The following is a 63327-nucleotide window of genomic DNA, read 5'->3' on the forward strand; positions in this document are numbered from 1 at the left end:
GAACCCTCTTTTACACTGTTTTCAAACTAAAACCTGGATTCTAAAATCCGTGTATCCAACCGCCCCTAAAAGTGCAACGGAATCATCTTCGATAATGATGATTTTTTTTTTTTGGGAAATGATATCACCACTACTGTATTTTGATGATCACACTCCTCACATTATTAAAATGTACAATTTGGCCCGCACCATAGGATGATCCACCATTACATGGGCCACAGCCTAAATAGCTCCGATCTATAGAGGGTTAGGATCAACCCTCTAATATTCAGTCCCTCTATAGATCTGAGGGTTAGGATAAACCTATTGAAATGATTTTTGGGGCACAGCCTATTTAGGCTGTGGCCCATCTAATGAACAGTTTGGATCATCCTATGGTGCGGACCATACCGTACAATTTAATAAAGTGAGGAGTGCGATCATCAAAATACGGTAGTGGTGATATCATTTCCCTTTTTTTTTAGTTTTCTTATTCTATGCATTGGCTCTCACTGTCATTTACCAAGTAATTGTTTATTGTCCATTGCTGCTAGCATGCTCGCATTCTAGTCCTTTTTCTTTTTTTTTTGGCAATTTAAAGCCCTTTTTGTTACCTTGGAAGACAGTATGAACCAAAGAAATAGGTTCCCCTTTTCTTATCTATCGCCTGAGATCCAACCGGGAGGACAGATTACCTTTTAATTGAATTTTGTATAGCAAACAAAACTAGTCATTCGACCCATGTTGACGAGAAAAAAACCATTTTCCGCTTGTTATCCCGCAGCAAATGGTTCGACCGAGCATGGCCTTGGGAAAACCATTCAAACCTCGAATTCTCAAGTATGTAGGTTGATAGTTTGAGATTCAAATGTGCGAAGCATAAAATGTATATGGAGTCGGAGATAAGAAAGCAAGAATAGTGGCAAATGATTACATACCAGATTATGCATTGAATTACAACTTCACAAGATTGGGTAAAATAGGTGGTGGAAGGCATTCTCTGTTTTTTTTTTTTCATTCTCCCGGATTAAAAAAAAAAAAAAAAAGCACAAAAGCTCAACCAAGAAGGGTTAAAGAACACAAGCTATGTAACTCAGATCAAAACGATACAATTCTGTTCAATCCCAAGACCCCAACTACATCACACGTGCTATAAATTAAGTGAAACCATATTTTCCCCCTTTCTTTACTTGGGACGGGTCCTCTAGTGTAAAAGTAGTGATAAACAAGGTTTTAAATTTCAGTTTCGTGGGCAATTTGGTCCTCACCGAAATTTCGGCCGAAATTCGGTAAAGGTGTTCGAAATGTCGTTTTTTCGGCCAAAATTTCAGCTCTGTAAAGGAATAAAAAATTAATATTTTATCAAAAATTTTCGACCAAATTTTTTGAAATTTCGACTGAAATTTGGAATATTCCGGCAAATTCGGTTCCGGTACATTTCGGTTTCGGTCCTCACCAAAATCCGAAATTTCAGATTTCGGCTGAAATTTAAAACCTTGGCCATAAACACACTAGAGAGGGTTGAACCAAGTTAAAAAGAACGAATATTACTTCCCTAAATTAATCACATATAAACTCTAACAACTTTATTCATACAACCCGTACAAGAGATGCATTAGAACAAAAATTAAAATGGTAAAATTAATTACAAACTTCAACACACAAGAAGAACTGAAGATCCATGCGGAAGCATGAAAACCTGGGTAACTGCAAAAACTCATAGTACCTAGATCAATACGGATGGATGAACACAAGGGGAAAATGGAAGAGAGCTAGGGTTTACTCTTTTAAGAATTTTAGTTCTCTCATGAGGGTGCGGATTCGCCTATCCTTATTGGGCACATGACGTCAAATGGCTTTTCTGATTCTCGGGGTATTTATACCCTTGTGTTGGTAGTTGCTTTTCTATCAACTTTCTTCGAAAGGTTTTTCCATCTCTTTAATGGGGAGAGACTATTCCATTTCCAATAAATTCCGTCGAAGGATTTCTCCATCTCCTTAATCGGAGAGGCTTTTCACTTCCAACCATGACCATCATATTAAGTCCATCACGATCAATCAATCAAGGGCCGAGATAACAATCTGGAAGGACTTCTCTGTTTCCCTAACCAAGAGAGGCTACCCACTTCCAGCTATGGCCCACCACCACCAATCATACACACAACTATCCTCGCTAGCCGAGATATTATCAACCACCTGATGAGCCACCCACACGAAGCCGGTTCACCAACTGATATGGCAGGTACATCCTCTCCCAATGTCCTCAATGCACATGCCATGAACCCATGAACTTGATAAAGACAACCAATTGGAAATCAATTTTCTACACAAGTAATAAATGGGAAGTGATATTTACGCCCCTTTTTATTGCTATGGACACCAGTCCCACTGTATCAATGATTAAAGAGGGGCTAATGTAGTTCAAAACGGGCGTAAATATCACTTCCCTAAATATATAATATAATATGGAAAACACGTGCAATATGTGTCTCGACATATTTCTAACCGATGGCTGATGGCCACACTATCCAACAAGAACAACCGCAATTTCCCTAACTAGATAATTGATATGAGCACCGACCCAAGATCTAACAAAAAATAAATAAATAACATTAACCCAAAAATTTAAGTTCAAAAACAAAATCTTCCTGACATGGAACAAATTATCCCATCTCCATCAATCTGCTAAAACTATCAAAATCAAATGCAACCAAATCAAAATTCCCCAAACTTGTGATAACAACTCCAATAAAATTCCACGTTCCCATTCCATGTAAATTTGCAAATACCAAAATCAAATAAAACCCAAATCAAAATTCCCCAAAAATTGTGATAAGAACTCCAACAGTTAAAATTTCAGGTACCCATTTCATGTAAACTTTCAATTCCCAACATCCAATTCCGAATCCATAACCACACACACAAGATTTCATTTACATATATAGTCCAACAATTGAAAAATAATACAAGATAAAATTATAAAAAAGAAAGAGGATTAAAGTAGAGAAGATGGACGGCTGAGATTGAAACTCATCTCACTGGGGACGATTGCTTCGAACAGAGACCTGGGCCGGAAGTGGCCGGCCAGTGCCGGTCCCACCGCAGCTGCTACAAGCCATCCGGCCGGACCCAGCGCAGGTCCGGCAGCCCACGTCACCATCCGACCACCGAGAACAGAGGCAACTCACTCGCCCGGTTCCTTTACAACTCGCGCAACGAGTCCACTCACCACCACCCGCCATGGGCTTTTGTTCGATCACAGACTTAACCAACGCGGCGCAGGCTATCACCCCCAGCCCTGTTGCTAGCTGAGATACCACGACGATCGGACCCATGTTCTCTTCTTATCCTGCGCACCCCACCTCAGTTTCTTATCTCCTTAAACTTCACTCCCGGGAGAACAGAGATTTTGAGATATTTTTTTAATAAGGGAGTTGGTGTGGTGAGAGAGTTGGCCACGCTAGGGTTTGGAAGTTTGTAGGAATTTGCGTGGAGGGTTGGGAAACTGTGGGTTTGGATTTTTGTGTTGTGCTTCTTTGCTTTTTGGCCTCTTATTTTGTATGCACAAAGATTTTTGTGGGGTGTGCCGACCAACAACATTCTAGTGAGATCAGGCGCCAGCAAATTATATCCAACGTAGCCTTGATTTGATAATGGCACCCATCACTTTATTCTGTCAGTCACTTGTTTTCTCGGGAAAGGAAAAGAAAATGTTTCCCGAGAATTTGACATGGCATTAGGAAATGAAATCCAGGGAAACTGTGTAGGAAAAGGTTTCCCACGCTTGCTCACGTGTGCAGGAACTGCACAGGAAAAGGTTTCCCGAGAAACAGCTTGCCCACATTTTTCCACTAGTTTTCTCGGGAAAGCAAATCCGACCAAAATAGTGGAATTTGGTTTCCCACACTTGTGAGAAAATAGACATTTCCACATCATTTTTGGCAATTTCCATATCATTATTTGTCATTTTCCACCTAGGCTTGTTACTTTCTCAGGAAAGCAAGTGAACACCAGAATTCTATCTTGTCAAAGAAAAAAGAGGTTTTCAAGGGATTTGCTTTCCCGGGAACGCAAGTGAACAGAGCCTCAAGGGTTTTTCATGGTGTAAGCCTGTAAAGTAATAATGTATAGCATTTTTTTTAAAAGTATTGTATGACCCACACCACAGGGGATCCAAGCCGGCCATTTGATCGCCTACAACTTAAATAAGTTGTGCCCCAAAAATCATTTCATTGGATGATTGTAGTCCTTTGATTTATAGATAAACTGCATATTAACTGGAAAAAAACTCTACTCAAAATAGAGTTTTTGATACTGGTACAACTTGGGTCGGGTTCAACCTAAAAAAATCGCTGGTCGGTTTGTGCTTGAGCCGGGTCGGGTTTAGTTTGAGGTGATAAACCGGCATCAAAATAAAAAAATTTACCATTTTCCTGCTTTTTAATAACATAAACATCTAAAGGGGAAAGATAATAGATATCACCATAACCGGGTCAACCCGACTCAACATGACCCAAATTGGGAAATTGGGTCGGGTTCGGGTCAAGTTCAGATTGAGATATTAATTTTTCGGGTTGGGTTGGATTAGCCTTCGTCGGGTTGAGAGTCGGGTCGGATTCGGGTTGATAATTTAGAGTTTCGGGCTGGGTTCAACCCTACCCAACCCATGCAAGTTGCACCCTTAGTTCTTGAGTAGTGGGAGAGGAGTAAGAAGGGTGTGAGAGGGTGAGAAGTGGTTGAAAACGGGGAAAAGAAAAACTCTACTCGAAATAGAATTTTATTTGTACTAGAAACTTAGCACTATCTCCTTACTTCTGCGGTCCCGCCCTCTCAATTTCTCTCTCTGTCTCACTCTTTCTACCACCTCTCTCACCGCTTGCCAAAATAACATTACCTGAAAAAAAATTTCATGGTTTCCAACACATGGCTATATTGCCAATACAATGTCTGAAACAAATGAAAATAAAACATTTTAGTAAAATAACTCCCTCAGTCATTCATCAATTCACCAACCCAGCCGAGTTGACTCAGTTTTATTTTGGTCGAGTTCTCACTAGAGTTCGAATTTTGCCTCACGGGGTCAATAAAAAACACCTTTAACTCGCCAAAATAAGAAATTAATCACAACAATAATTAATTTGTCCAAAAAATAAGAAATTGATCACAACAATAATTAATTCATCCAAATCAACGCCTTTCTCAGCGGAAACACTTCCAATCCACCATTTGGATGGCTAGGATCATCTAATAGAGAACATTTTTGGGCCATTGATCACCATCCAATAGGCCCCACCACATGCATGCATCAATCACCATCAAATAGGCCCCACCATCGTATAATACCTCTTCTCAGGGAAGTATTCACCCCCTATTCCTGCCCATGCTACGCCCTAGCGTATTTATCTATGCTGCTGGTGTCCCAAGTAATCACAAGGGGCGGGATATATCGCTTTTTATTTATTTATGACTACTCTTTTTACGCTACAAGTACAAGGGGGGAGGCCAGGGGAAGAAAAGGGAGTGAATATTTCATTTCTCCTCTTCTAAGTTCCAATTGCTCGTGTTTGCAACAACACATACGTGTTCGAACACGAGTTTGCACAAGCCTCCCTCATGGGACGTGGGATTTTCTAAGGAGAAATGTGGAGCATAAAAAAGCTAAGCTTTGTTCCAATACCAACGGTGGGGCCCACGTAACAGCTCAATCCTGTGATTCAGCCATAAAAAATCGCCAACGGGGCCTTCCGCCAAATTTCAAATTCACTATAAAAAAATTTCAAATTCGCCTAAAAAAGGGTGCCGAACTCAAAAGGGCATTCCCCGATTTGGATGGGGGACCGGGGACTGGATGGCTTTGGGTCCGCCCAGCCAATTCAATATCTTGCATTATGCCATTATCATCATTATAAAAAAAAAAAAATTATATTTTTAAAATTCCAAATCTGCCCTTTTGTTCTTGCCTTTAAGTGGGCAGCGTGGGGATGGCAATTCTATGCCATCCTTGAAGCAGGGCGGGACGGGAATGCCCCGCCCCACGCCGCCCCTTTGCTAGCCCTTAGCAAGAGGGTACTTTCGTGATTAAATCACTTGAATGATCAAAAGATATTACTCTATCTGTAATTTTCAAATTGAAGGATGGTTCACTGCTTGAGGATAAATTACCCCCTTTAACGGTTTTCTGTAAGGCGAGGATATTTTTGTGATATCTTTTTCCGTCTACAAAGGAATAAAAAGCTTGAAAACTTTCCCAAGAGTCCCATACGAACATGATGTGGGGTATCTTTTTTTTAGAATCCTGTTACAAGCCTATTTATTAATAGTGGAGTTGAACGGTCCATTAGTTTCTTTATTTTTAGTAGTAGGACTTTCCATAAGTCATGTTTCTATTTTATTAAAGAAAATCCAAGTTTGTTTAAGTAATTTGCTATTTGTTTGCTATTATTTTTAGGAGTTAGAATATATCTAGTAGTTTTATTTAGCAAAGCTGTAAATACCCTACGTGAAAGGGTGTTGCACGATTGATTTGTTTTGAAACAAGGAATTCTATTCTTTCTTGGTTAGAGAAAGTGCTATTTTACTCGTTCTTCGTGGATTCGTTGAACATCCCTTCGTGGATTCGAAGGTTTATTCCGATCGGTGTTGATATTGATTAACCTCGACTCGTTCTTTGCTCTTCCGGCTACGCAGGTGGTATCTGAAATGAGAGTGTGACAACCCAAGAGGGGGGGTGAATTGGCTATTTAAAAATTCTTGGCTTAATTAGGTGGATTATTAAAGTTAATTTACTTATTAAGCACTAATTAGTCAAACCCTTGTTTTAAATAAGCAAGACAAACAATTTAGGATTTAGATATTACTTTATCTTTTATGTGTTCTAACCCTTGTTCAATGAATAACAAACATAAATCCTTACTATTCTAAAAGCCTAGACCAACGAAAGTTAGTCAACCATCTTTTGTCGAAATTCCATCTATGTCCTGCCTATCTTTTTGTAAAACTTCCAAATAGGTCCCAATTTTTCAGGGCATTCTCGTCATATCAGCATCCTCCTTTGCCCCTCTATATGCGTCCAAAATTCTAGCATCACGTAAATTCGTCTCGTGAGTTGCCCCTTCCTATTTCCGTCTGTATCCCCGAATGTGTTTTCCTAAATCTTCCTTATATGTCATATTTCAAAAGGGCATTTACACCATTTCGCCCTGGTGAAGATTTGGATAGAAATCCCGCCAACTGTACTCTCCCCATGTCACGCATCCAGTTATTATTTTTTGTGCTTTCCTTCGGTTTCTCCGCAAACAGAACACGTGCCCCTACATAGGCCTTCGGTTTCTCCGCATTAGCAGAATACGTGTCCCACTTTCGCATTGAATTAGAAATGGGGTTTTTAACAAAAAACTCCACCCACGTGTGTATAGTTCTCCTCTCGAGCTCTCCTCCACCTTCGTAGGTTTTTAGCTTCTCGGGCTCTCTCTTCCATCACCGTATGGTTTTTGAATGCTGGGCATTCCGTGTACACCAAACGATCTACTTGGCATTTGCAACATGGGCCAATTTTCGAATTGGGGTGCTTCCCTTCTCTTTTTTGTTCTATTTTTCTTTCTTTTTCCAAACCTAATTTTATCTTTGTTTTGAATTTCTTTCTATGCAGATGATTTGGTGGATTTTTTTGTTTTTTTCCCCTTTTTTATTTTCTTCTTGTGCCGATGCCGCTCCATCTCTCCAGTCTGGAACTTTCAGTGTAAACATCAAGGTGCGTCAAGTTTCTCTACAACAGTAAGAGAATCAAAGATGAAATGGGAATGGAAATCCGTGTTGATCTTTTAATGAGGAGAACAATAACTATATTGGCCCGATTGTGAAATAGGATCGAAGACGAGAGGGGGTGAGACTTGAGAAGGAAGGAGTGGAGAAAGCATAAAGAGAGCATGAGAAATCCCACTACAGTTTTTCATTTTTCATTTTATTGCCAATCTTAATTAATTTGAGTCAGCATCTCTCGTGATTGATTCAATGTCTACAAGAGGTTTCCTAGATTTTGAGTTCTTTATTCCATTTGATTTGACGAATTTATCAAATAAAAAATAATTTCAATGAAATTTGGAGTATCAGTTACCTGAAAAATGTATAAACTGAAATAATTAGATTTCTTTGTCTACAAGATATTATCATTTTGAGTTATGTACATATGATAAATTCCTACACTTCAGTGGGGTTTTTTTTTTTTTTTTTTTTTGAATGGCAAAAGACAATTTTAAGATTCTTACACTTTAGTTTCTACGAACGAGTTGCATATATTTATCTTTGAGATTTTCTATAAATGCTGTTTTCTCCCTCCTGATATTTAGTTGACAAAATGTTTGTGAGGTAGGAGCCGAGGAGGAGGGAGGAGGTGAGACTTGGGGAGGAGGGAGGAGGTGAGACTTGGGGAGGAAGGAGTGGAATTTGATATATTGTAGCATACTATACTGCAATTGAATTGTTTTGCCTTCCATGAGGGGTTTAAGATTTTTGTTTACTAGCTTACAGATGTGGTTGATGAACAATGTATTTTTTCTCTCGATACATACAGATACAGTTCCTTTTTTTTTTCTCCTGCTTCATAAAGCTAACTTTGCTTGCTACTGGTTCTCTTATTGGGGTTTTTTATGTCTTTTTTTCCAAGATTTTAGGGTGAGGTTTAGATTACAATTGGTTTAGGTTTTTCTCGTATTTATTTGTTCTTAAGTACTCTTGCTTCCCTATAAATCACGTCTTAGTTTTTATCAATGGTTGTGGCTTTTATTCTTATATTGGGTACCAAGAATCTTTTTCCCCCTAATGTAGGGATTTTAGAATAAAGTTGAAATTGTAGTTAATTTTTTTTGCTGTTGTTGCAGTACTTTGGTGTCGTAGACGAATGGTTTGGAAAATCCTTAGCACCATGAAGTAAGCTCTGTTGTTTCGTTCTTTCCTGTCTCTTTTTTATGAAATTATGTCAGAACAAGACCGACTATTGTTGATTTTCCATATCCTCAATAGGTTTCAGTTTCTATGCTTACTTTTCCCGAGAATAAACTCTTATGATTGACGGGCCTCTTTTTGATGCTGAGTGAACTCATGTTTTAATTACTCTGAAATCACATGGGTGTGATCAATCATTTTCCCAAAGGGGTAGATCAAATTTCAGTAATCTTCTGCGTGTACGATTGGTTCTCCAAGAACTAATTACATTAACTTTAGCTTGGTATGCAATAATTTCATATATATGGTACCTTCTTACACATTAAATTATTATTTTTTGTAGTTTCAAAAGTTGGATTCTTTTTATTAAAGGCTTCAAATGTTGAATTCTTGAATAGCTTGAGTCAATAAAGATAGATGTTGCAGCACTCCCTTTCAGTATATTTTTCATCATTGTAATTAGTTTATCCACATCAAGAAATAGAATGATTTATAGTATATAAAAAGTGAAAAACAAAGGCTATAAAAGATTTCCTAATTGATTTAAAAAAAAAAAGCTTTCCTAATTTATGTATGCTGAATTGAGAAAATGTCATTTCTACATTCCACATTGGATATTCGTGCTTTCCCTCACAAAATGTATATGACAATAGGCGCGCATCCACCATCAATTTGTCTTATTCCAGTTGCATCATTTGTCTTATTTCAGTTGCATCACTTCTTCACATATAGGACAGACAGACTTGGGTTTCAAGCCTAATTTTAATATACATGTTCCTTTATTAGGTTTTCCCCCTTTTTTGATTTGTGTGCTAAAAAATCTCCAAATAAAAAACAGTTATACGACATATATGGCTTTTCAAGGAGTAAGGTAACAAGTCAAACTCCTTCACCGTAGACTGTGTGCTTAGCTTGGGGTGGTGATTAACAAGAAAGTGTGTGTTGGGCTTGGGGTAGTGATTAACAAGACAGATATTTGCACAATTTCTCATAGAATGCTTGGATTATTTGACAAATAATCCAACCAATAAGGAAATTAAATTTGCTCGTAAAACAAGGGAAGTATACTTCACTGATGGACATCATTTTAATTGTTAAGGGGTCAAATAACCATTGCAGGTGAGGAAAAAAAAAAAGATGGCAAGTTAGCCAACCCGAATTTTGGTCTGTAGACAGCACCCACCATCTGATCTTGATTCGACTTCGTTGGGAGTTTTATATCCAGAAAATTCTTAAGGGACTACAATCATTCGTTAGCAATAAATGAGTCTCAGGAGTTACTCTCCAAGTTTGTCTTATGTTCATGTATCACTTTCTATCAACCGCGCAACCATATCTGTGTAGGCTGATCAATCATTTCTTCTGAAGTCCAGTTACTCTAACAAGTGCCTAGATTGCAGCTCACCTCAAGCTACAGTCAGTGTACATGCTCTTGAAGAGGTGCTATAATTTGTTTGGAAATACTCTTTGTATGAGTCGCCTCAATGTTTTGTGGTTATGCTGTAGCTGTATATTCTTCAAAGAAACAAAGTTGGAAAAGAAGGTACAATTGAAGAATACCTTCAATTGCAAAGGCCGGTGGTGCACATACAATTGTGTTTTCAAGAAAAATAAGCTTTATTTCTTTGCTGCAGATGGTCTTTCTCTTAGTTATTGATATCTCTTCTGTTTAAAAATTCCATTGGATTTAAATGTTAATGGCAGTTCCAACTTCCAAATGCTTCATGATGGGTAATCTTTTAGATTTATAGCCTTCCTATTAGAGTTTTCATCTTGTTTTATAAATATTCAGTGATTGTAGCTTCTTTTAATTCATATTTATCTATAATTCTGTAGGTTTAACATTATTTTATTTAAATGAAATGAAAGATTATAATAACATTATTATAGGGAATCATTCCCAAGGAAAGTTTTTAGATTCGTTGTTGCTGCTGTTAGCATTACTAAGGCAGAATTTTCTAATCGACTGTTATGAAATCAGATTTATGCTCTTAAATAAACTTGCATATCTCAGGAAACAGAGCCTTGGATACCCACCTTACTTACATATCTCATGTCATTGTCAACGAACTACATCCTAATTGCAACAGAAAATCAAAATAAATAAATAAAAGACAAAAGATAAAATACTTTTGTGGAGTATTTTATCATCAGCAAAGCCAGTTCCTTACATTAGTTACGAGCACATGCAAACAAAGGACTCTAATCTGAGAATAATATCTTTACATTGCACCACACAAAATAAAATCAGTTTTCTATTGAAAAGCAAATGTGTTTATGCATCATTCAAAAAACGAATATGAAATTTATGTACTTTCAAGAAAAAATGTTAAGAACAAAATAGTGCACATAGTTTAATTCCTTCCATGAGTTGCATTTTATTTCCCCATGTTTTTTAGGCACTACCTGCATTTCCAAATTTCTAAATTGTATATAAAATTGAATCAAAAGAGTGATAGTTCTTCTTATAAGAATAAGGGTGCCTGATTGTCTGAAATCTTTGACATTTTAAAACTATCTAATAGAAAACTTGAACATTTTTAAGACTATTCAGCCAAGACAATCTGATGGATTTATTTGTTATAAAAGAAACTGAAAGCGAAACATTTTCTGATGAGAAATGTTTAATAGCATAGATACACGGGAGGTTAAATTATCTCAAGGCATTTTAAATTTTGAACTCTTTTACAAACTATTCAGGCAAGACATCTATATTGGATTTTATACTATGATTTGTGGAGACGGACACGAGTGACAGAGAGTGTTGGACACTCCCAAAATTAGAAACAGAGACACGCCTAAAATAGAGAGTACATGTAATCATGATTTGTGGACATGGATTTGTGTGCCGAGTTTCGACATGGATATGAGGTACCTAACATGGCAACCTCTAAAAATCTAGAAATAATGTCACACTCATACACATGCATATATATTAAGTTACTAACACTTCTAGCAGTACACTTAAGTCTAAAAGAGTGTCGACACGGGTATCGCATCGGACATGACACGACAAGTGTGTTGCAATAAATTCAAAGTGTGTCAGCCAAATCATAGATTTTATATGAAAGCCGGTTGAAGACTATGCAAGACAAGAAGCTCAAGCCACTTACCACATTTGCAGAATTTGCAGCCAAAACCAGTTCACGTTGAGCAAGTTACAAAATCAGGTTATTTCAAGTGTTGTACCTAACCACATGTCCCTTCAATGTCTGCTAATAATAAGAGCAAAGAAGAACATGAGGTAGGCTGTGAAGCAAAGGAATGGCTGGAAGTTTGGTTGGTGAGTATTTTGCAGCAAAGAAGAACTTGAGGTGGGCTGTGAAGCAAAGGAATAATTGGAAGTTTGGTATGGGAGTATTTTGCAAAGGAGATGCTCAAGGGACTGGACCTAAACCTTGTGAGGGAGATTTATTGTATTTGAACCCCTCCAAATTTGTTGTAGTTTCTGGCAGCTAGTTATCTGATGATTAGTTGTCTGTGAGGTACCATAGCTGCTTGCTAAAGCAGCAACTGGGTTTTAATGGATGAGATCAGTACTTGAAAATCAAGTTTTATCAAAGTTTTTCAGGTTTAATTTTTGCGGCTTCACTATTATTTATGATTATAATCTGTTTTCTAATACCTACCAACAGTCCACTGCGGTTTTGAGCAGGCTTTCAACAAAAAAACAACCCATGGTTTTGAATAGATTGCTTTTGATGGGATAAAGAATGTTTTGTATGACACAAAATGAGCCCTGATATTGAATATATTGACATAATATCTGTGAAAATACATATTTGAAGGCTTGAGAAATCATATACATGTGAAAAGTAAACCATGCTGTAAAATATCTTAGTCGCCGCACGTGCATTTGCACGTGCATCTTTTACTAGTATAAGTAAAGGGTAGAGTTTACCGATCACCACAAGTGCAACCACAAGGCACAAGATTTATAGTGGTTCGGAAGAAGAAGCAACCACAAGGCACAAGATTTATAGTGGTTCGGTCTATCACAAGACCTACTCCACTCTTTCGAGTTTACCTCCTTGGAGACTCCACTAAAAGATGAGATTCTTCAATGGTGAATCTCTAAGCCGTACACCACCTTCTCCAATCTCCAAAGGGAACAAACCATTTCTGCACGAAGCCTTGCGAGGGGGCACTCCCTCTTACAATTGATTCTCCTTTCTTAACGGGCCGAATCGGAGACCTTCAAATACAAATGTAGAAATAAAATATAACTCTCTGAGGACTACAAAAGTTTAAGCTCACAAACTCTCCAAGAAAGATGAAATGTAAAAGCCCTAATGGAGATCCTCTTGATAGAATGTAAAAATACAAGTGCAAAGAGGTTAAACTTTTGATATGAAAGTTTTTAACTCAAAAGGATGGGATATGATCTTTCAAAATGTTCAAAAGCTTACTTAGATAGGTTTCGATAGTGTATATATAGCCCATTTGAAAATATGACCGTTTGTGGGTAAAACTGTAAAAAACTAGGTTGAAAAAGTCAAGGCCCGCAAGCCCCAACAGCTAGTTTGCCAGACCGGCATGGTCAACCGAGCTACAGCGGTCGCCTGCCTTTATCGACCTTCCTTTTTTATTTTCAAATTTCTTACCGTCGCGGTCGACCAGCCCATGGCGGTCGCCCGGCGATGACTATCTGTTTGAATAAAAATCTGACTCAAAAATCTATCCGCGGTCGACCAGCCCATGGCGGTCGTCCTCCCAAACCATGCTGGAATGGTTCTGCTTCAACAAAACCATTTCCGCGGTCGTCCGGCTCACCCCGGTTGACAGACCCGCTATTTGAAGCCAGCAACCAGCCCGCTATTTGAAGCCAAGTGCTAGATTTCCAGCCTTGCTTCCGTGGTCGCCCGGGAAACCCCAGTTGACCGGCCCTGTATAAAATTCCATTTTAACTTTAAAAGTTCAGGGTCTTGGGCCATGGTCTTTTGGCTTTAGTCCTAGCTTTTCAGAACACATTTTAGGGTGTGTGTATGGTTTCCAAAGATGTAAAATATTATGTGTGAAAACCATTTGAAAACCTATTGAAAGTGCATTTAACATAAAATAAAGAGGACTCCAAAATATATTCTAAAAGTGTATACCATTGAGTCTTCTTGGAATGTCTTGGCTTCTTGGCACTTTCTTTGACTCCTTTGACTTGCGAGTGAACATCTTGAACTTGACTTGGCTCTTGTGACTCTCTCTAATCTTCAAGACATGTTGAGAGGTACATGAGGTGTCACCATGTTAGTTCATCTCCAAGCTTCTTCTTAACACTTCCTAGGGAACTTGTGGGATCTTCATCTCGAGCTTCTTTGACTTGAATATCTTCCGAGGATGATCTCTCCCATGTGTGTACAAGCTCTTTGGTCCATTGTGCATGTTGATCCTCAAACCATGTGTTAGATGAGTTGTGTAATGACGATATAACGTATCAAATTCTTGTATAGAGCACAACACCTCAAAGCAACACATTAGTCCATTGATGCTAATCAATTTGGGCTTGCTAGCATCAAAACAATAAGGTAAGGTGAATAATTGAACCCATGGGAACCCTTGGGCTTACAATATCAAAGCCTTGCTACTTTCCATGGCTTCTCACGGAGAATAAGAAAATCAAGAAACTGTGACAGTGGAGATGTTTAATTCTCTCCAGGCTTCCATTAATCAAATAGCGGAGCAATTGGCACAGTTGAATCCTATTGAGCTTGAGCAACACCAAATCGGCGATGGTGATCGGCAACGGGGCGCTCAAGCTCTAAATCGAGTTCGGCGTTCTCGCACAAGAGTTACATATTTTCCCAATGATGATTACTCTAGCGAGGAGGAATTTGACGACATTGTCTACCCAAGACATACTAGTGGTCGTGTTCCACAAACCACGGTTCGTGATCGCGAATATCGTATTAAGGTGGATTTGCTTGAATTTAATGGCCAGCTACACATCGAAGATTTTCTTGACTTGCTCGCACGGTCGAGAGATTTTTTTCGACTAGATGGAAATTCCCCAGGAGAAAAAGATAAAACTTGTGGCCATCAAACTCAAGGGAGGTGCTTCGGCATGGTGGGAACAACTACAACATTCTCGTACAAGGATGGGAAAGCGACCAATCCGGACGTGGGCACGGATGTGTCAAATCCTTCGTGAGAGATTTCTTCCCATTGATTATGAGCAGGTATTCTTTCAACAGTACCAAAATTGTAGCCAAGGTAGTAGATCGGTTCGAGATTATACAGAAGAGTTCTACCTGCTATCGTCAAGAAACGATATTTCAGAGACCGAGGCACAACGAGTGGCACGCTACAAAATAGGTCTTCATCAAGCAATTTATGATCAAATCGCACTCCACCCGATTTTGACGTTGACTGAGGCGGTAAAGATGGCAGAACAAATTGAGACCATGATCAATCGGTCGGCCCATAAGGATTTTTATGAGAGTCAAACCGTGATAGAGACGCCTCAAATGATAATTCTAACAACGAAAGAGAAGGCTGTTTTGGATCCTCTTGTTGGGATCAACAAGTTTGCCCAAGCGTTCCTGACAAGAGGAAGAGGATGTGGGGATGTCCCTAGTACTTCGGCAACGACCCAAGTTCCACGACGAGATCCATATGAGTCGCAGTTTGAGCAACGAATCATATACTACAAGTGCAACCAAGTGGGTCACAAATCCAATCAGTGTCCCCAGGTGGCCAGCGTACGATTTGATCTAGCCGTTTTCGACGAACGTGAAGAAACTGAAGAAGAGTATGAAGAGGAACAAGATAAAGAAGATCATATTCCTACTACTTGTGCTCCAGGACGATCCTTGGTGATGCATCGTGTTATGTGCACATCAAAAGTAGAGAAATCTACGCAACACAACAATCTCTTCATATGCAAGTGTATGGTCAAAGAAAGGGTTTGCAACGTCATCATTGATGGAGGTAGCATGGAGAATTACGCATCAGAGGATATGGTAAAGAAGCTCAAGTTAAAGACAGAGAAACACACTACTCCCTACAAGCTTGGTTGGATTTCAAGGGCTAATGAAAAAAAAGGTAACAGAACGTTGTCGTATTCCTTTTGAAATTGGTGCTTTCAAAGATGAAGGTATTTGAGATGTTATCAATATGGATACATGTCATCTTTTGATGGGGAGGCCTTGACAATTTGACAGGGATTCAATTCATAAGGGAAGAGATAACGTCTTTGTTGTTCATCAAAACAACAAGAGTTATGCACTTCAACCTTTGGCGGATGAGAAGGACCCTAAAGCTTGTCAAGTGGAGGGGCAATCATGTTTGGAGGTAAATGAATCGCTTGCCAAATCCAAGAAGAAAGTGTTACGAGACAGCGTCAAAAAGAAGCAAAACATGCCTATTGAATCTAAAGCTAAGTACAACGCGGAAAAAGAAAAGCATCGGCGTTGCAAGGATGAAGTTGGAGGTGCTATGACGACATTGCCAATGAACTTGAGGCCGAGTTCTCTTCAAGTGGAGGGGAATGACGTGGTCATATCTTCTTTCGGCTATAAAGGAATAAAAAACTTGTAAACTTTCCCAAGAGTACCATGCAACATGATGTGGGTTATCGTTTTTTTAGAATCCTGATACAAACCTATTTATTAATAGTGTAGTTGAACGGTCCATTAGTTTCTTTGTTTTTAGTAGTAGGACTTTCCATAAGTCATGTTTCTATTTTATTAAAGAGAATCCAAGTTTGTTTAGGTAATTTGCTATTTGTTTGCTATTATTTTTAGGAGTTAGAATATATCTGGGAGTTTTGAGAATCCAAGTTTGTTTAGGTAATTTGCTATTTGTTTGCTTTTATTTTTAGGAGTTAGAATATATCTGGGAGTTTTATTTAGGGATGGAAAGTAAAGCTATAAATACCCTATGTGCAAGGGTGTTGCCCGATTGATTTGTTTTGAAATAAAGAATTTTCTTCTTTCTTGGTTAGAGAAAGCGCTATTTTACTCGTTCTTCGTGGATTCGTCGAACATCCCTTCGTGGATTTGAAGGTTTATTCCGATCGGTGTTGATATTGATCAACCTTGACTCGTTCTTCGCGCTTCCGGCTACGCCACCTTTGAGAAGAAAAAAAAGAGCTTCAAATTTCAGCCCCTAAATAGAATACAAACGACAAATGGATGCACATATACACATGAATGCATGTAATGTGTCTATTATATACTATTACATACACAGAAAGCTTGGGTAGTCACTAAGGTTATTTAAAACCTTACATATGTAAAGTTTCCTTTTACTATTAAACACCTTATAACTGTAAGCTTCTTTATAGTTATTATCTTATCATTTCTCAATAGCTATTGAATACCTTATTGTAGGCCCATGTGGCAACCAGAAGGGGGTGGGGTTGAATTGTTATAGAAGCTTTTGCCCTTGTTAAAAATTAATTAGAAAATTAAACCCAAGAACAAATTCCAAATAAAATCAAGGGAAGATAAAAATAAAGATGCATAAGAAAGATAAAAAGGGAAAGAAGATGTGCACCAAATTTTTATAGAGCTTCGACCCAAACACGGACCTAAATCCACTCCTTGAATATCCCCTTTGAGGCTTCCACTAACCGGACTCCTTGCGGGCCGTAGTCTGAGCCGTTTACAAGCTTTTGACCCCAAAGCTTCCTTCCCAGGGTGACTCCGCACCTCATACACTCTCCAACCTTCAAGGGTCTTCCGAGTGCCCTCCATCACAAATATCTTCGAGATTTTCAAAATATAGTGATTTTATTGCGACGTTTTGATAAAATGACAAGATCCCAAAATAATCCCAAGAGTTTAAAAATGTAAGCGATATTTTCATTTACCACGATAACATCGCGATAATATCAAGATATTTTTATTTTATATTTTATCTTAAGTTATATATTTTGATATGTTTTTAAATTATTTTATTTTTAATGATATAAATCTCAAAAAATAAAATAAATTTAATATACCCGAGATTTCCCCTTGCCATAAATTCCCCAGAACTATATTTGTGACATGGCATTACACAACAAGGATCTTCTGGGTGGGTGCCCTTGATCGATTACAATGAATGAAGGAAGAAACAAAGACTTCACTGAGGCAAATTACACAATACGCTCGCTGCGAAATTCTCTCTCAAAATAATTTACAGATGAAACATATTCTAATCCCTCAAAGTGAAAACTTATTGTAATCACGCAATTTTGCTACGTTTGGTTGCCAGAATTTTTTTTGATTCTTGGGACTTTTGTGGAATTTCCGCAGGAAACCCACGTTTGGTTGGTGGGCCCAAAATAATCTCAGGAACCAAAATAACCCCGCACGAAACCCAAGGAAGGAAAAAAAAAACTCCCAGGAACAAAAAATAAGCTTGTAGAAGAATTTTTTTTCTTCCCAACAATTCAAGCAACCAAACAAAGCACCATAGTCCGGTCAACCAAACATGGAATTTTTATTTTACTGGGATACTTCCAGGGAGTTTTTTTCCCACCAATCTCCCAGGAAGTTTTGGGGGGGTTAGTCGTGCAGGATTTTAATGTGCGGACTTCTCCATATTGTCCATGACTCTTTGGGGACTTGGACTTCAATGTGCGGACACTTGGGACTCTGGGGACTCCAGTGGGGACTTTTCAGAGTCATGCGGACATTGAAATCACCCGTTAGTTACATGAATTTGAAGTCCTAGAGTTTTAATTAGGGGTGGCCAGAACCGAACCAGACCCGAAGAACCGAACCGGAACCGAACTGTTTAAAAATACTTTGGGTCCGGTTCGGTTCCACTGATGAAGAACCGAACTTATACGGTTCGGTTCCGGGTCTAATGTTCTTGGTTCGGTTCTGGAACCGAAGAACCAAACTTTTGAATATATATATATAATATTTTTTATATTTCTATTATACATATACTTATTAATATAAATTACTTATAATATTAATGAGTAATAGTTAATACTATTCTTATAATAAGAAAGTAACTTATATTATAACTTTAATTAAAAGTTTTTATAAATTATAATTAGTAATTAGTAATTAGTCATTAGAACCAGAGAACCGAACCGGACCGAACCGATTATATTAGGTCCGGTTCGGTTCGGTCCTACTATGTACTACAGTTAGGGGTGTAAACGAGCCGAGCCGAGCCGAGCTTGGCCAGGCTCGGCTCGTTAAGCTCACAAGTGAGGCTCGGCTCGGTCAGGCTCGCGAGCCTTACCAAGCTCGGGTTATATTATGTTCACACCCCTCATCTTCCCTGGACAGCCCTACTAGTGTAATTTGACTACTTTTTTTACACTATGGGGGGTGGTCCTAGTAACAAATGGGGTTCCAAAAATGAAGTGACATATTTTGCCCCCCCCCCTCCCTTCACTCCATGGACAACCCTTTTAATGTATATATTAATATATAATATATATATTTAAATATATTAAATTCTTAACGAGCCGAGCCAAGCCGAGCCTTGCCTAACTCGGGCTCGGCTCGTTAAGGATTCGAGCCGAGCTCGAGTGAGCTTCCGAGCCCGAGCCAAAATTGACACCCTTAACTACGGTTCGGTTCGGTTCTTTCAGTTCATGGAACTGGGAACCGAGAATCGAAAAAAAAAGTAACCAAGGACCGAGAACCGAACCGGTTGGCCACCCCTAGTTTTAATAATCAATTTTTACAACCTATGGATTTGTGGGCCCTACAAAAATTTGAACCACCATTAACCACAACAGAGGAATACCACAATTAAACCCTAGAAGAGAAACATTCAAACCGCCATTTTGAATAGAGAAATACCACCGTTTTGAACCACGATTTAAATCCTAACAGAGACACATAGAATCCACAACAGAAAATAGCCTTGAACCATACCATAGAGAGATAACAAGGACACGTAACCACAGAGAAATACCACAAACAGATCCTAACAAGCACAGAGATGAGATGAGAGAGAGAGAGAGAGAGAGAGAGAGAGAGAGAGAGAGAGAGAGAGATATGGGTCTATTTACCTTTGGGTGAAGCCTCGTGATGTTGGGGAGAGAAAATTGTGCGATGCTGGAGAGGGGGAAATCATATTAGAGAAGGCTGTGTTTTTTTCTACGGGAACAAAGTAGTCGAGAATGGGTGTAATTGAAATTTCATCCGTTTGAGGTGAACTTTAGGGTTGGGCATTTTAGCATATGGCGGTGACTTTAAGTCCCATGCGATGCCAATTTCGTCAAATGTCCAGGACTCGCCACTAACATCTAACTTTAAGACGCGCATATAAAGTCGCACGCGACTAACAACTGATTCGTGAAGTCCGCAAAAGTTCACGGAAATATTTCTCGACTAACCCCCCCCTTTTTGTTCCACAAAAATCCCAAGAACTAAAAAAATTCAGGCAACCAAATGGAGAGAATAATATTATTCGAGGCTTCTAATTTCTTTCGTGAGTTAGGGCATGTTCGGCAACACTCTTCATTCTCACCTAAAGAATCGGGCGGAAACGGGGTGATGAGAAACTTTAGAAACAGTTATTTATCGCTTCAAAGAATTCTATTTTGTAGTCGAAAAAGTAGCAACAAATTTTGAAACGGACCTCAGCGGGTCACGCAGCCGAACAAGATTTTTGAGATTTTTTTGGCTTTCGTCATTCTCCACTCCTAAAAAGGGGGAAATCTCATAAAAGAATATTTGCCGAACATGCCTTTAGCTTTCACAGTTGGGCGTGACATTTCTCTAGCACGTTTGGACTTTGCTATGACGTGGCATAGTGAAGTTTGTCATGTGTTGGGCTGATCATGAATGGTGATCAGCACGCATAAGTAGCTAGCCTGTGAATAGTTTATTAGAAAGGTGCACACATGCATATTTAGCAAGTATTAGTCCGCCATCATCATCATCATTACCAGCTTACCCATCCCAAAAAAAAAAAAAAAAAAGAGATATAAACACAGCTTTTTAAATAGTATAATCTTTTCAGAATTTTACGACACAAAAGTTGAGATGGCCGAGTTGGTCTAAGGCGCCAGATTAAGGTTCTGGTCCGAAAGGGCGTGGGTTCAAATCCCACTCTCAACAAGTGATGCTTTTTCCAATTCTTTTAATTTCTGTATCGTTCAAGAATAAGAATATGATAATATCCCTCTGTTTATGGGGATTCAAAAAGGCAAGAGGATTTTAAGTAGGGGTGGCAATGGTTCGGTTTCGGTTCGGTTCGACCCCCAAACCGAACCGAACCGAAATTTGAATCGGTTTGGTTTTACCGAACCAAAACTGAATTTTCGGTTCGGTTCGGTTCCGCCAATTTTGCCACCCCTTACTCATAATAATTGGAAATATTCGGTTCGGTTTGATCCCCAAACTGAACCAAACCGAAATTTGAATCGGTTTGGTTTAACCAAACCGAAACCGAATTTTCGGTTCGGTTTAGGCTTGGTTCCGGTTCGGTTTGGCCAATTTTGCCACCCCTAATTTTAAGGCTTAGATTATTTGAAAGTAGAAAATGGGCATAGATTTTGAGTTTTTTTTTTTTCCATTTATTTAGACAATTTTATAACTATGAGGTAGAACCTAAGGTGGCTTGTCATATAGGATCAAATACTAACTTTGATCTGATCCGTTGATCTGAACGGCAACCATAATGCCAGCCAAATAGTGTTGAGATCACCTTGTTCGGATTATTCTAAGCCCTTGATCCCCCTTAATTACTATAATTGGTCTCATGCCACTTGTCCAACTAATCGAACGGTTGGGATCATATGATAATTTTCCACCATTTTTCCATGGCAAATGGATGGTCTAGATGCCCTGGATGTGTTTTCCATGTTTGGTGGCACAAACGTTTGGCATTCATTGAAAATTTGAAATGCCGATTCCTAACTCCACTTGACTCCCCAACATCGTTACATTTTTTCTACATGTGGCACTATTTCACCCCTTCTCATCTTTCACCAAATTCTACTAAATTGGTAACATTTTGATAGAAGAATAGTGGGGAAAAAGTCATGTCTTATTCTCTTTCTCTCTCCTCGCAATCCTTTATATATAGTAATTATACCCCTACTTATTCCACTACTCCCAAGAAGACTATAGTACAACCAAACACCACTATTCCACTATTCAATGAGTGGTAATTCTAGGCATTTTCTATGCTTCTCACTCCCATTTTGACTTCTTATTCCATTAATCTCCAACCAAATAGAGCCAGATCTAGGTTTTTTTTCAGGGAAATGTTATCAGCACTGCTGCATTATGATGATCACACTCCTCACTTTATTAAAAGTAATGTATGGCCCACACCGTAGGATGATCCAAATTGTCAATTAGATGGGCCACATCCTAAATAGGTTGTGTCCCAAAAATCATTTCCATCTCATACCGTACTTTTAATAAAGTGAGGAGTGCGATCATCAAAGTATAGTAGTAGTGCTGATAACATCTCCCTTTTTATATTAATATTTGCACTACCATGTTTTTATAATGAAAGGAACTCACCTTGTCTTCATATCTTTAATATGTTGCTGACAGCTTTTTGGGAATTGTAATAGCTCTTGACCATGGCTAAACTATAAGAGACAAGCAGAGTTTGTCTCATCATTAAAATATGGTAGTGGGAATATCATACCCATCTTTTTAATAATTCAAAAAACAATAGTTTACTTCTCCAACCTTCACTCCCTTATTATCAGCCATTGATAATTTCTCTCCTTCATAGGAAAGAAAAATCGCCAAAATCCACACCCTCCCTCCTCCTCACTCCATAACCTATTGCATATTTTTGTACATCAAAAGCCACAGAAAAAGCAAAAGAAAATCTCAACAATGGCCTCCTCCTCACTTTTCCGCTCCATTTTCTTCCCGGAAAAACCCCTTCTCTCTTTTCCCCTAAATCTCATCTCCTTCCCCTCCTCCTCAGTTAGGTTCGATTCTTCTCTTCGGCCATCGACTCTTAACCTTAGGGTTTTGCAGAGGAATTTTAGGGTTTTGCAAAGGAGTTCTCTCAAGTGCTCTCATGGAGAAAACATATCTCCTTCTTCCTCATACCAGGACGATCAAAGCCCACCGCAGGAAGTTGTTCTCAAGGCAATTTCTGGTCAGCCCACCTCCCTCCTAACCATTTCCCTTTGTGATTTCTTCTAAATGTAGATTTTTATCATATTTTTTTGTTAATTTATAATTTCAGCGGTAAATTTCTTCCTTTTGAGCATTTTTTTCACTTCGCCGAACTGGGTTTTTTTGAGGATTCACCTCCGTTTAAAAAATCCCTCTGTTTGGATGCAGGTAGTTACCTTGTAGATTAGTGGTATAAGTAATCAATAGGGAGGAGACGATCATTTGATTTACCTAGAATTTACCTCGTAGAGTAGTGGGAGGGGGTGTCATTACCGATATAGAAAGAGGAGAGAGGAAGGTGTGGGGGGGGGGGGGGGGGGGCGTGTTGAGAAAGAGAAAAAGCGTCATTCTCCGAGCCAAATTCCACCTTTTCTGAGAAATTTGGCTTGGAAGGTAAAAGGAGGGGACATGGTTGCCACGTCACTAGACATGTAATAATTACCTATGAAACTAGTCTGGTAGTCTCTAGGGATTTCGATGCTACATTGGCAACCAAACAAGAGATTTTGCTGACATGTCACTCATTTTCTGAGCAAAACCCCTAACTAAGTGCAACTTGGGTCGGGTTGAACCCGAACCCGACGGGTTGAACCCGAACCCGACGGGTTGAACCCGAACCCGACGGGTTGAACCCGAATTTGGGTTGGGTTGGGTTGGGTTGGGTTTTTTTTCAAAATCGGGTTGGGTTGGGTTGGGAAAAATCAACCCGAATTGGAAATCGGGTTGGGTCGGGTTGGGGTGTCGGGCAACCCGACTCGACCCGAAACCCGATTTCCAATTCCGATATGTGCTTAAAACCCGATTTCAACTGAACACATTTCCCATTGAAGCTAGAAATGTGCTTAAATTTCAACATAAATTTATCCTTCAGTTCACCTATAGAGTTTTTATATGGTGGATGCTTGTGTGGGAATGTGAGCAAAAAAAAAAAAAAACAGTGGGGCCCACAAAAAACATGTGCATAAATTGGAAATCCGGTTGGGTCGGGTTGGACCCAATTGCAAATCGGGTTGGGTCCAGCCGGGTTAGAAATCGGGTTGGGTCGGGTTGGCCTCAACCGGACCCGAGTTGCACCCCTACTAACTATATTGGATTTTGTGCAACCAAACTCACCCTTAGAGAGGACTAGTATCCTACGTGCAGAATCACGTAGAGTTCTAAGAATTTTGTGCAAAAACACCAGACATCATTGAATAACCGTATCTTATGCATGGGATGTCATATCGACATGGGACCAATAATACCTCGTAACTTTATGTGGTATTGACATAGAGTTGGGGTCCTTAGAGGGGAGATTGGTCACTATACTTTCTTATAATCCATCACGTTGTACTTTTTATTGACTATAATGATCCCGGCATGCGCAACAACTTGATGTTCGATGTGATTAAGCCATCATGGATGGTTTTGTTGATTATGTGATGGTTTCTGGGTTGGGTCGGGTTGAGGGCTTGGGCAACCGACCCGAGTGAAACCCAACATTTTTTATTTTAGTAAGCTTAAAAATTCGGGTTGGGTTGGATTGAACTTGGGTCGGGCTCGGGTTGGGAAAAAGGGTTCCTCTGGTTGGGTCGGGTTGAACCTCATATGGTTGGAACCTGGGTCGGGTCGGGTTGAATCTCATATGATTGGAACCTGGGTCGGGTCGGGTTCGGGTTGGCCCCAACCCGACCCAACATGACCCGAGTTGTACCTCTCTTTCTAAGTATGTGTCTGTGCTTATTATAGCATTTCCCAAAGTTTCATCTTGAAATTTCATAATTTGCTTATGTTTTTTTTTTAAAAGATAAAAAAATTTCATCATTCACATATGTTTCCATACGTTTCTGTGATTTTACAAGATTTTCACCGAAACTGAAATGTTTCCGTTTCCGTTTGCGTGCCGACCGAAACCGAAATTTGAAACCTTGCCTTGAACATGAACGTGACCTTTACCTTCTTGGTGATTGGGTAAGAGAATCCTGGCCACAAACACTTTTTCAAGAATCTACATTTAATTGCAATGGAGTTGCTAGTTATCCTCCAGTTGATGGACATGGAAAGATGGTGATGTGATAACTCATCCACTGTATAATGTTCAAATATGAAAAACTTAAAGATCCTGAGAGATGATGTTTCTATTTGACCGGTTGACCCCTAATCCATAACTTGATCTTGAACAAGAAAGACAGGTAGCAATGGAGAATGCCTTTCAAATCCATTCAAATAAATGATGATGGTTATAAACTTCTAAAATATATAAACAAATAGGCTAGGAATAGCATGTCTTATGTCAATACTACATTTCATAGAAATGTGTAGTATATATTCTTATCAGTTTAATATATGATATGTGGTTCATCAGACCTCATGATATTAGCCTAATTTTTTGTGGGGAAGAGCCCATCACAATAGAAAAAAATTTCAAAAATTTCAAAAAAAGAGTTGCTTTGGTTTATTCATACTAATTTATCCACTGAATAGCAAGTTAGCATGCACTGGTATGTGGACGTGCTGCGCGGGATCAATGTTTTTGCATGTCTTTTGTAGTTTTTGTTTTCCAGTCTTAGTCAAGCAGCTTACCATGTTTACCAAATTGTTGTCAACTGTGAATTGGTTAAGTCACTCAGTTTTGCCAGGTTGTATGTATCTGGTTGTATGTATCTAAACATCCATTTTGTAGGAACTTGTTATTTTCCAATTTACTCCACCAAGTCAAACTTGGAAATTGGAAGTCTGATTTCGATTCGAATTTATTGTTTTGAACACTGGAAGATAATGTAAGATGCTGAAGTTGATTGACAGTTCATATATGGAAAATTGTAGGGCCTTCAAACTTTATTGGTTTGATTTTCATTCTGCTCTTGTGATTTTATTGAGGATGGAAACGTTGTGGTATACAGATTGTTGAGGTGCACCTCTGTATGTACAATGATGCTAAAGTGAATGTAGACATGTCTTATATATTCCCTGTAAGCTATGTGCAATTATGCCGATTACATTTTTTTTGAATGGTTCCGATTACATTACATACTACATCAGACCACGTGCTGAGACACACATAGACAGCTATCTGACATGGGTTTTCATTATTTATTCATCTAAAGTTCATACTTCCCATTGGAAAGGCTAATTCTTGCCATATTGAAACACTTGACAAACATGACGTGTAATCAACTCCTTCAGTTAAGTTAAGTTGATTTATTCCTGTTAAAGCTATGACATCCTTACATGGCATGGTTATGTCATATATATGGCATTAGTATAGCCTTTAAAGTCATTGTTTTGAAATTGGGCATGGCTATGTCATATCTGATTATAGATATGAATTCAGTTCTTTTCAAATTTGACATTGGGTTCTGTTTTCACTCGTCATTTAAGGTGCATGCCATGTCATATATATATGGCATTAGTATAGCCTTTAAAGTCATTGTTTTGAAATCGGGCATGGTTATGTCATATCTGATTATAGATATGAATTCAGTTCTTTTCAAATTTGACACTGGGTTCTGTTTTCACTCGTCATTTAAGGTTTTTTTTTTTTATAAATATGGTTGTTCCTAATAATAGTAGTCTTTTGTTGTAAAATCTATAATTCTTGTTGCTATTGGATGCAGAAGTGTCAAAGACCGAAGGAAGGATTGCACAAACCACAAATGTTGTTCTTGGAGGTACAGTGACCGATGATTCCACTAATGAATGGCTCGTTCTAGATCAGAAGGTAAAGTGTTCTTTTCTTTCCTTTGTGTTGTTGTTTATCGGCTTCTTTCCTAATATTTGTTCCATTTTACCTCCATTTTTTTTCAATATATTGTATGGTTGCTTTAGCTAGGCCGCTGGCCGGCTATGGAATTTAATAGTTGTCAAATTTTATTGTAATAACATGACTTGCGTCATTGAAATTCCCCTGAGAAGACATTGTTGAACATTTTGATGCCCCTCCCTGTGACCAATTATGACTACCAGGACAGAATAGCTGAACCCGATAATCACCCGAATAGCATCATGCGTATGTAGCCTTTCAGTAAGCAGTGTGTGCGTGCTAAACTTTTTGTAGAAATCACTCAAAAATTGTGAAATATATGTTAAAACTGAAAACCAGAAACAGTAAAAAATCCTACAGGAAAAAAATATGTAGAGAACACAAATAATCTATGCATGTCTCTAATTTATATAAAAGCTCGTAGAATTTTGAAATTAATAAATTCTAAATCTACACACAAAATACACAAAAACTTATGGGAGTATACATTATAAGAAAAAATTAGGATAATAAGATAAAAATAACTAAAATAAAAATTAAAACATATTAGTTACATCTCTCACATATTTCTCCGTGTTTCCCTTGACATTTCTCTATCGTTCAGAACGTTTTTAACGTATTTCCTAAGACGTTTTTCAATGCACTTCTCATACAATTTTCTATCACTTCTCCATTTCTTGTTTTCCCTCTAATTTTGCCCGCATTCCCTGCTTTCATTTCATGTTTCGTCTCCCGAATTCGTTTTCCAACCTAGAAACTATGGTTTGAATAGAAGCTCCCCTACAATAACTGGACATGGGAGCATTTTTTACTCTTGGATGTGTTTTGAGTTGCTAAAGCAAGAACAAATGAAAAAAATTGAAAGTATATGTTATGACTTCTTTGGTTTTATTAAGGCTATCAACGATTTTTTGAAAATGTTTTTGAATCCTGGTAAACAATGAGTTACTGAAATGGAATTGATTGAAGCTAATTTCAGAAAGTATAAAGTGTTATTTATCACTTTTGTTCTCTTTTATAGTTCCAAGCAGTTGAAATGCTCGGGGATTTACTGGAACTACTAGAGACTGCAATGCTTCACCAGAATCCATGGTGAATAAAAAATGTCAGTAGCAACATTTATTTATCAGTTAGCTCCCTCAACAGGGATTTTTGAATTCTAGGTAACAAAATTTAACAGGGTTTAAAATATCGGAAACATGATACTTAATGGAAATTTGGAACCCCATTGTTAATGGAAATTTGGAACCCTAAAATATTATATTCATTGTTCAATACAAACTGATGCAAATATTTTTCTTTCTTCTAGCACCACTGAAAATTGATACATATCAGGCTATATGCATTGGTATTGGAAAATGCTTAAATCCTTGAAAAAAACCCATATCTATAGCATCCCAGAAAAAAAAAGTGTATGTGAAAATGGATGTATTTGATTTTTTTAATTTTTCGAGTGCCCGACTCCGTGAAGCAGAATATATTTTGAGATTGCTTGCTCAGGAAGTTTCTTCCTCTGCAGAGCTTAGGCTCTTTCTATAGTTCTTCTGACGTATAAAAGTTAAAACTTCCAGTCCCATTATTGGTTGAATCTTGATTCTACAAGCATGTGTTGGATGTTTTGTATGCCGCTTTGTCTAAAGCACCTCATTTTGGTCATGTCCTTTACCTGCACCTAATGCTGTACTTGGCAGGCTTTTTCCTTCAAGGCTCTAATTATATGTTATAAACAAATGGACTATTAATTGAAAAAAGATTTGATATTTTGGTAAACCGATAAAATCCCGAAATAATCCTGAGAATTTAAAAACTATAGCGATATTTTCATTTACCGTGATAATATCACAATATTGCTACTATATTTTATATTTTATATATTTTTAAATAATTTTATTTTATCATTTTTCCCTGATGTAAACCCAAAAAAATAAAAATAAAATTAAGATATCCCGAGATTTTCCCTTGCCAAGAAATTCCCGAGAGCGATATTTGTGACAGAGGTTTCAAATGTGAGCTTTTATCACAATGTGAGCAATGGTTTCAACTTAATTATATCGATTTATTTCACAGGTAAACTCATATCCCATGGCCAGAGGTTTTACTGCAATAGGAACTGGTGGTGATGATTTCGTTCAAGCTATGGTTGTTGCTGTTGAATCAGTACTTGAACAGCCAATCCCAGAGGTATGTAAATAGTTTCATGCCATTTTCAATATCACTCTTTTTTATCCAACACGAGTTTAGATGGGACTATCATTGTTATGCTTTCTGGAAAATTATTCGTTAGATTATCCAATCCAGTGAACCTGGAGGCGATGATTTTACTCATGCACGTATATTTCAATAGATTTTGTTGTCCAGATTTATTTACTGCTTTGCCATTAAAAAAAGACTTATTCACTGGTTCTTTACTGATTTTGTTTTGGCTGATGGGTAAGTCGCATCATATTTTATGTTTTAGGTAAGCCTGCAAGGTGGAATGTTGGCAGACATTGCATTTTCATGAGTTGGAAGATCTATTAGTGTTGTGGTTTTTGTTTGTCCGTGATGTTGAATAAACATAATGCTGAGGATAGTAAAGAGGAGAACAGAATAAAATGCAGATTATAATGAACACACGTTAATCACGAGGAACAACTGAATAGGAACCGGGATCTGATTTCACAGAAGCCACAAGGCAAAGGGTTCTGACTCTCTATAGAGTGGATTAGGAATGCTATGGTATATAATTAATATAGGACCAACACAACAGAGTGAGACATTACTAGGAACTTGGGAGGCATGCATGTTAGACATGCTGGGCCATGCATAACATGTCTCTGGGTCTTCAAATTTTTAAGGGGCCGTTTGGATATGCGTATTTTAGAATCTTGGATTTCCTCAAAATCGTAGCTGGGAGACGAGAGAAGAAGGAGACCAGCCGTTGTTTTCTGATTTCTCCCCCTTCTTTCCTTCAGCAAGAGAGCAGGAGATCATCCCATGTTTCCAGGTTTTAGAAATCTCAGGATGGGGAAGAGATTTCTAAAACCTGGATTTCTTACTTAAAATCCAAGATTCTAATGAGAAGCGAAACGGTCGGTGTCTTCCTCTTATCTCCCAGCTACGATTTTGAGGAAAACCAAGATTCTAAAATCCGCGTATCCAAATGGCCCCTAAATGTCTGCAAGCTTATTGAAGCTAGTGGACATGATGGCAGGATGAGCCAGCCAGAGAACCTCCCCACCTTAAGGATGTTGTATCTTGGATTTTCCCATATTTAGATAAGTAAACGTGCCAAAATTTAGTTCGTGATGAAAGAATAAATGGACATAGAAGGCAAAGGACTATGAACAACACTAAGTTTGCTTTGGATTTTGAAAACTGATTGTGTGTCAAAAACTGATTATCTGACTCAATATTGGGCCTAAGTATGCATGAAGTTAGACTTCCACATGCATCGGTTAGAGGTTGCCGATTTGTTCTGTATCAGTGAGTTTGTTTTGATTTCCGAATAATCTAGTTAAGTTGAATCGGTAGCTGTGGAACATCGCAATTGCCTTCTAGTGGAATCCTCTTAGACATGGTTCTTGTGGTTAGTTTAATTAGTATAGGAATGACGGAAAAGAAGACGGTTAAAGGAAGTTGGGAATTTAGTTACCGAAACTGTTGGTTGGTGCTAAGGCACTATATTAGTATGATAATAGGAGAGATTGCAGGAGTAAATATCTGTTCTAGGTAATCTTTGATCCTAGGTGGGGCGAGAAAAGATTTAGATCCTCAATAGCTTGAGAGACCATGGTCTTTTGCTAGTCGAGGCAATATTATCTGGAAGTTTTTTCACATTGTGATTAGTTAAGAAATATGGTGTGAAGAAAGGGTCTCGAATTCTGTTGTTCTGAGTTATCCTTGTGGTCTAGAGTTCGCCCCGGTCTTTTTTGCTTGATCCTATGTAATGCAGGCTGGGACTCCTGGTCCCCAATGTAATTTTCATAGTATCAATGAAATATGTCATCTTTCAAAAAAAAAGTTAGACTTCCACATGTTCCCCTAGGCCTTCAATGGGGTCATGCAGTTTGAAAGGTGGAGCTGTGAGCAATAGTTCAATTCCTTGACAGAAAATCTTCAGGGCTTTTGGCACAATTGCAAGTTCAGGATGGGCTATTGAGATTGAGTGGACTCACCGTGTGGTAGAAAAGCTGATGAGAAAGTGACGTAGCCACATCTCCCACTTTCCTTGTTGCCAAAGATGCTGATTTGAGAAAACAAATTGATTTGAAAAAGAGGAAAATCCCAAAGTCCAACTTTCCTCTAAATAGAAGGAAACACATCTCCATATCTATTTTTTACTTCCTTTCTTTAGTAGGGCTTAGATTACTTTTTGTAATATTCAACTATTTACTTGTTTTAGACCGACAAGGCTTGTTGCCTTTTTTTTTGCTTGTTACTTTTTTCCCTTTATTGTCTAAGTGTAGTAGAAGTTTTCTCCTATAAATTTAAAAAACATGAATGCAAAAGGTTTTATGCTTGTTTATGAATTAATGAATTTTCTTCTTTCTTCTTGATAGAAAGTTGGTTTAATTTTGTTCTTTGTGGATTCAAAGAGCTTGTTAATTGTGAATTCAAAGAACACCCTTCGTGGATTAGAAGGTTTATTCGATTGGAGGTTGAAGTCAGTCAATCCCCGACTCATTGTTCGCGCTTCTGGCTACGCCAGACGCCAGGTGGTATCAGAGCCCTGTTACGTTCCATACATAGTTTTCCACAGAGAACGGGAAAATCAAGAAACTATGATGTTGGTGATGTTTAACACTCTCCAGGCTACTGTTAATCACTTAGCGGAGCAATTGGCATGGTTGAATCCTATTGAGCGCGAGCAACCCCAAATCGACGACGGTGATCGGCGACGGCACACTCAAGCTCTACATCGAGTTCGACGCCCCTTTCATAGAGTTCCATATTTTCAAGATGACGATTACTCTAGCGAGGAGGAATTGAAGACATCATCCATCTGAGGTATGGCCGTGGTCTCGTTATGCAAGCCATGACTCGTGATTGAGAGTATCGTATTAAGTTGGATTTGCCCGAATTTAATGGCCAACTCTACATTGAAGATTTCCTCGATTGGCTTGCCGCAGTTGGGAGATTTTTTTACTATATGGAGGTACCCGAGGAGAAAAAGACAAAACTCGTGGCTATTAAGCTTAAGGGAGGTGCTTCAGCATGGTGGGGGCAACTACAACTCTCACGTACAGGGATGGGGGAGCGACCAATCCGGATGTGGGCACGAATGCGTCAAATCCTTCGTTAAAGATTTCTTCCCATTGATTATGATCAGGTACTCTTTCAACAATATCAAAATTGTCGCCAAGGTAGTAGATCGTAGGGGTGCAACTTGGGCGGGATCAACCCGAACCCGACGGGTTCAACCCGGGAAAAGGTCGGGTTGGGTTGAGTTCAGGTCGGGTTTGGGTTGGGTTTTCTCAACCCGGGTTGAGTTTGGATCGGGTTCGGGTTGAGGGCTTGGGCAACCTGACCCGAGTGAACCCGACTTTTTTAATAATTTTTTAAGCTAAAAAGCTCGGGTTGGGTCAGGTTGGAGTCGAGTTGGGTCGGGTTGGAACTTGGGTCGGGTTGACCAAATGGTTGCTCGCCAACCCGACCCGACCCGACCCGAGTTGCACCCCTAGTAGATCGGCGCGAGATTATACAGAAGAATTCTACCGGCTATCGTCCAGAAACGATATTTCGGAGACAGAGGCACAACGACTGGCATGCTACAAAGGAGGTATCCATCAGCTAATCTACGATCAAATCGCTCTCCACCCGATTTGGATGCTGTCTGAGGCGGTAAAGGTGTCGGAACAAGTTGAGACAATGCTCAACCGGCCGGCCCAGAGGAATTTTTATGAGAGTCAAACCGTGGTAGAGACACCGTAGATGACGATTCCGAAGGCAAAAGAGAAGGCAGTTGTAGATCTTCCTGTTGGGGTAAGCAAGTCTGCCCTACCTTTCCCAACACGAGGAAGAGGACATGGAGATATTCCATCTACTTCGGCAACGACTTCAGTTCCACGGCGTGATCCTTACGAGTCGCAGTTCGAGCATCAAATCGTATGCTACAAATGCAACCAATTGCGTCACAAATCCAATGAATGTCCCAAACATGGTTGGCATACAACAAATCTAGTCGTTGGTGACGAACACAGAGAAGATGAAGAAGAGCATGAAGAAGAGCAAAATACGGAAGATCCCATTCGTACTACGTGTGCTCTCGGACAATCCTTGGTGATACGTCGTGTTATGTGCACATGAAAAGTAGAGGAGTTCACGCAACGCAACAATCTCTTCAGTTGCAACTTGCAAGTGTATGGTCAAAGAAAGGGTTTGCAACGTCATCTTGATGGAGGTAGCATGAAGAATTGTGGTCAATGGACATTGTGAAGAAACTTAAGTTGAAAACGGAGAAGTACCCTGCTCCCTACAAGCTTGGTTGGATTTCAAAAGGTAATGAAAAGAAGGTAATGAAACGATGTTGTATTCCTTTTGAGATAGCTACTTACAAGGATGAAATTTTATGTGATGTTATCAATATGGATACATGCCATCTTTTGTTGGGGAGACCTTGGCAATTTGACAGGGATTCAATTCATAAGGGAAGAGAGAATATCGTTGTTCTTCACCAAAACAACAAGAGTTATGCACTTCAACATTTGGTGAATGAGAAGGACCCCAAAGCTTCTCGAGTGGAGGGGCAATCATGTTTGACGATAAAAGAATTCCTTTACAAATCCAAGAAGGAAAAGAAGAAGCAGATGCATAAAAGCGTCAAAGGGAAGCAAAAGAAGCTGATTGAAGGTAGTGCTGAGTACAATGATGAAAAGACCAAACTTCAACTGCCAAAGTCTTTGAGGTTGGAGGTGCTATGACGACATTACCAATGAACTCGAGGTCGAGTTCTCTTCAAGTGGAGGGTATTGACGTAGCCATATCTCCCACTTTCCTTGTTGCGAAAGATACTGATTTGAGAAAAGAAATTGATTTGAAAAAGAGGAAAGTCTAAAAGTCCAACTTTCCTCTAAATACAAGGAAACACATCTCCAAACATTTACTTTTTTAGAAAGAGTCCATATTTGCTTTTTACTTCCTTTCTTGTAGCACGGGTTAGGTTACTGTTTTTATATTCTTACTATTTACTTGTTTTAGACCAATAAGGCTTGTTGCCTTTTTTCCCTTAATAATGTCTAAGTGTAGTAGGAGTTTTCTCCTATAAATTAAAAAAAACGTGAATGTACGAGGTTTTATGCTTGTTTATGAATTAAAGAATCTTCTTCTTTCTTCTTGATAGCAAATTGGTTTATTTTGTTGTTTGTGGATTCAAAGAGGTTGTTCTTTGTGGATTCAAAGAACACCCTTCGTGGATTCAAAGAACACCCTTCATGGATTCAAAGGTTTATTCGATCGGAGGTCGAAGTCAATCAACCCCCGACTCGATCTTCGTGCTTCCAGCTACGCCAGAAAGACGAGATTAACTTTTCAGTGGAGGAGATTACTATTGAGGTAATTGTGAAATTTTGCATGTTATAATTAGTGTAGAATTTTGTTGTATTTGTGTTAGTTACCCTAATCTTTGTAAAGGGTATTTATATCGTTTTGGTCTGTTAATAGCAAATTCCTCAGGGGAACAATTGTTGTTTTCCTTAGGATGTGTTTTGTTGCATAAAATCCTGGCAGCCGTCGGAATTTTGTTTGGATTTGAGATGCCATTCCTCGTTTGGTTGCCAATATTGCATTGAACTCATGGGACTCCTTGGGATGTCCCCTGGGTAATTATTTCATGTCTGCTAAGGTGACATTTGTGCCCCCTCCCTATAACTTTCAAATCAATTCCACAGAAAGGTGGAATTTTGCTTGAAAATCTTGGGAACATGGATATGAATTTTCGTTTTGGTTGAAACGAAACGAAACCTTAGTTATCAATTCCGTTTCATTCCCTGTTTCATTTTGGCGACAGAATGGAACGTTTTGGTGTTTCGTTTGGTATTTTTTTAATAGTTAAAAATATGAAAAAAATCCAAAAAACTCAGAAGTTTTTTTAAAAAAATTAAGAAACAATTAAATGAACCTTTGGAGGGTAGTAGTAAGTAGTGTATACTTGTAGTAAAAGTTATTGTAAGTATGTAGTACTTTGAAGCCTTCCCTTTGAGATTGATCCAAAATATTTGGATCTTTGGATGAAGTAGACTTAGAATGTAGAGAGATTAAAGAAGGTTGAAGAGTGAGTTGAAGCTTAGAGTAGAGAAGAGTAAGGAGAAAAGTGTAGTACATAAAGTTGTAAGAGAAGGTGAAGGAGAAGTGGTGGGAAAAAAGGGTTAGAGGGGGTATATATAGAGGTGTACGGGCTTGTAGATGTGAGACGAAAAATACCCTTCCAATGGCTATAAAACAGTCAAAAAATGAGGGTGAAAGTGGCAAAAACCATTTCCAACGGCTATAGTGGCAATCCTGTAAATTTTCTTAAAAAAATGCTCTTTTGTCGAATTCCGGACAAAACAAAGCATTCCACCCATTTCGTCCGGAATTCTGGATTCTACCGGAATTCCGACCGGAACGAAATTTATGGCCTTTTCCGGATTCCGAACCGGAACAGAACGGAATTGATAACTAAATCCGAAATGTTTCGTTTCGTTCCGAAATCCAGAACAGAAACACTATATATTTCACTTCGTTTCAAGTTTCAAGTTTCGGTCCATTTCGGCCGAACATGGTGTTTCTTCCCATTTTACTTTTTTTTCCTTCTCTTATTCTTGCTTTTTCTCTTCTCTTCTTCTTTCCACTTCTTGGAATTGGGTATTTTTCTATGGAAAGTCATTTAAGTTTACTTAAGATTTACTTGTGAATAAGGGAATACCTCCCATTTTTGATTTATTAAAAATAGTTTCGAGACCCAATTTTGCTGACCCCAACTAGTTTGGGACAAAGGCTTAGTTGAGTTGAGTTGAGTTTCAAGAGCCAATTCTAGAAGGATAAAAAGTCAACTTTGCAGTTCTAATGCAAAATTTTACCTTCTTCGGTCAAAATCTTAACTTCCAAACTATGGGTTATTTTTTCCAATTTTAAAAATTCATAAATTCCATCATGTCCAAACATTATTAAATCCCAAAAGTCTAGTAAAAAAAAAAAATCATAATTTGGTCCTTAAATTTTTTTCATCTAGTCAGGCACTGGTCAACAGCACTCACATTTCAGCTGATTTTCCTTTAAATGTTGGATCTTTACAAGCTTGATGTTATGATGTGTGAAACAACCAATTACTCCAAAAGCGTAAGCTGTTGGAGATGGCGTTATTTAATCATTTATACTTTAACACTCCCCTTGACATGTGGCCTCTCTTTTTAGGGTTGGCCTACACCCGGCACATGAGGCCCCTCCTTTTGGGTTGTCCATTACATGAGGATTTTAATATCAAGGAGTTTTGAACCCAGGCAATTTTCTATGATACCATGTGAAACAACCAATTACTCCAAAAGCTTAAGCTGTTGGAGATGACGTTATTTTATCTTTTATACTTTAACATAATGGATTGGGTTGTAGAGGATGACCCCGTTCTTCCAATTTTTAGCAATTTTTGATGTTTTTGGATAAAATTACTGAAGCGTTCCGTTCCACTTGCCAAAACGAAATGGCAAACGAAACGAAATTCATAACTAAGCTTGGGAATGATGCTCTCTCCCTACCTCCTACTTATTCCCTTCCTCTCTGAGTTTATACCGCGCAACCAAATACTACTTGCCATTATTCTCAGAGGCAATTTCAGGAAAATCCAATGCTTGTCTCTTCCTTGTTGACTACTTATTCCACTACTCTTCGAGTCTATGACGTGCATCCAAAGAGACCCTTATAGATCTTTTACATAGGGAATACTAAAGAATAAGCTGTATGTTTTATTAGTATTTTACGTGCGTAAGGAGCAGCGTTGTTTTTACAGTCATACAATTGATGTTGGCAGTCATGCAGTTGACATGATCTTTTCTCAATGGGACAAACAACTGCAGCAAGGCCTCAACTTATAGGAATTGATGAATTCTGTATGAACTTGGTGTTGGAAAATTGGTGTTTCGAACCATATTCCCTGAAAGTTTTGTAGAAAAATCAGATTTGACTTTTTTTGCTAGGAACAATTGTTTCAAAGTTTCTTGATGCATTTGGTGGAATAGAATGTTCAGTGGTCATTAGAAACACACAAAAACTGATCTTGCATGATTAGGTGCTGATTCAAGATCTTGATGTAGTTTTTTATCGCCCATTTTACTGCCTCTCTTTTGTTTATTTGTTGAAGTTTCACCCTTTATTTGTTTTCTGGGATAGATCAGGATGGATGTTCTTAAGTTATTTTTTGTCTCTTAGGAGACATCTGATAAAATTGGAACGATACAGAGAAGATTAGCATTGCCCCTGCGCAAGGATGACACACACAAATTGAGAAATGGTCCAAATTTTTATCCTTTAAAAAAAAAATTTGTACTGCCTTTTAAGTTGGTTCAGTTCTTATTTTTTCGTGAATGGTGGTCTTTAGTAAAAGAAGATAACCTGAAACAAAAAGACCGAGCTAGTCTTAGGCAGCAAAACTACAGAAAACCAAAACAATTACAGCTAATCCTTGTGTGTGTGGAAGGCATGGGTAACCACTAAGGAGAATCAATCAGCCTCTGCCCTAACTAGCTCATCAGCAATATTGTTGGCAGACGTCCAAAAATACTGGAGGGAGATCTTGGAACCTCTGACTTGGTCAGAAGGTTACCTGCAGCCCAGCTGTTAACCTCCAGGGGAACTCCTCCTTGGACAACATCCAATTTGTAACGTTCCTCAAATCACCCTCCGCAATCAGTGGGGTGATCTTGTACTACCCCTCAATCTAATGCCCCAAGATCGAGCGATAACTTCTGTCTCATTCAAATCCTCATAGTTTATGAAACCTGAGGAGGCCAAGGACCCCATTGTGATCACGAATAATGCCACCAAACCTTGCTGGCCCCAGGTTCCCAATACTAGGACCATTAAAGTTCAGTTTAATGGAAACCAGCTGGAGGGGATACCACCTAGGGGTTGGGGCCTCCCTACTGATGTGACTAAACCAATATCTCCCAAGACCTCCTGAGCTCCTCACTAGAAACCCTGGTGAATGAATAGCTTATGCCCCACTGCCAATTGAATAATTAGACCAAAACACCCATTGCTGATGACTCTTGACTTCCTATCTAACACCCTTATGTACAGCTCCTTCCAAATGGAACAAAGAACAACAAAAAACAACAAACTCTTACCCCGCACAGACCCAGGAACGAAGGCCTAGGTTCTAATGAGTTCCTTTTTTTTTTTTGGGTTGGCTTCTAATGAGCTCCTCAACTGACTTAGACATCACCCAAGACACACCAAAATGTGCCAAGATGAAGGGCTACTACGTGGAATGGAAAAGGCATCTGTTGAATTGTTAAATACTTGAATCATTTGGCCGTTTAATTAGCTGAAAATTATATTGTTGACTTGAATTTGTATTCAAGTATCAATCTCTCTTGCCATAAAACAGGGTCGTGTGACGCAAAGATTATCTTCAAGGGGCAAGTACGTGTCTGTTAACATAGGGCCCGTTCGGGTTGCCTCCAGTGAACAGGTTCTCTCTCTCTCATACACACGCACACACACAGAGGGGGCCTTGGATGCCTTTTCTTCTTAACTAAGGCACTCTTTGGCTATCCTCTAGAAATATTTGAATGTAAATTTATTAATCAGTGTTTGCAAATGACATTATTTCATCTTTGACAAGAACAGTCTCATTTGCAAATAATAGTTATAATGGTTTTATATTCATTTCTAGATGATATGTTGCTTCCCCCATTTGCGAGACCGACCTTATTTTGGAGGCACTCAAAGAGTTTCTAAATATGGAACTTTGTTTTGACATCTACCTCCATTGTGTTTCCAGGTTCAAGCAGTATACAATGCTATGAAGAGAGATGACAGGATGAAATATTTTTTTTAGTGCATGTCTATAATCTCTGTAAAAGCAGAGCTAATGAATTTTCGTCTCTTCTATAGCTCTTGATTCATGTAGTTTCTTTAACTCAATCTTTCTTTGGCCAAATTAGCCCTTGATTTATGTAGCTTCTCTAACTCCCTCAATCTATCTTTGGCCAAATTGGCCCTTGATTCATGTTGCTTCTCTAATTCCCATAGGTTCATGTCTCTCCTTGAAGAGAGAGAGGGTGACACGAGGTGGCCGCATTTTATATTAGGTATTCAGTACTTTTACTTTGTTAAACTAATTTTCAATTTAAACATCAAATACTAGAGATTGCTTTTCTCGTTTGAGTTGTAATGAAAAAAACAGAAATGCGAAAAAAGAAGAAGAGGTAAACAAGTGTGAAAATCATTATTTTTAAAATCCAGGGTTTTTTTTGCATTGTTTCAGACTTGCACGAACCACATACTTTAAAATCTCAGGTTTTTCAAATTAGTATTTTTATTATCAGTAAATTTGAAACTTTCTGTGAAATTAAAATCACTGCTCCTTTTAGATGATGTGAACAAAACCGATTATATGACTCAAAATTAAGGGATTTGCTAGCGTCCATAGCAAAAGGGATTTCGCGGATGGTCTGGTTCATGTGAGAGCAGCCACCTCTTGAATGAAGACAAATCTACTGAAAAGTGAGCCTGTGTGGCTGCTCTCACAGACTATTCCATTTACCATCGGACCAACACCATGTGGGTCGTCTCATGATAATACATCATATCAATTTTCCTATTAGATACACATCCTATGCTGGACCCTCTTGTCTTAATGACCCAAACCATTCATCTACTAGGCCTTGCTATGGACAGGCTATGCATTGTAACCATCCATTCAATTGGATGGTTAGAATCATTGTATCCATTGAATGGATGGTTGTAAAACGAAGAACCAACAGTCTATATTAGCACCCACAATTCGGAGGGGTGAAGTTGCCTGATGGGAGTGTATTTTTATGCATGGCCTTTCCACTTTAGACAAACGGTTTGGATCATAGAACAAGTGGGCCCCACTTCTACTTTTGCCTTCTCATATTTTTCCTCAAAAGTTAACCTTCACAGATATTCTTTTATTTACAGTATGAAGTATATTTTAATGACCGTTAATACGTTCTAAGACACATCAATTGATTCTATGGCTATGTTTGAGCTTCATGCAGAACAATTTTGGAACTTAGTATATGGATCCAAGTTTGATATGACGGATCAACTATTGTGCCCAAGTCTTGTCCGATTAAGTTTGAACATAGATCCATCGGACCGTCTGGGTCCACTGACGGTCCACTGACATCCCTACTAAATATGTTAACTTTAAAAGATAACATCACACTAACTACATCACCACGCTTCAATGCACGCCAATATCTTTACGACCATGTTTCATTGCACGCCGATATCTTTGTCATCATGTTTCAATGCACGCTAATATCTTTGCCAAATATTATTTGATTGTCATATATATTAGCGCCCGTGACCCACAAATTGATTTTAATACGTTCTAAGACCCACAAATTGATTTTATGGCTATGTTTGAGCTTGATGCAGAGCAATTTTGGAACTTATATATGGGTCCAAGTTAGATATGACAGATCAACTATTGTGCCTAAGTCTTGTCCAATTAATTTCAAACATAGATCCATCAGACCGTCTAGGTCCACTAACATCCTTGCTAAATATGCTAACTTTAAAAGGTAATGCCATATAACTACATAACCATAGGTCATTGCACGCCAATATCTTTACCATCACGTTTCAATGCACGCCAATATGTTTGAGTGCACGCCAATATCTTTGCCATGATGTTTAAATGCATGCCAATATCTTTGCCAAATATTATTTGGTTGTCATATTTATTAGCACCACTGCTTTCGTTCTCATTCGTGTACGTCATTGTATCGTCAATTTCGAGGTATTTTCTTCCTATAAAACAAGGCCCCTTACCCTATCTCTACCTAAGCCTATTCTACTTTCCTTGGATGGTCGTCATGACAGAGCTCCAAACCAAGCCATTCTTCGTATCGTGGCCTATCGTCGTCAAAGCCATGGAAGTTAAGAAACTATGGGAAGGCCTTTCCATAAGTAGTTTTTGTAATGATCCAACTCGAGTGGTAGTCCTTACCAATGGACAATATGGAATGGGTGATCTAGGAAAAAAAAACATGGGGATGTTGCAAGACAACATGAAAGCATGCAGAAAAGTGGTTCTTCTAGATGGTTGTTGCTCTTGTTGCTCTGGTTGTGAAGTTCGGGGTCTTGCACTTCAAAACCGGGTCTTGACATTTCAAAGTGTCTTAGCCCTTCAAAACAAGTCTGACTAACTAGGAGCTTAGCCTAGATGTTAAGGAGAGATGTTATTTATAGTCTCTATCTTCATATAGATGATAGAGAGCCGTTTCATTTGTATTTAAGATGAAGCATGGAAGGTTCTGTAATTAGTCTCCTTCTAGAAGAATTGTATGATACAGATACACAAAATATTGTTTTTTTGAATACAATGTATGAATATAATCCAGGAGATTTGTTCAAATTAAATGTTCTTGATTGAAATCTTGAATTTTTTGGTTGGATTGGGCTCAATGCTTTAAGTTTCCTCTTTGGATTGGTTTCTATATACATATGATAGTAGAATATTTCTGCCATTGTTTCTGGTAATAATTACGCTACAAGTTAGAATGGCTAGCTCGACTGGATATTTCTTAACAAGGATTGTTGATGGGCACTAAGAAGGTTTTGCTTATTGGATGTTCATGGGTTTCCCGTAGCTAAGAACTCATTTCGATTCTTCTAAAGGAGTGTTCGACAACTATTATTAAACTGCACTTTACCGATTTTGTAGGTGCAGTGAATGAAAGAAACTAAAAAATCGGGAAAAGCCCGTTCGACAATTACAGCCCATCAAGCCCATTTCCGCCCATTTTTTGCTCCCTTAAGGCTCTGTTCACTTGCCTTCTTGAGAAAGGAAAGGAGAAGAAAGTAAGTCAAATTTTCCCGTGATTGGACATGATTTGACATTTTCCGCCGTTCACTTGTTTTCTTGGGAAAGCGGAATTACATAGGTGGAAAATATAAATAATGACATGGAAAACCAACTTTCTTTCACTTTCCCTCTAAATTTTCTCACCAAAAGGATGGGAAGAGAAAACCACTTTTGCCTGCATACTTTCTTTTCCTTTCTCGGCCAAGTGAACAACGAAATTTTCTCACAAAAGGAATTTTCTCACAGTTTCTTTTCCTTTCTTTTCCAGTTTTCCACGTCAGATTATTTTCCTTTCTTTTTTTTTTCCTGCAACTAGAAAACAAGTGAACAGAGCCTAAAAGATTAGATTCTGTGGGGTGTCTCGTAGTCACTTAAGTAGAAGAGAATGAAGAGCCTTGCCGAACACACCCTAAAGTATTCAAAAAGCTCATTGCCAACCCCTGTGCTTTGAAACTTATTTTCATGGGCAAATGATGAAAAAAATGCAATGTTTATTCGAAATTCTGAAAAAAGGGTAGTAATTTGTAAATTATAAAAAAAGGGTGTGAGGTGAGAGAAAAAATGTATAAAGACAAAAATACCCTTAGTTTAGGTTTTAACCTTTTACACTGTTTATATTACTTTGGTTTTTTTACTTTTCACACGTTTTTTTTTTTACCTTTCTCTTCTCCGTCGTACGTCCGCGTGAATCTTGGTGACGCACCACCTACTCGCCGGAAAGCATCCCCTCTCGCCGGAAATCTGCTTCGTCCACTATTCAAAGGTAATTTTTAAACATTTGATGTAGGGTTTTGTTAAATTTGGGTTTTTTTCGTGATGGGTTGGATCTCACGTATCTGAAGCTGTTTTAAGTACCTCTTTGGTAGTTTGTGAGAGGGATTTGCATGAGTATGTAGTTTTGAAGCCTTTGAAATGCTTTGCAAGGGGTTTCATTTGTATGAATTTTGAAATTTTTGGATTTTAATGGATTTTGATATAGGGTTTATATCAAAGGGTTTCGTTGGGCTTTGATTTTGTGTTTGAAAGGGTTTCGTTGAGGGCTTAAAATGGGAATAATGAGTAGAAAAATCAGAGGAGATCTAAATCCCAAGGGGCATTGCGAATCTTCCGCCATTTTTCCTTCGCTAACGATTTGGGAGTATTTTTGAGAAGCAATTGCATTTTGAATCTGTGTCCTTGTATGTTCCTTCTCTTTTGCTAAATGAACTCAACACTAGTTATCTACAAAGCACCTACATGCAGATACACAGATATGTATGTGTATTAGGAATTTAGGAGTAATATTACAGAGAATGTTGTTTCTTGATATCAATGGGTTCTGGTTTTTCTATTATTTATACCCAGTTGCTATCTGATCTTCTGTAACTTGGGATGGTTTAAGGTTCTCTACAGAAGCACATACATGCAAAAAAAATTTTGCTTTTAGAGTTTCATATTGGAAATGTTATTTTTAAAATGTTAAATCATGAAAGCCCAATATTTAATTGTAGGGATTTATAAGTCAATACAACTTTCCCAGACCTACTTACTTTTAGAAGCATTTATCAAAACTTTCTTGAGAGAGATGTCTTCACTTAATATCAGTTCCAAGATTAGCTTACGCTTCAAGTAAATATAAGAAAAAAATGAATATTTTCCATCTCAAACTTATGACAACCTATGCAACAATTTAGCACTGTAGCAAATGGAAACTGAAGTAGACAAGAACCATCTCAAAGTTGTTCTATATTACCCCCTCTCAAACTTGTTCTGTATTACCCCCTTCAATTCAATAAAATGTTTAATCCATGCCATAGTTTCAAAACTCCCCCACATCATCATGGACTCACCCAAGTCAACTCTTTTTAACTTGGCTGTGTTCTTAGTCGAGTCCGTGTTTTGTCCTACACAGTCCATCAAAGCTCCTCTGATTCTCCTGATTTATGTGGGGGAGTCAACCGATTACTCAGTCTCATCAACCAAGTACTCAGCCGCATCAACCAAGTCGACTAGGATTCACTTTCGCTGCATTTTCACCCCATCGGCATTTTGAAAAACTGATCCATACTGAGTTACAGAACAACCTGCTAATCATGGAGCAACTTTGCCTGTATTTTTTCCCTTTTAAGATTCCCTCCTGTTCTTGAATTTCTTTTTGTTGGTTAAGGTAATGCTAGCCTCGAACAAACTTGATGATTTGAAGTTCTAATTGGCATTGTGATGAATATTTGTTGTCCCTTTTGTTCTTCAACATCTATAATGAAACTTTGATGTAGTTAATGTATTTTTTTTAAAAAAGGGAAAAATACAGATACACCCCTTGTGGTTTGGCCATTTTCCACTTTTAACCCCGTGGTTTGGAAGTTAGCAATGACACCCCCTCAACTTTATGACATTTTTAGTAGACCCCCGCTGTTGACGGTCCGTTAGTTTAACCTGACGGAATGAGTAAAACTAAACATGGTTAATATATTGAGGACAGAAATACCCTTATCACTGGTTTGAAGCCATTTGCAGAGGGATTAGGGTTACGCCATTTGCCACAGCCACCTCCTTCCACCGCCACCTTCTGTAGACACCCCATTTTGACCGAACCCTGAACCTTCCAATTCCGTGCAAAACCCCATCAAATCAACTAGGTAGGGTCCCAAACTTCACCCTAAGCTAGATTAGAGTCCCACCAAGGTCCCTGCAAAATTTCGTCAAAATCCGAGCGTGTTTGCCTAGCGAACAAGCCGAGAGAATGCCGTAGTATAAATCAGAAAGGGGGTTTGAATTAATCAAAGAGGGGGGTGTCCATAAAAAAAAGAGATAAAAGTATCATTTTCATATAAGAGGGGGGTGCATAATCCCGTCTGGGGCCGCGCTTGATTCGCGCGCTTATCAAATATTGACGCCCACCATTTCTGTGCGCCCATCAATTTAGGAGTGCCAATATCGGCAACTATTATTTTAGTATATATATATGAAAAATCTAAAAAAAAAAAAAGAATTTCATTTTCTTCGCAGAGAGAGAGAAAGCCGAGAGAGAAAAATCCCAAATACCCTAACCCTAATCGTCCGATCCAAATCTCTTCTTCTCCGGCGAGTTATGCCTGAATCCGGTTCGTTTTCTTGATCACTCCTCTTCTTCGATCATCTATAAGAGCTTTGGTTAATATTTTCAAACCTTAACACTACGTTTTAGTCCTAGAAAGTAGATCTCATCTCAAATCCTAACATTTCCTCTTCTCTGATCTTCTTCTCAGCTTTGCTTCGGTCAAAAGAATAAAAAAAATCCGTCAAGCATCTTATCTGTACCTACCTCCAATCATCTCCTTCATCCTCTTCCCGCTGATCTATCTAGTTACCTAAATCATATCATTTTTCTCTGTTTTAGATCTGCGAAGATTCCGGCCAAATCCTAGCTGACTTCTGTTCTTCAACTGCTTTCATTTGATTATGTTAGCACTAGTGTAAATCTTTTGGATCTGCCATTTTCTCTTTCTAAACCCTAACTTCTTCTTTTTCTTCCTCGATCTCCTTCTTCGACGAAATCATCGGAGATCCGGCTGGTTTTCCTCTCATAACTATCTTATTTGTTATCAGATTTCTCTTCTCTTATCATTGATCTCTATTTTAGCATTTTGATCAATCTGTTTAAGCCCTAATTCGAGTTAAAAATCCGAACCGGGAGATTTTTCAGCAGATTTGAGATAATCGTGTATTCTAATAGTGCTCTAAAAGAGAAGATCTGCCAAATCTCCGGCCAAGCTCCACAAGCTTCTGATCTGAACATCCAGACCTTAAATCTGAGTTTTGATTTTGCTGGAGCTGTGGATTTTCTCGTTTTGGATCTCCTTTTGGTGAAGATTTCTTATTCCATTGGTTAAAGCAAATTTAATTGAAGCTCTAAAATCAGGTAAGTTGTTATAATTTCTTATCGATCTATTGTTCTTAGGCTTAATAGATCATTTCGTTCCTAAATGTTGTTTTGTTTCTTCTAATTTATTTTAGTTCCTTGTGATCGCTTAATTATGCTGTTAAAATGAGAATTGTGTTGAAGCTGTTATTGAGATTTTTGTTTAGAATTTATAATACTCTCTTGACAGATTTTATATGCATTATCAAGACATAGACGTGATTCTTGTTAATCCTAAATTTCTCTGTGTGGAAGAGTATGTTTTAATTTTGTATATGACATAGGAAGATCATTTACAGAGTAGCAGGTTTTATTTCTTCATGTGTATTGGATTGAATAATTTGTGGTTTCGTGATGATTCACACAGTTTTGAACTTGGACTTTCTGATTTTTTTATCCCTTTCTCTAATTCTTTTGTTAATACTGATTAGGTTTTATTCTTAAAAATTGTTCTGAAAGAGGGTGGTTTGCACGTTGGATGCCAGTTATAAAGCAATTGAGAATCTACTGTTATCTGTTAGGTCTCAGGTTATACTTGCTAGGATGCATATTCTCTAATTCTGATTTTTGGTTGGGCCTGAAATATATAGTTTCTATCCTGCAAATTTTTACACTCAACAGATGTAATTTTTGTGCAATTGAAAGCTTAGTTGTCTAACTATAGATATATGCACTCAGCAGTGTGAAGGTGTAATATCAGCCCAACCATACCTAGATGGTAGTGTGTTTCCCATCTCATTACCATGGTTATCTAAAATGATATCAGATGGGTTATGATTTAATATGCGTGCAGTATGATTAGTTTATTTCTTGGCTATGCTAAATTACCTTTTCTTCTAGTAAACAAGATGAATTTGTGTAGTTGTCAAAGCCAGGTAGTATCATTGTCATGAGGTATTGGAGTCACAATAGCTTGAAGGGCCATTTCTTTCTTGGCCAACATGATTAAAAAAAAAAAGGATTGACAGAGACTTCACCATTTGTTTCAAGAATTGACATGATAAAAAAAATGATAACGATTTCAGCCCATTCAATTCTGTTGCAAACAAAAATTCGTAGTTTACATTTGAATTTGGAAATGTCTCTAATCTGCTTAATAATTTTTATTGTTAGAGGAATGCTAGCCCTTAGCTCTGCATAACTTGTTAAAAATAATGATTGATTCACTAAGCTTATTGGGCAGGGACTCTTGATATTATGTTAAAATACGATTTAGTCTCCAATTTAAATTATTGAATGGTATGTTTACTTGTTATAAATGAGTTGTTGTATGTGTTTCTATGTGTGAATATGAACAAGTATATGAGAAAGTGTGTATAAATATGTGAATGCTAGTCTGTGGTGGAACAGGCACAATTCAACCCAAAATTTGACTTTGTTTTTGACAGGATTAGTTCGTTTTCTGCGCATATTTAGCACAATCCTGTCAATGTTTCAGCCCACTGTTTCAACACAGTTTCTGTACATTTCAGCCCCATTGTTTCAACACGATTTTTAATGTTTCAGCCCACTGTTTCAACACAGTTTCTGTACATTTCAGCCCCACTGTTTCAACACAGTTTCTGTACATTTTAGCCCCACTGTTTCAACACAGTTTCTGTACATTTCAGCCCCATTGTTTCAACACGATTTTTAATGTTTCAGCCCACTGCTTCAACACAGTTTCTGTACATTTCAGCCCCACTGTTTCAACACAGTTTCTGTACATTTTAGCCCCACTGTTTGAGCACAGTTTTCATCCATTTCAGCCCCTATCTTAAGCACATTTCCCCCCTGTTTCGGCTCATTTCATCCTTTGTTTTGAGTTCAGTTTAATCTTTGTTTTAGCGCATATGTTCTTTTTTTTAAGCCCATGTTCAGCCCCTATTTGGTAGACACAATTCTGCCCTGTTTTGGTATGGGTCCAGCATATTCTTTACACTTATAATTTAGTCCTGGTAAATTAATTCCCTGAAATCTACTTACATTTTGTACATAATACCCATTTGTTTGGCTGAGATATTTATTTTACATTTATGATATGATACATCATTGTTCATAGCATAAGGTTATTTGAGTATAACATAATGATGTTTAAATTAGAAAACTTGTTTTTGTTAAAAAAAATTATAAAAATGAAGTTTCAGGTCTGTGTTAAAATTTGAAAAGGTATAAGGCTAATTTTTTTTTTTTTGATGGAATGAGTTGCTTTCGCTTTTCATTTGATTGATTATAATATGAGAACAATCTTTTGAAACCAAGGAAAATAACCAGGTTAGCTTATGCAGTCTCACAATAATACTTATGTTAGTAGTATTTTCTTTAATGCATTTTTGAGTCAATTTGGTTTGCTGAGCCTAACCTGTCTTTCAAAGGTTTAAGCATTTTAATGTTTTACATTCTATTTGAGTGTATGAAGTGTATGAGTGGCTTTGAGTATAAGTGTATTTAGAAAAATATTAGAAGTTGCTTCTTTTGTATTGATATTATCAAGCTTATTATGGGTATGGTTTTTCCTTATCCTTTGAGTTTCAGCAGAATTGTGAACCCCCTTTGTGGTGTCCTTATTATTCCCCAAATACAGGCATATGTATTGTTGGATGAATGACACTAAAAAAAATGAAGTTCTGATCTTGTTACAGGCATATGTGTTGTCTGGACTTATGGTTCCTTGATTTATTTTGTTGTGTTTTGATTATAAAATTGAAATGCACAAGTTTGTTTCTTGTATCCTATGATGTCTCTAGCGTTATTTCACACATAACACAGAATATAACTGATAGAGTCTCTAGCCGTGTTTAGAGGTTAGTACTTCAATTGGTAATCTGGAAAATTATGAGAAAATTGTTTAGTGGCTATAATTTAAAGTGCCCCATAGTATAATACTTTAGTTGCTATTTAAGGATACATGACTGACATGAACACGAAAAGAGAAGCCGGAACACCTTAACCTTTTATGACAGTTGATGGAAATTGTGGCTAACATTTAAGAATTGCCAAATTTCATATAATATAGCCTATGTCATGCTAGTTATATCAATTTAGGATGTTTCCTTGATAGGTCTATGAGATATTATTTGTTAGATGCTTTATAATGGTAAACTGTAAGTGGAGATAAAAGCACCTAATTATTGTTTTACAATGTATAACTGCTGTCTTACAGATTATTTGCCCTGAAATTATGATTTTTTTTTAGAATAAATATTGATTGCCTCTATAGGTTTTTACACAGTATAACTATATGGCTATTGCTTCATAGGCTTGCACATTCATTGGTTCAGCTTGATAGTACATTAGTTTGATTTCACTGATTCAGATGATACATTGGTTCACCTTGTTGCTATATATATAGTTCCGTTTCTCTTTGAAATGTTTGCATTTTAAATTGCATGAATTCAATCATCCTCTTCATTTTTATGCTACAAGATGTATTGGTTTAGTTCTTTTACATTGGGTCTAACAGTTTTTTCTTTGTTATTTATTTTGTGTATGATTTAGTCTATTTTGTGTTTTAAAAGCTTGTTCGTAAAATAAATTTTTTTTTATTAGTTCAAGCTCTGTTCATGCTCTATTTTATTAAACTTGCCCATCATTTTAGGGGACTTACCAAATCCTAATATTATTTCTCCTTCATTTAGAAGATTTGTCATAAACTTTTAGATACCTTGAAATATTTGGTTCTCTATTCATTGCAAAGGCGATGAAGGCGCTAGCCCAAGCCCATCTTTAGAGGACTCGCTCAATCCAAGTAGCGCTCCCCTCTTTTGTTTAGTAGGCCTACTGTGGACCCCGATCCGGAGAGGACGATGAGGTGAGGGGACAGGCCCCCACACCGTCCTCTTTCTGGATCATCCACGTGTGAAGGAGAGCTCTGCCAAGGAACTCTCAAAACGGATGCCACCCTCATTGCATATCACGAGTGGCGATATAAAAAGAAAGGGATATGTCTTGATTCGGAACCGAGGTTCGAAACCGAGACATACCCAAAATAAACTCAGAGTCGCCATCCATGGATAGGCCATGGAACCCTAAAATCAAATCCTCTGTGCAATGGATAACCAGAAATATATATGGGTTCGTGCCTGGTTACGAATGGGGAAGGTCTGAGAGCACCCCCAATTCGCCCGAGTGCAAGCACTTGGTCTCTTATGCCATTTTCATTAATTCCAAAGAAGTTTGAGTAAAAATCATGTGAAATGGGAACAATCCTCAGGAATCGTCTACCTAAGCATGCATTTCCTGAGAATGGAGAAATAAACACGTAAAATGAAATGAAAAATGTGTCACCTAAGCAAAGCTAGGTTATGAGTGACATGCCTAATGGGTGTCTAAGTTTCTGGTGGACACGCACATGCAAGCTACAACCAAAGGTATAGTATCAGTACAAGAAAGTAAGAAAACATATCAAAACATGAGACACAAATCTATGCTATGTATGACGGGACAAGACAAGTCCTAACTCTAATGCAGGACTGGACTCGGACCAGAATGGCCATCCATCCTAGCTGCGCTACGTATCCCGGCCTCGGGAAGAATCGGAGCCCACGTAGTTCGATGTCCTATTCTAAACTATGATGCCTAAGACATCTAGCCCTCTATCCTAGACTCGATCTAAAAGACCGGACTAGTTATTAAAGCTTCTTGAACTATTATTTAAATTCCAATGAATGGTGGATTTTAGGACATCCTATATGCCCTAACTAAATGCAGATTGATTAGCCTTAAGCTAATGCAGGTGGTTCCTACAATCCTATGTGTAACTAGGCCGTGCAACCTAATGAAAACCACGGGATGACTATATGCCTAGTCTAGCCATCGGTTCGACTAAATGTCTAACCGATCGACTCGAGGCCTCCTAACTCTAGGGACACTCACACGACAGGACATACCATATCAATACAAATCAAGACAAACTCCTAACTCTAGAACACAACCTAAACAGCTAGGACACACTCCTAACTCTAAAGGAAGATCTTTTCGAAAATGGTTTGAATATTTTTGTAATTTTCAAAGGTTTAAAATGTTTATTTTTAAAAGTTTGGCTGGACTTGGGATGTGGATCCCAAGCTGCACTACGTACCTCGTGGAAGAGGATCAAGCCAACGTAGTTCGGAACGAACTCTCTAACTATCAAACACTTACAGCAAATCAATTATTTTTTATGTTTTCACCCTCTTGGCCAAAGACCGGAGGGAATATACAAAACAACATCCTAGGGACAAACCCTAGGGTGTACAGGAGAAACTATGCTCTAATAATACTATTATAAGAGCAAATGAGTCAAAGACTCTCTAATGACAGTAACTGAAGAATAAATGAGTCAAAGACTCTCTAATAAAAGCGACTAAAGGATAAACGAGTCAAAGACTCTCTAATAAGAGCAACTGATAACACTGAAATAAGATAACGAAGTCACTCTCTAATAATACTGCAAATAAAACAGATGAGTCAAAGACTCTCTAAAAACGGAAACACGAGTCAAAGACTCCAATGACACCAACTAAAAGATAAATGAGTCAAAGACTCTCTAAAGGAAAAGAAACACGAGTCAAAGACTCCACTAACATTAACTAAAGGATTAATGAGTAAAGACTCTCTAAAAGAGATGAAAAACACGAGTCAAAGACTCCACTAACACCAACTAAAGGATATATGAGTCAAAGACTCTCTAAAGGAAAAGAAATACGAGTCAAAGACTCCACTAACACCAACTAAAGGATAAATGAGTCAAAGACTCTCTAAAAGAGATGAAAATACGAGTCAAAGACTCTACTAACACCAACTAAAGGATATATGAGTCAAAGACTCTCTAAAGGAAAAGAAATACGAGTCAAAGACTCCACTAACACCAACTAAAGGATAAATGAGTCAAAGACTCTCTAAAAGAGATGAAAATACGAGTCAAAGACTCCACTAACACCAACTAAAGGATATATGAGTCAAAGACTCTCTAAAGGAAAAGAAATACGAGTCAAAGACTCCACTAACACCAACTAAAGGATAAATGAGTCAAAGACTCTCTAAAAGAGATGAAAATACGAGTCAAAGACTCCACTAACACCAACTAAAGGATATATGAGTCAAAGACTCTCTAAAGGAAAAGAAACACAGTCAAAGACTCTACTAACACCAACTAAAGGCTAAATGAGTCAAAGACTCTACTAACACCAACTAAAGGATAAATGAGTCAAAGACTCTCTAAAAGAGATGAAAACACGAGTCAAAGACTCTACTAACACCAACTAAAGGATATATGAGTCAAAGACTCTCTAAAGGAAAAGAAACACGAGTCAAAGACTCCACTAACACCAACTAAAGGATAAATGAGTCAAAGACTCTCTAAAAGAGATGAAAACACGAGTCAAATCAGATAATATAAGATTGAAAATCTGTGATCAAGATGAGATGAGATAGCATAAGATTGCTTTCAACGGATGGATCATGAATGACTAATCCTATGAGATCTTTGGAAATGAATGGGATTTACATCCTAACCCCAAAGGAAAAGTTTTTTAATCTTCGCACATTTTATCAGTGTTACCTGAAGGCATCAACCCTAACCATAATCTAGCGGAGTGGAGAAAGGATCTCGACTCATGACTTTGTTTGTGTACCTAGGACCGATCGTAGCCATTGGAAGATGGACTACGGCCTAATCTAGACACAAATGGGTAGGATATCCTAAACTAGGCTCACACACGTGATGCACATGTGTTCGTATACTACATGCATGTGTGGGTTAATCTAGGGGTAAGGCCAAGAGTTCCCTTAGCGCGAATCCATGTTCGATATACTGTACCAGTGTCCGGCGTATCAGTACGTGAACAAGAGATCCGTTTACGTACCATAAAGGTACTAGGCTAAGGGTGGAATGCTTCTCTAGCACAGAGGCACCAGGTGATGAAATCCCAGTCAACCATGCTAGATAACAGTCCGGGTTCCTAAAATAGGACGTGTGTGCATGTGAGATGCAGGGGTTTAGATGCAAGTGATGTAAGTGTGTGCAATAAGTTCGCGCAATCTATGATGCCTTCAGGTTTTGTTAGATTAAGTTTGAGTAAATGTGATTTTATCAATGGATTTTATCAATTTTAATTTCGAATTTCGAATGTTGAAAATCACTTGGTAGTAATTAATTTCGAATTTTCAATGGATTGTATCAATTTTAAGCATATGAATGATTTTACAAGTGAAATTATTGCAAACGAATTCGAAATGAGTTGAAATTTCTACAGCAGCAAGATGGGAATGTATGTAGCTTAATAGATGAGTTTTGCAGATTTTTACATTAAATTCATATTTAATCTTGATTTAACAATTAAATGACCAGATTGCCAAATTAACACAGAAACTACAAGAAATAGACATATAAATTCTATGAAATTTCTACAGAAATAAGATATCAATAAAATGAGCATGCGGTGAGAATTTCATAAATTATAAAGACTATTTACTACCGATTTCGGATTTTAAAATTTTCAGACCAGATTAAGAATTAACACTACATCCCATATGAAAACAGATCCAAATCACTCGAAAATTTTACAGTAACAAGAAATATGGAATATAAGACTACTGTAAAAATTTTAAGAATTTTAAGGGTGATTTGATGTCAGTAACAAGTCTCACAAAATCTGATAATTTTCAAAGAAAGCATTAAATAATATACCAAATAAACTCCAAAAATCCTTAAAAATTCATGGTAAAATGAATCAGTACCATATTAATTTCCCACGAAATTGCATTAAATTTGGAATCTGTTTGGTATATAATTTAATTTTTCTTCGTCAAAAGATGTTTTTTTGAAGAGTTTTCTATTTTTAAAACACAATTTGCGGAAAAAATCAGAAAAATTCAGAAAAATACAGAAATATTTTGAGAAAAATGCACCTACCTGTGGTGAAGATCTTGCCGCCGCCGATCCGATCCGCCGTCTTTCGCTTTCTCTTAGAGGGAAGGATTGGGAGGTGATTGGGAGAGATAATGGAAGAAGAATATAGGGAAAGGGATTTGAGGGAGTGATTGGAAGAGATAATGGAAGAGAAAGAGATAATGGAAGGTAAATCTCCTCCTCTTTCTCCTCCTTTTTATGGATGGGAAGGAAGATATATATAGGGAGAGAAAGAGAGAGAGAGAGATGTGTTGGTGGAGAGCTCATCATGTTGTCCCTCTTAGTGGAGAATCCATCATCATTCTTCTTAGTGGAGGGCCCATCATGTTTCTTAGTGGAGAATCCATCATCATTCTTCTTAGTGGAGGGCCCATCATGTTTCTTAGTGGAGAATCCATCATCATTCTTCTTAGTGGAGGGCCCATCATGTTTCTTAGTGGAGAATCCATCATCATTCTTCTTAGTGGAGGGCCCATCATGTTTCTTAGTGGAGAATCCATCATTATTGTTCTTAGTGGAGGGCCCATCATGTTTCTTTAGTGGAGAATCCATCATTATTGTTCTTAGTGGAGGGCCCATCATGTTTCTTTAGTGGAGAATCCATCATTATTGTTCTTCATAAGAGGCCCTACTGAGGCCCCACAATGTGGGCCCCACAACGCGGGCCCCACAACGTGGGCCCCACAATGTGGGCCCTCGGTTGATTCGAATTTTAAACAAATGTTCAATGCGGGCCCACCAAACGGGTCCAAATTCTCCCTCGCTTGGATTCTTATGAATAATCTCTCTCAACCTCTCACGGAAAAATGCGAAATATGGCGGAAATGATCGGATGGGGTTTCTCCCAAGCATAGCGAACTTGGGTCCGGTCAAAATGGGGTGTCTACACCTACCCAACCTTTTGGATTTCTTTTAACCATTTTTTTAAAAAAAAAGAACCCTTCTTTGGGCAATGATAAGGTTACTTGGAGCCCGTCTTTGTGTTTTGTGGCTCACAGTGTTTTCGCACTTGAATCTACATAAGTTGATACCCTTGTTACGCACTAAAATTTTTACAAATTGGGAATATTATTGAATATATTGAAGATTTAACACTTCTCTTATATTAAGCATTTGAGTTAGGTTCTAAAGAAGGTAATAAATGGATTATTCAGGTGAGACTATCTTGAGGCTTATGATATTTATTTTATTTTTTATAAATTGTTTTAAGAAAGAAGGAGATCAGATGACTACTCTATTCGATATTATCGACATGAGTACTGTCTGATTTCAAGGCGGGATTAGAAATATTATCATGTGTATTATGATATCAGATGATTACTTTAGCATCATCTGATTTCATCCCCATATTGGGGTGGTGTTTGTGTTTGGGCATAGAAGTGTTTGATATGGTTTTTGCTTCATTAGGCTATCCAGCGGCTGGTCTGGACTAATTAATGTTGTTTATCATTTTATGATTGCTACAGGTTGTGCACTCTTTAGTTGTAGATCATATTTTGCTGATATTTGATTTGTTTTTTATAATAATTGATTGAAAATTTGAGATTATCTGGTATCCTTTTTCCTCTCTCTTTGGATAGACTAGCACAGTCTTTTGGGTTTCTGATTAGATCTCTGTAGACACTATAACCTGTACTAGGAGACATACTCTGTCTCGTTAGGCAATCCTCTTTTGGAGGCACGCCTCATTTTTAGCTTAACCTCAAGGAGGTTGCTTAGATTTTGATAAATGGTGTACCCATAGGAGGCATGCCTTGCCTCATTTAAGAGAGTCTTTGACTCATTTGTTTGTGTGATGTTGTTGTCAGTGGAGTCTTTGACTTGTGTTTCCATCTCTTTTAGGAAGTCTTTGACTCGTCTATCCTTTAGTTGTTGTCAGTGGAGTCTTTGACTCATGTTTCCATCGCTATTAGAGAGTCATTGACTCATTTGTACCCTTCTTTAATATTTTTAGTTAGGAGTTTCTCATTTAGAGTTGTTGATTACTTCGCTTTGATTAGAGACTAACTCAGTCTTATTAGATCTTTGCTTGCTTGGGGTCTTGGATCATTTTCTCTCTTCTTGGGACGCTTGTTTGGTTGTTGTGGATCGTCTCTTTGAGACCTTTGTGGCTTGTTTGGGGTTTCCCCTTTTTGCTTTAGGGCTTTGCTCTAGTTTATGGTTATGCTTGTTTGTTCTCTGTAAGAGTGAGTTCATCTAAAGATCCAAAAGCATTGGAATATTTTAAAATCCAAAAACATCAGAAATTTTAAAATTCATAAACATCGAAATCATTAAAAATCTCAAAAACATTAAAAACTTAAAACATAAAAAATAGTTGATTTGCTGTAAGTGTTTGGTAGTAGAGAGTTCGTTTCGAACTACGTTGGCTTGATCCTCTTCTGAGGTACGTAGTGCAGCTTGGGATTTACATCCCAAGTCCAGCCAAACTTTGTAAATAAATGTTTTAACCATTTTTCTTCAAAACCTTGTTTTTAACAAAATCTTCCCCTAGAGTTAAGAGTTTGTCCTAGATAGAGAGTTTTAGAATTAGGGAGTTTGTCTTTGATTTGTTGTGTGCTTGTTTGTGTTTGTTTTAGAGTTAGGGGTTTGTCCTAGAGTTATAGGAGCGCCTCCGTCCGGTCAGTTGGCGATCCACATCGCCGACTGATGACTAGAATAGGATGCGTTAGTCAACCATTTGTTTTCCTTAGGGAATACAGCCTAGTTACACATAGGTTGTAGGAACCACCTGCATTAGCCTAGGGCTAATCTGCATTTAGTCAGGGCATATAGGGTGTCCTAAAATCCACAATTCACTGAAAGTTAAATAATCGTACAAGAAACTTTAATAACTAGTCCGGTCTTTTAGATCGAGTCTAGGATAGAGGTTTAGATGTCCTAAGCATCATAGCTTAGAATGGGCGCGAAGAACTACGTTGCCTTGATTCTCGTGGAGGCGGGGATACGTAGGCTTCTTTGGATGAATACCAGACCATCCGAGGACTCAGGCTAGTAATTTAGAGTTTTAGGATTTGTTGTGTAATTATTGTATGATTTGATATGTTTTCTTACTTTTTAGTACTGATCCTATACCTTTAGCTATAGCTTGCATGTGTTTGCACATCAGAATTTAGACACCCATTAGACATGTCACTCACAACCTAGCTTTGCTTAGGTGACACATTTTTCATTTCATTTTGTATGCTTATTTCTTTATCCTCAGGAAATGCATGCTTAGGTAGACGATTCCTGAGAATTGTTCCTATTTCATATGATTTTTGCCCGAAACCCTTTAAATTTAATAATAAATGGCATAAGAGACCAAGTGCTTGCACTCGGACGAATTGTGAGTGCTCTCAGACCTTCTCCATTCGTAATCAGGCACGAACCCATATATATTTCTGGTTATCCATGGTATACAGAGCCTATTTTGTTTTTAAGGATCCATGGCCGTATACCGTGGATGGCGACTCTGAGTTTGTTTAGGTACGTTTCGAATCCGGACTTGTTCCCGAATCGAAAGGTATCTCTTTTATATCGCCACTCGTGCTATGCTATGAGGGTGGCATCCGTTTCGAGAGTTCCTTGGTAGAGCTCTCCTTCACACGTGGATGATCCTAGAGGCCGCTGGGGGCTCGTCCCCCACCTCTCTCCCGGATCGGGGTCCACAGGCTGGCGACTCTGCTGGGGATGTTCTTGAAACGTTGCCTAACTCTGTTAAAATGCCATTTGTTACTAACTTTGAGGAATTTTTGGCTAAAATCATTGTAAATGGGAATTTAATCGCTTAGAATCCAGGGGCACCAAATAGGTGTTTAAAACAAGGGATTCACACACTGAATGGCATACATCATTTTGTTTTTATTTTTTCTCTTATTTGATTTTATTATTATTGGCTCCATGGGATAGATACAGTACATGCCAGATGGAATGTCATTACCCTGCTGGGATTGTTGTATCTATTACCAAGCTATGCGCCGGTGCTGCAGACGTAAACACTAGGCGTACTTGTGTTTACAGCAGCCGATGAGCAATGAAGCATACTATGTATAACACTAGGCGTACTTGTGTTATACATGTTAAGTATGGATCATAAGCATAGTACCCGATATATTGAGTCCGGAGCTCTACTTTCATTTTACATATATTATGTACATGAATATATTTGCTGGCTTAGTGAAACCCAATTAGGATCTGCATGTGTTTATATATATTGTATCCATATAAGGACGAACATGTGTTTCTCACACATGTTGGAGCCTAGATTTAGGAGCCATGTCCTATTCATAGACTATTGTAGTTCACCTTATGTGACTACAGCGCGGTCCTAGTACACTCACATGTTTGTCTTGAGTCAAGTGTCTTGACTCTATGGGATCATATTTAGGGCTGGTGCCCCTGGTTAGGATATATATGTATATATCTTATATTTTGATTATCAGATTAGGGCCTACTCTTTAGTGAGGTTTCCTTGTCTAATCTTATCAGTCATATCAGTCTGTTTTTCAGATCTAGACCAGACCAGTGGCTTTACTTGCCCCTCTCATGGTCGTGGCCTATCTTTTGCTCTACTCATTGAGATTTTTGTCCATATATCTCTTGATTATAAGATCAGGGCCTACTTTCTAGTAGAGATTCCTGGCTTGAATCAGTCCGTCTTGTTTATTCATCTCTCAGATCTAAACCTGGCTAGTGGCTTATACTTGTCACACTCATAGCTACGGTTTATTCTTTGACCCAGTGATGATAAATTTCACCTGTTTTATTCTTCAAATTCAAACCTCATTTATCCATTCTTTTGTTGTGTCATTCATATTTCGTATATATTAATCAAATTTTTGCTTGTTTTGTCTTTAGATATGGTCGACAGTTTGTCTACTGTCTCTATGACCAGAGTCTATCATTGTTGATCTCCTTGATCATACATTTTTGACATCCATCTTCCAGATTTAGATCCGGTCTATGATCTACTTTTGTCATTTTGTGACCGCGGTCTTGTTTCTGAGTTTCTGATCATCTTTGATCATCATTGGAACATTCGATGTCACTAATTGTATCCTTCTTATGTTTGATCATTAAGTTTATCTCTAATCTTTGATTATTCCAAGTTATCTTCATTCCCTCATTATCCCTTCCTATCTTTGTGTCAGGTCTGATTATGGCGAACATTTTGTTGGATAACTGGATAGCCGATGCAATTAAAGCTCTTCCGCGTGAACAGTCACAGAGAAATATGGCTGATCATTTCATCAATTCGTTCACTCATTTGAACAGTCGGGATATGTGGGACCCGATCCCGCGAGAGGGGCGTGGTGGCGCGAGCCGCCACGCACTATCCCTTGGTCTCTCGTACCCACGCGATTGGCGTGTGCCTTTTATTATTAATTTTAATTCATCTTTTATGTGAACTTGGGATCACTAAGGCAATCCGAATTCCACACAAAAGAGACTGACAGAGTCGCCACCTAGATGTGGGATCTAGGACCCATAATTAACCAGAAATCTAGACTCGCTACCTGGTTACAAGAATGGAAGGTATGGGGATTTATCCACCACATGCACCATTCCTGCCCGATAATCGGTCTTCAATTCCAAAAGTTAACCCTTTTAAATTCATTTTTAATGGCTCATTCAACTCTCTGTTAATGTGCTATCTATGTGACATGCATCCTATGATCTAATTTCAATGTGAATCCTAAATGTGTATCTTGATTTCTTAATTGGTTTGGATTCAATCTAAGTGAAAGTTCTCCTAAAATTCTAATTTCATGGAAAATCCTAAGTGATTTGATTGTTTCAACAGTTTTAAAAGTGATTAGCCCGAGTCCTCAGATGATCTGGTATTCATCCAAAGAAGCCTACGTATCCCCGCCTCCACGAGAATCAAGGCAACGTAGTTCTTCGCGCCTATTCTAAGCTAGGATGCCTAAGACACCTAGACTTCTATCCTAGACTCGATCTAAAAGACCGAACCGGTTATTAAAGTTTCTTGTACGATTATTTAAATTTCAGTGAATTGTGGATTTTATGACACCCTATATGCCCTAACTAAATGCAGATTAGCCCTAAGCTAATGCAGGTGGTTCTTACAACCTATGTGTGACTAGGCTGTATTTCCTACGGAAAACCAAGGGTGGACTAGCGTATCCTACTCTAGTCATCACTCGGCGATATGGATCGCCGACTGACCGGACGGAGGCGCTCCTATAACTCTAGGACAGACCTCTAACTCTAAAACAAGCAACAGCAAACAATCAATCAAACAACCTATCAAAAGAAAAAACCTAACTCTAAAATTCTCTATCGAGGAGAAACTCCTAACTCTAGAGGAAGGTCTTTTGAAAACTATATTTTAAAGGTTTTTGAAGAAGGTTTAAAACGTTTATTTACAAAAAAAGTTTGGCTGGACTTGGGATGTAAATCCCAAGCTGCACTACGTACCTCGGAAGAGGATCAAGCCAACGTAGTTCGAAAATCGAACTCGCCTAATACGCTTCTAAAAGAAACACTCAACACTTTAGATTTTTTTTTAAGGTTTTTGATGTTTTCAAATGTTTTTTGAGTTTTAAATTTCTAATGTTTTTTGGATTTTAAAGCTTTTCCAATGCTCAGGACCTTAAAATATTTTTAATCTTAAAGGGAACACGCAAGTAATACCACAAACTAGGGCAAAGCCCTAAAGTAAAAGGGGAAACCCCGAATAAGCAACTAGCGTCTCAAAGAGACAAACCACAACAAGAAAGATAGCGTCCCAAGAAGAGAGAAAATGGTCCAAGATCCTAAGCAAGCAAAGCTCTAATAAGACTGAGTTAGCCTCTAATCAAAAGCGAAGTAATCAACAACTCTAAATGAGAAACTCCGAACTAACAACACTAAAGAGGGGAACAAATGAGTCAGAGACTCTCTAATACTACAACTTAGAGGAGGAATGAGTCAAAGACTCCCAAATAACGCCAACAGAAGAACCAATGAGTCAAAGACTTCCTAGTAGTACAACAAAAGAACGAATGAGTCAAAGACTCTCTAAAAGAAATGGAAACATGAGTCAAAGACTCCAATAACACCAACTAAAGGATAGATGAGTCAAAGACTCTCTAAAAGAAAAGGAAACACGAATTTGCACATTTGGCAGAGGTAAAACACCCAGCCGGGCCGGACAGCTACCTAGCCCTAGGGTGCAACAAATGTGCAACCCAATACCCATAAGGGTAGGGGTATGAAGCCAAGCCGAGTAGGGCGTTCTTCCAAAACCAAACGGCGCACAAAGAGGACTAACGAGAGAATGAGACCGGGCGGGTCTCCCAAACACACACAAAGATGAAGGTGCTTTAGAGATTTTAAGATGATTTTCACTTAATTTTTATTTTTTTAATGGATTTTACCAATTTTTAACCATATGAGTGATTTTACAAGTGAAGCTGTTGCAAACGAACTCGAAATGAGTTGAAACTTCTCCACCAACAAGATATGATGAGATGTAATTTACTGGAAGATTTTTACAGATTTTTACATTAAACTCATATTTAATATGGATTTAAAAATTAATTAACCAGATTGCAAAAATAACACATAAACTACTAGAAATAGATATCTAAATTCCATGAAATTTCTACAGTAGTAAGAGATAAGTGAAAATAGCATGCTGTGAGATTTCCATGAATTTAGAAAACTATTTACTATCAGTTTCGGATTTTTCAAATTTCAAACCAGATTATGAATTAACACTACAGCTCATATGAAACAAGATCCAAATCACTTGAAAATTTTACAGAAGCAAGAAGTATAGAATTTAAGACTACTGTAAAACTTTGGAGAATTTTATCTGTGATTTGACGTCAGTAACAATTCTCCCAAAATCTGATAATTTTCAAAGAATGCGTAAAATAATATACCAAACAAAATCCAAAAATTCTCACAAATTCATGGTAGAATGTATCATTATCATATTATTTTCTCACGAAATTTCATTATTTTTGGAATCTGTTTAGTATATCGTTTAGTTTTCTTTGTTAAAAATCATGCAAAAATCCGAAAATATACCAAATAATTCTAAAAAAAATTCCGAGAACGGTGTACCTACCTGTGATCGAAATCCTCGCCGAATCCGAGAGCCGAAAAACTCAAAAATTCCGCCTCCGTGCGATCGCTTCCGCTTTCTTTCTCTTTTTGCTTCTTTTTTGTTTCTTTTTCTTCTTTTCTTGTTTCTTTTCTTTTTTTTTCTTTTCAACCCCTCATAGCAACTTTGTTAGAACACATGATAGAAGAGAAATGAGTTCTCCCTCCCTCTTACTCACCCTCATTGAACCATTTATAGCAAAGGAATGGGAGGGTGGTGGCCACCATTGTGGACTTATTCCATGGTAGGTGGCCACCATTGTGGACATATTCCATGGTAGGTGGCCACCATTGTGGACATTGAATTTTGACATGTGTGTGGCCCCATGCATGTTTTTTAAAGTTCTTTTGAGTAGGTAAAAGATAACCCAAATGGGTCCCATATGTGACCAAATTCCCAATTGTGCATAAAATCATATGCCCCACTCCAAAGTATGATCGGAACCGTTCATTTGATGGGCGACAATGTGATTTAATTTGTGCTCCGCTAATCAATCCTATGGGCTGATCCAAGCCATCCAATAGATCAAAATGTGAATATGTTACCCCATTTTTAAATCACTCCTATTTGATGATCCGAACCGTCCATTTGATGGGCGACAATTGATGATCTTGACCGTTCAAATAGTGGGCTGCGATGTGATTTAATTTGTGCTCCACTAATCAATCCTATGGGCTGATCCAAACCATCCAATAGATCAAAATGTGAATATGTTACCCCATTTTTAAATCACTCCCATTTGATGATCCGAACCGTCCATTTGATGGGCGACAATTGATGATCTTGACCGTTCAAATGGTGGGTCGCAATGTAAATTGGTTGTGCCCCCTTAAATCATTCCTCTATGACGATCCAGACCATCCAATTGATGGGTCCCCTACCTAAGTAGGTTGTGTCCTCCTAAATCATTTCAATGGGCTGATCCGAGTAACTCAACCTGATGATCGAAACAAAATTGGTTGTTAAAACGACTTCTCTGAGATCTTGACCGTTCTCTTGATGATCATCTTTAGGTGTTGGATCGAAGTAGGTTCAAAACTCATTTTTCACTAAAACAATGTGCGGGCCACCCTGTTTGATCCAAATCTAAACAAATGCTCAAGACGGGCCCATCAATCGGATCCAAATTCTCTCTTGTTCGGATTCTTGGGAATAATCTCTCTCAACACTTAACGGAAAAGTGCGAAACATGGCGGAAATGATTGAACGGGATTTCGCCCAAGCATAGCGAACTTGGGTCCGGTCAAAATGGGGTGTCTACAGGATATAAATTGGAAGTTTCTCCAAGCAGCCGCTGGACTTTGGGATCCTGTTCTTCATGTATTCAAATTTGGTCGTTTTGAACTCTGTCCCATATTTGAGGATTGGTGTGCCCTGCTAGAGCTCCCATCTGAGGGACTCTGGATCAAACCTTCAAGGATAGAATCTCCTCTTAATCTGTTTTGCAAACTATTCAAAAATGAAACTGTGGATGCTCTGCCGTGTCTAACGGATAAGTGCGTAAAAATTCAAGACTTGATTAAGCTCTTTTCCAAAAACGTCGATCCTACTAATTCTCGTTTTCAAGATTGTCGACGTAGCGCTTTAATCTTTATGGTCTTCGCACGACACGTTCTTCGCGGAAACTCCCACGTTGCATCTTTGACCCTATTAAGAGTAGTAGATTAGATTAATGAGGGGAGGAATCCTATACCCACCATGTTAGCAGAGACCTTCTTGGGACTAGATCTTATTGCTTCCCAAGAGATCAA

General features: G+C 38.1%; 2 protein-coding genes, 1 long non-coding RNA gene and 2 other non-coding genes across 6 annotated transcripts; 4 read left to right on the forward strand and 1 right to left on the reverse strand.

Annotated features, from left to right (window-relative positions):
- Nucleotides 1–2827: 2827 nt before the first annotated feature.
- On the reverse strand, nt 2828–3498 carry LOC143889865 (uncharacterized). Its single transcript, XM_077394242.1, has one exon. It carries the CDS (start codon nt 3312–3314, stop codon nt 3015–3017), a length of 300 nt encoding a protein of 99 aa, XP_077250357.1. The 5' UTR covers nt 3315–3498; the 3' UTR covers nt 2828–3014.
- A 3876-nt stretch (nt 3499–7374) lies between these two features.
- On the forward strand, nt 7375–10631 carry LOC143890828 (uncharacterized). Of its 2 annotated transcripts, XR_013255260.1 has the most exons (4): nt 7375–7543; nt 7628–8002; nt 8856–8904; nt 10039–10631. It is a non-coding gene; the product is annotated as an uncharacterized LOC143890828 (long non-coding RNA). The 2 variants fall into 2 exon arrangements; XR_013255259.1 differs by having other exon boundaries at nt 8856–10631.
- A 10221-nt stretch (nt 10632–20852) lies between these two features.
- Nucleotides 20853–20933, forward strand: TRNAL-AAG (transfer RNA leucine (anticodon AAG)). The gene has a single exon. It is a non-coding gene; the product is annotated as a tRNA-Leu (tRNA).
- A 1587-nt stretch (nt 20934–22520) lies between these two features.
- On the forward strand, nt 22521–38893 carry LOC143889866 (phosphoribosylformylglycinamidine synthase). Its single transcript, XM_077394243.1, has 5 exons — nt 22521–22947; nt 26564–26667; nt 28777–28890; nt 38270–38353; nt 38666–38893. The coding sequence occupies exons 1-5, from the start codon at nt 22677–22679 to the stop codon at nt 38720–38722; spliced, it is 630 nt and encodes a 209-aa protein (XP_077250358.1). The 5' UTR covers nt 22521–22676; the 3' UTR covers nt 38723–38893.
- On the forward strand, nt 37081–37183 carry LOC143891496 (U6 spliceosomal RNA). The gene has a single exon (XR_013255376.1). It is a non-coding gene; the product is annotated as a U6 spliceosomal RNA (small nuclear RNA).
- Nucleotides 38894–63327: the final 24434 nt, after the last annotated feature.

This window comes from Tasmannia lanceolata, unplaced genomic scaffold (genome assembly GCF_043159265.1).
Source record: "Tasmannia lanceolata isolate RefF3 unplaced genomic scaffold, GAP_Taslan_0.1 ptg000013l, whole genome shotgun sequence".
NCBI lineage: Eukaryota > Viridiplantae > Streptophyta > Magnoliopsida > Canellales > Winteraceae > Tasmannia > Tasmannia lanceolata.

Bases quoted from the DNA above. Each gene is read 5' to 3' on its own strand.
- LOC143889865 (XM_077394242.1), bottom strand. From the start codon at position 3,314: ATGGGTCCGATCGTCGTGGTATCTCAGCTAGCAACAGGGCTGGGGGTG.
- LOC143889866 (XM_077394243.1), top strand. From the start codon at position 22,677: ATGGCCTCCTCCTCACTTTTCCGCTCCATTTTCTTCCCGGAAAAACCC. The intron at 22,948-26,563 runs GTCAGCCCACCT...TATTGGATGCAG, and splicing joins TGTTCTCAAGGCAATTTCTG to AAGTGTCAAAGACCGAAGGA. The intron at 28,891-38,269 runs GTATGTAAATAG...GCCATAAAACAG, and splicing joins TTGAACAGCCAATCCCAGAG to GGTCGTGTGACGCAAAGATT.